The following is a 71507-nucleotide window of genomic DNA, read 5'->3' as shown; positions in this document are numbered from 1 at the left end:
TGCAAAAATAGTACAAAGAGTTCCTCAATACTCTTTATTAAAATTATATGTATAATCATTATATATAATAGATATATATATATAATCATTACATATAATTATAATTAGATTCCCCTGAGGAACTTGATAAACATACCCAGTACCCCCTGAGAATGTGGCTGGGGAAACTGTGTGGTTAACCAGCATTCTAGGCAACCAGTTGTCTACATGCCTATGTTCCTTTCAGCCATAACAATCTAACACATGGCCAGTAGATGGCAGTGCAGTCTACCCTTTGAATGTTGCTTCTGGAAAGATCTAGTGAAGCGTCCTGTGAATTCAAGCTAACGTGCTTAAGCAGCTTGTCTTCTGCTATCCCTTCCTGTCCCTTCACAGTGACTTCCCTTGATGCCCCAGGACCTCAAAGTAGTCAGAACTCACTTGGAGTTTCCTAAGCTCCTCGAGGTAAAACCCCTCTTTCTGAAGAATTAGCCAGAAACTGTAAAATGATACCCCAACAATACTCCAACCAGCATGTACTGAGCATGTACTGGGTGACTAGCAGGACTGTTACTTTCTCTTTTAACCCTCACAACTATCCCCGAGGAGGGGATTGTTAACCTCTTCACAGTCACAGAGTAAGTCTCTGTCACCACCTCCTGCTACCATCTTGACTGGAACTTAAACTTAAGTTAGAGGAGCAGATGGGGGGCAATAATGAATGTATCAAGGCATAGGCTCTGAGAGCTTGGAGAGCCTCCTGAGAAAAGAAGAGATGCTCTTTCCTGCTTTGAGACCAGGGGAACTGAGCAGGGAGCTGCAAGGAACAGACACAGTGTAAGTTCCTGTTAAGGGGGCTTCAAATGTCCAGGAAAGCAGTCCCAACTTGGGCCATAGCACATGGAGGGCCAAGGGGACGGCTGTCTTTTAGACCCCGGGAGGCTGGAAGGACTGGGGAGATTTCAAAGACTGGAGGTGAAACTGTGCAACTTGGATTGGGACTTGAACTCGGCCAAAACCCAGTGGGATTGAACCCACTGTCTTTTAATTAAAATCACACAGCTGGTCTCAAGACCTACTGAAGTTCAGGTTCTTCTTCTTTTTTAAAATTAGAGTTTAGTTGCTTTACAGTGTGTTGTTAGTTTCTGCTGTATAGCAAAGTGAGTCAGCAATATGTGTACATATCCTGCCTCTTTGTCCCCGCAGGCATTGAGTAGAGTTCCCTGTGCTATGCAGTAGGTTCCCATTGGTTATCTAGTTTGTACATAGTAGTGTATAAATGTCAGTCTCAATTTCCCAATTCATCCCACCCTTCCTTTCCCTCCTTGGTGTCCATATGTTTGTTCTCTATTTCTGTGTCTCTATTTCTGCTTTGCAGACAGGTTCATTTGTATCATTTTTCTAGATTCCACATATATGCATTAATGTACAATATTTGTTTTTCCCTTTTTCACTTATGCAGTTCAGACTGTTTATGTCTCAGCACATAATGAATTCAGCAAGGAACAAAGCAATAGGTAAGAAGTGGTTTTATTTGGAGAGATACACATTCCATAGAGTGTGGGCCATCTCAGAAGGTGAGAGGCCCTAAAATATGAGATGGTTAATTTTTATGGGCTGGGTAATTTCATAGGTTAATGAGTGGGAAGATTATTTCAACTATTTTGCAGAAGGGGTGGAGATTTCCAGAAATTAGGCTACCACCCACTTTTTGGTCTTATATGATTATCCTCAGAACTGTATGGGTGACTAACAGTTTTACATTTCACTTTTCTTTTGGAACTGTCAGGGCCCTGGTGTCATTTAGCATATGCTAATATATTACAGTGAGCATAAAATGAAGTTCAAGGTCTACTGGAAGTCGAATCTTCCACCATCTTGGACCTAGATGGTTCTAACCAGTTTATATTGTATCCAAAGACTGTCATTCTTTTAAAGGTTGTGCCCAGCCCCCTTCCCTCTTGTTTCATGGGGATACTGTGGGACATTCAGTCTGTAATGCTCATAATAGAACAAACCATACTTGTTGAATTTGTTTCTGCTTACTTAATCCTTTTCTAAGAGATTGCATCAAGGGGATTTTCAAGGGAAGGGATCCATGGTATTGGGGAAGATGGTGTGAAATGAGCCTAGAGACATGGACAGGTAAGAATTTTCACCTGGAGATGTGGGCAGGTGGGGGTTTTCCCCAATGGGTGTGATCAAGGGAAGTGTCCTAGAAAACAGAGAAGTTTGTCTGGAGATCTGGAAGTCGTCCTTATCAATAAGTACTGCTGTTGAGACAGACACTGCCTGTTGTTTATGAAATATCTCAACTCCCCTTCTTCCTTCTTACTAGATCCCTGGGTTAGTTGATGTGACCACTCACTTAGCTAAGGAGCTACATTTCCTGATACTGGCAGCTGGTTCTGGCCAATGAGATGTGAGCTGGGCCAGGGTATTAGTCTGAATTCAACCAGGGGAGAAAAACCGCATGGTAATTTGAATAGGAAAAGTTTAATATAAAGGATTATTGACTAGTACAGAGGATTGAAGTGATGGAAAAGGGTGGGTGTGGGATGAATTGGGAGACAGAGAGGTTGGCTAGCAAGAAGTAAAGAGAACTCTGAAGAATACAGTGAAATAGCAGATATAAGAAGCAGTTTCCACACTCAGGGCTGAGACAGAGCTTCCCCTCCCCTGCGCCCTTCTCCAGCTTGAGGTCCAGACTGTAGGATTGGTTCACTGGGCTGCAGAGAAATCCCTGAGGTCTGTGCTGGCAGAACTTGCCAGAAAACTGTCCTCTCTCATACCAGGGAGAGCTTTCCTGATACCACTGACATATCTCAATGAAGCCACTTGAATACAAAATTGCCAAAGGTGAGGATGCTGGGGGAAGCTACTAGCATCTTTTGTGCTGCCGGCTGCTGTATACTGCAGGAGCAGGTGCTAGAGCAGCTGCCTGCACTGTCGGAGGCTGATGGGTGACCCACCCAAAACAGGAAAGGGTGGACTCCCTGGAAAAACCCTCTAAAAGGGACTAGATTTGTCTAGTTTGACCCTTTGGCACTTTGATCTTCCCTTTCTTCCTGCAGCCCAGACCCAGAAGGAAGAGGACACGGCAGAGTTGCAACCGACATGTCATGTGAGAGAGAAACAAACCACTGTGGGGCTCAGCTGCTAAGATCTTGGAGCTGTTTGTTCTGCGGCACAACCTGCTGAAAGCTGACCAATACACATGAAGAATGTTTTATATAATAATTGCCGGTTACAGTAAATGAGAATTTCCTCTGTTTTGTAAAATACTATGAGAAGATGAGAATTATGATTAAAGAAAGAGCTAATAGGGGCTTCCTTGATGGCTCAGCAGATAAAGAATCTGCCTGCAATGCAGGAGACACAAGAGACATGGGTTTGATCCCTGGGTCGGGAAATGGCAACCCACTCTAGTATTCTTGCCTGGGAAATCCCATGGATAGAGGAGCCTGGTGGGCTACAGCCCAAAGGGTCACGGTGAGTCGGACACGACTGAGCAAAAACAAGACAAGAAGAAAGAGCTAATAAGATCTTCAGCAAAGAAAAAGAGTCATAAAAATACTTCCTGGATTTTGGAAACACTGGTGCTTCCGAATTTGTTACAGGAACAGGAGAAGAAAGAAAAAAAGAACAAAATGGGAAAGAGAAAGGTAAAACAGTAAAGAATAAGCAAAGGAGATTTGAGAATACTGTGTTTATAGAGAGCTCAACAGACTCCTTGGTATTGCTGGGGAAAATAAGAGGAATATTATTAAACTAGAGCAGCACGGTGGCTGCTTACCTGGAAGCCACACTGAATTGCCTGTGGGGGACACAATAGGGAGCATCTCTTTGTCCCCGAGGTATATGATTGAAGCCACGTATTCTGTCTCAATGGCGTTTTAACATGCCATGTCTCTCCTCATCAGCAGGCGCACGGGCTTCCCGCTGAACTCTAGTTTCAGAATGACCTTTGAGGTGTCCCCAGGGATCCGCGAGTTAATAGCTTTTATTTTGTGTCAGACACTTCAGCACATAGTCTCTCAATTTAGTGAAGATCCAGATAGATATTGGCTTTCACAGAAAGTGGCAAGAGACAGAAGCAATTGGCTTTGATGTGTATGAGGAGGAGAAGGTGGCAGAGTGACAGGCCTGATGACCCCTTCCAACGCCTATCAGGTGAACAATAGCAGCAGTGAGACAAAATGACGGAGCAAGTAACAGAAGAGTGTGTCATCTGTAATGAACATGACAGAGTTGAGCAAATGGTCAAAAGCGCCTTCTAGACACACAGAACTATCTGTAACATGTTTAAGGAAGACATGGGGAGCCCCTGTCTATCTTTCAGATATCATGTAGGTGCAGGTTTCCTAAAAGTAAGTGAGAAGGTTTGGAAGGGTTTGGCCAACATCTTTACTTGGAAAGATGAGAACTCAGAGCAGCGGAGGACTCTAGAGTGTTAGTGAAGGTCATACCTTGTGACTGTCCCCAAGGCCTGGGGTGATGGGAACCTGGGCTGGCAGGAGGACCCCATAACATTAACAGCCTTGTATTCTCTGAGCTGGCTCCAGTATCAAACCAACAAGCCAAGGGCAAGGTGAGAGAGAGGTGAGAAGGACACTCTGCCATTACCCTTATACAATGCCAGCTGAACAGAGATGAATCCTCTGAACCACACTGGCTAAAAGGGCTTTACCAAGAGCCACAGGGGTATACAGAGGATCTGAATCAAACGACGGATCAGGTTGATATGAGTGATAATATGGCATCATGTCAATAAATGAAAACATAAACAGAGAATGTATCTTTCATTGAAACACCCATGAGAATATTCAGAAAAATTGACCATGGCTATAGAGAAAATGTCTTTCCTGGTGGCTCAGACAGTAAAGAATCTGTCTGCAATGTGGGAGACCTGGGTTTGATCCCTGGGTTGGGAAGATCCCCTGGAGGAGGGCATGGCAACCCACTCCAGTATTCTTGCCTGGAGAATCCCCATAGACAGAGAAGCCTGGTGGACTGCAGTCCAGGGGTTGTGAAGAGTTGGACATGACTGAGTGACTAAGCACAGCACAGCATAGAGAAAATATCAACACCTTTCTCCCCAAAAAGATATAGTAGAGACCGCTTTGACTATCAAGTAAAAAAAGCAGGAATTAAAAAGTAGAAATGAGGCAAAAGCCCAAGCACATGGAAAATTAAAACCTCTTCCTTAAAGTTTATTTATTTTAAAATTGAAATATAGCTGATTTACAGTGTTGTGTTAATTATTGCTATACAACGAAGTGATTTTATATATATACATATATGTATACAAGTTTTTTTTAATATTCTTTTCCATTATGCTTTATCATAGGATATTTCATGTAGTTTTCTGTACTATACAGTAAGACTTTGTTGTTTATCCATTCTATATATAAAAGATCACATCTGCTAACCCCAACCTCCCACTCCATCCCTCCCCCAGCCTCCTACCCTTGGCAACCATCAGCCTGTTCTCTATGTCCGTGATTCTATTTCTGTTTCATAGATAGGTTTATTGGTGTCATATTTTAGATTCCACATATTCGTGATATCTTATGCTATCTTTCTCTTTCTGACTTACTTCACTTAATATGATAATCTCTAGTTGCACCTCCCCCCCAAATTAAAAACTCCATTTGAGAACAAAAGAAAGTCAAAATTGTAAGTTGAAACCAGTTTGGAAAGAAAAGATGCAAGCACTCTGTGTCTAAAGCAATAAGATATAGCTAAAACCATCATGAAAGGGAAATTTCATCATAAACACTTATTTTTCTGAAAAAGAAAGACAAATATAAGTGAATAAGCATTCCAATCAGGAATACAAAATGAGCAGCAAAATTCTTCTAAGGAAAGAAGGGCAGAATGAAGACAAGCAGAAAATAATCAGTCGAAATACAAAACAAATGTAGAATTGGTAAATGGAAGAGCTGATTCATTGCAGGAAAAAAGCCCACACAGTAAAACAGAGAAGCCACTAGCTAGCCTAATCAAAGGGAAAAAGACCACATACAGAGAAGACATAATTAGGATGAGAAGTGAAAGATAAGCATGATAAAGGAACTTTTTAATATGTATCTTCTAATTACATAAATAATGCACAGATACACAGGCATTAGAAATAAAAGTCAAAGAAGAAAAAATAGAGTAAAAAATTAAAGTCAGTTCAGGCTGCCAGAAGAAAATACCACAGGCTGGGTGGCTTAAGAAACAGAAATTTACCTTCTTGTGGTTCTGGAGGGTGGAAGTTCAAGTTCAAGGGGCCTGCAGGGCTGGTTTCCTTTGAGGTCTCTCTTCTTGGGGTGCAGACAACTGCCCTCCTGCAGGGAGCCGGCCTGAATGTACAGGCCCCTTACGGCTCTAAGAGAGATGAAAAGGTCTCTCTTTGTCCTGCCACCCCTTCTTGTTAAAGTATAGACTGGCATTTGTCTCCTTCAGGGAAAAAACACACCGGTGACCTTTTTGCCTGTTTTTCTGGTGCTGATAAGCTCATCATGCTAGAAACCTGTTTTCCATCTAATGTTCTATTGATGAAGCCTGTTTTCTATCTAATGTTCTAATGATCTTAATCATGTTGGGCGCTAGGGTAATTAATGCTTTACTGATCTTAAGTGTGGGAATTTAAAACATCTGTAGCTCTGCACGTATGCAAAAACCCTCGATCTATTCTTAGTAACTCCTGTTAGAGTATAGATAGGCGTGGTATTCTTCAATAAATTTGGCGGAGTCAGACGCAAGCGGACTCCGTCCCTCTCAACCCCATCTTTCTCTTTCTGAGTCTTCTTTCTGAGTCTTATTTTTCCTAGGTACTCTGGTAATTGCGTTCTTGACCAGTTCGTTTGCCGGCAGGCTCTGGCACCCTCCTGCTGCCCCTTCACACAGTTGCCCCTCTGTCCATGAGCCTCTGGAGTCCTTTTTGTGTCCAAGTTTCCTCTTCTTATAAGGACACCACTCACTTTGGATTAGGGCCCAGCCAATATTTTAACTTACTCACCCCCATTAAAAGGCCCCATCTCTAAAATACAGTCACATTCTGAGATACGGGGGGTGGGGGTGGGGTTTAGAGTTTTAATGTATGAATTTTGGTGGGGACAGAGTTCAACCCACAACACCCTTTCTCCCCGTTCCTCCTTCAAATTCCACCTCTCTCCCAGGAGTAACATGATTTTTAAAAATTAATTAATTAATTAATCATCGACTGCGCTGGTTCTTTGTTGCTTTACACAGGCTTTCTCTAGTTGCGGCGCACAAGTTTCTTACTGTGGTGGCTTCTCTTGTTGTGGACCATGGGCTCTAGGGCTTGTGGGCTTCAGTAATTGCAGGCTCTAGAGCCCAGGTTCAATAGTTGTGGCACAGGGGCTTAGTGGCCCTGTGGCATGTGGAATCTTCCTGGGCCAGAGAGGGAACCCCTGTGCCCTGCACTGGTAGTGGATTCTTAACCTCTGGACCACCAGGGAAGTCCAGAAGTAGCAAGGATGAACCAGACCCTCCATGACGTTGGTGGTGTCCAGGACAAGAGTCAGACCAAGGCCCACCTGCCATAGATTTATATATTTTTTGTAAATCCAGCCACCAAACAGTTAAATAAAATGTTCTATCCTCCTACCTGGACAAATATACTTTCATTTTGACCTGGGGAACCAGGTTTGGATTTAGAATTTCTGGACTCTCCAGAGTTCCTTCCCAGAACAAGGTGGTAGGGCCTCCCTTCTCTTCCTGTGGCCGGCTCTGTCTACACCACCAGAGATTCTTGCATACAGACATGGAGACTCCAATTTGTACATTCCACGCCCTCAAACAGTGCCCTTTGGTGACTGACCGGGCCTGACAGTGGTCACAACAGTGCTGCACTCCAACCTCAGGAGGATGTACCTAGGGCGAGGCACCCCAAACCCCCAGACTCTGGAAGGAATTTCTGGGCCCCAGGAATATGAAGGCTGGTCTGGAAGGAAGTCTCAGGCCCTAGATGGGTGTGTGGGGTGCACCTGGAGGGAATATGAGCAGCCCGTCTAAAAAGAAGCCCACAGGAGAATTCCCTCTTGCTCACAATTAGATATTAGTGGGTATCTTTTCAGACCATTTTATAGCCATTTTATATATGAAAAGGAGATCTTAATTCCAAAACAAAGGCTTGTTTTTATTTTTAAATTACCTTTTAAAAATATTTATTTATTTGACTGTGCTTTATTTATTTGGGTCTTAATTGCAGTGTGTGGGATCTTCTCACTTCATTGCGACATGCAGTTTCTTTAGTTGTGGCATTCAAACTCTTAGCTGTGGCTTGTGGGATTTAGTTCCCTGGCCAGGGATTGAACCCAGACCCCTGTATTGGAAGTGCTGAGTCTTAGCTACTGGATCACCAAGGAAGTCCCTAAAAGCTTATTTTTAAAAATGAATTCTCTCTTTTTCTGAGATTTGCTTTTTTTCCCTCCCATTCTGTCTTGTAGATCTTTCCATGTCAGCACAGATAGATCTACTTTGTTCTTTTCCATTGTTGCATGATATCATGCATAATAAAGGTAAGGGGGAAAATTACGAAAGCCTATTTAAAATGATGCAATGTTAATCCTCTTGAAAATCAGGATGATTTAAAATCAAAATAAATTTAAAAAATAAAAATTACCAGGATTGGCTTAAGAAGACATTGAAAACCCAGAAGACTAATAACTATAGAAGTAGCTGAACACTTGTGAAGGGATTGTTGTTCACTTGCTAAGTCCGGTCTGACTCTTTGCAACCCCCACGGACTGCGGCACACCAGGCTTGCCTGATCTTTACCATCTCCCAGAGTTTACTCAAACTCATCCATTGAGTCAGTGATGCTGTCTAACCATCTCATCCTCTGTCATCTCCTTCTCCTCCTGCCTTCAGTCTTTCCCAGCATCAGGGTCTTTTCCAAAGGGTGAACACATGTAAATCCATGGCTGATTCATGTCAATGTATGGCAAAACCACTACAATATTGTAAAGTAATTAGCCTCCAACTAATAAAAATAAATGAAAAAAAAATTAGACTTTCTGAATTTGGTTAGTTTAATCCAAAGGGTCAGCTCTTCACATCAGGTGTCCAAAGTATTGGAGCTTCAGCTTCAACATCAGTCCTTCCAATGAATATTCAGGCTTGATTTCCTTTAGAGCCTTTATAAAAAGAGTCATGAGAGACATCTCCCTTTCTTCTTGCTGTGTTAAGACACAGCCAGAAGATGACCATCTGCAAGCCAGGAATTGGACCCTAACCAGGAACCAGATTGGCTGGCACCTTGACCTCAGACTTCTCAGCCTCCAGAACTGTGGGACACAAGTTTCTGTTGTTAAAGCCACACCATGTGTGGTGTTTTGTTATAGCAGCCTGAGCAAAGACAAGTATCAAAACCTGACAATGCAGCAAAAGGAAATTCACGGGCTAATTTAATCTATGAATATTGAAGCAGAACTTCTTCATGAGAGATTAAGAGGTGGAATCCAGTAATGCTGTTATGGAATAAAAAAAACCTATAGTCAAATGATGGGAGGCTGACACGCAGAAATCAGTCACATCAGTCTTATTTCTCTATATCACCAATGAACAATTGGAAACGGAAATTAAAAACACAATACCATCTACGATAGCTCTAAAATGCAATACTTAGATATAAATCTAATAAAATATGTACAGGATCTTTATGATAAAAACAATGAAATGTTATGAAATCAAAGGCTTCAATAGATGGAGAGATAGACTGTGTTCACAGATTGGATGATTGAATATAACAGAGATGACATTTCTCCCCAAATTTACTTATAGGTTTAACATAATTCCTATCAAAGTTCCAGCAGGGATTTTTGTAAATACAGACAAGCCGATTTCAAAATGTATACCTAAAGGCAAAGGAGATAGAATAATTAAAACATTTGAAAATGAAGAATAAATTTTGGTGAATCACGGTACCTGATTTTACTACTTATCTATACAGCTGCAGTAATCAAAACAGTGGCATTGGGATAGACACAAATCAAGGGAACAAAATAGAGTCCAGAAATAGACCCATACAAGATGATCCACAGATTTTTTTTGGCATGTCTTGCGGGGCCAGGGATTGAACCCGGCCCCTTGGCAGTAAGAGCAGGAAGTCCTAAGCATTGGACCACCAGGGAATTCCTGATCAATGGATTCTTTTAAAAATGTTATTTATTCATTTATTATTTTTATTTGTTTGTCTACACTGGGTCTTCACTGCTGCTCGTGGGCTTTCTCTAGTTGTGGCGAGCAGGGGCTACTCTCTAGTTGTGGTGTGCGGGCTTTTCCTTGCGGTGACCTCTTATGGCAGAGCACGGGCTCTAGGTGAGTGGGCTTCGGTAGCACAGTGTGTAGGCTCAGTAGTTGTGGCCCACAGGCTTAGTTGTCCCTCGGCACGTGGGATCTTCCTAGGCCAGGGATCGAACCCGTGGCGCCTGTATTGGCAGTCAGAGTCTTCACCTCTGAGCCACCAGGGAAGCCCAATTTCTGTTTTCATACATTTATAGATTGCTAAGGAGAAGGCAATGGCAACCCACTCCAGTACTCTTGCCTGGAAAATCCCATGGACCGAGGAGCCTGGTAGGCTGCAGTCCATGGGGTCGCTGAGAGTTGGACGTGACTGAGCGACTTCACTTTCAGTTTTCACTTTCATGCATTGGAGAAGGAAATGGCAACCCACTCCAGTGTTCTTGCCTGGAGAATCCCAGGGACGGCGGAGCCTGGTGGGCTGCTGTCTATGGGGTCGCACAGAGTCGGACACGACTGAAGTGACTTAGCAGTAGTAGTAACATAGAAATAAGTACGAATATGTGTATGAATGTTAGCCTACCCATGTGTATTTCCTAGTTCTGTCTTCTCAGAAGGCACTGACAAGCCAGTAGCAATGAGCACATTTAGAGATGCAGTGCCCAGATCATGGTTTCTAAATACCATTTTCACACACACACACATATATATACACACGCACGTGTGTGTGTGCGTTTTTTTGTGTGTTAATCGCTCAGTCATTTCCAACTCTTTGTGACCCCATGGACTGTAGCCCGCCAGGCGCCTCTGTCTATGGAATTCTCCAGGCAAGAATCCTGGAGTGGGTAGCCATTCCCTTCTCCAGGGGATCTTCCCAACCCAGGGATCAAATCTGAGTCTCCTGCATTGCAGGAAGATTGTTTACTGTCTGAGCCACAAGGGAAGCCTGTACACACACACACACACACACACACACACACACACACACACACAGGTTTCTTGGAGAAATATTTAATTCCAGAGCTTGGGCAGGGAAAGTAAACCATGAGCTTGAAATATATTATGATATTAGCAAGTAAGGAAGTGCTCAGAAGATGATAGGGCTGTAGTGAAAGGACCCAGGAACCAACCTGAAGTCATTCCTAATGGTTTAAAGTTGGGACTATTCGAGCAACAAAATGAAGGTTGGATTATAACTTTGTTCAGTTTTCTCCCAAAATCATTATCATGTCTTAACCTACTGTATAATTAACTTATCATGTTTTTTTTTTTTATTATTACCTCGTTCTCCCCACTTGAATATAAACTTTAGAGAGTGATGTTTGGGAAGGGGCTCTGTTTTGTTTATGGATATTGTGGATATTGGCCCATAGACTAGGGAAGCTGAATCTACTAAGAATCAAAAAGAGTTTTTCCAAAGAATCGAACACTAAGCATCAGCAGCTATCACCAGCAGATTGTCTTCCTCAGCACCTCTGAGACTCACAGGGGCCGGCAGGCCTGGTCTTGAGGGACCTGAGTAGTCTAGGGTCTTCTCCTGAGAAAAGAACATGGCAAACTGGGAGGCCATCTCCCAAGGAACACTTTAGATTTTCCTCTCAAAAGCACCCTTGGAACAGCTGTGCTTATTTTGCAAACTCAGTGAGAAGCTGACTTTTGCATGACATTAAAAGCCCATTAATATCTTTATCTCAGTGAAAACCCTCCCACTCCTGTGAGGTTGACGTTGTTGTTTAGCGATAAGTCGTGTCTGATTTTTGTGACCTCGTGGACACATGAGCCCGACAGGCTCCTCTGTCCTTGGGGATTTCCTAGGCAAGAACACTGGAGAGGGTTGCCATTTTCTTCTCCAGGGGATCTTCCTGACCCAGGGATTGAACTTGCATCTCCTGCCTTGGCAGGTGGAATCTTTACTGCTGAGTCACCAGGGAAGTCCGAAGTTGACATCAAATTCCTGTTTTATGGGTAAAGGGGAAGGCAGCCTGGAGAAGGTAAGTGTGTTAGTGTCCTGGGACTGCGGAGACCTAGAAGAGTCAGATTCCTAGAATCAGAAAGTACATTAATAGATGCCAGGGGCTGGGATCGGGATGGGGAACGGGGAGTTAGTGTTTAATGGGGACAGAGTTTCAGTTTAGGAAAGTGAAAAATTCAGGAGATGGATGATGGTGAGAGTTGAATGATGCAAAATACTTAGTGTCACTGAACTGACAGTTAAATATGGTTAAAGTAGTATATTTTATATGACTTTTATCAGAATAGAAAATAAATTTTAAAAAAGTACCACAAACTAGGTGGCTTAAAACTATAGAAATTTATTGTCTCACAGTTCTGGAGGCCAGAAGTCTGAAATTAAGGTATCCACCGGGCTGAGCTTCCTCTGAGACTCTGCGTAGAGCTCTTCTTTGTCTCTTCTTAGCTTCTGGGAGCCCCAAACACTTTTTGGCTTGAAGCTGCATGTCTAATCTCTGCCTTTGTCATCATCTTTTCTCTCTGTGGGTGTCTGTTTCTGTGTCCAAATTTTTAAGAGTCCCAGTCATATTGGGGCTTCCTTTGGGGTTCAGGCAGTAAAGAATCTGCCTGCAATGCAGGAGATCCGGGTTCGATCCCTGGGTCAGGAAGATCCCCTGGAGGAGGAAATGGCTACCCACTCCAGGATTCTTGCCTGGAGAATTCCATGGACAGAGGAGCCTGGAGGGCTACAATCCATGGGGTGGCAAAGAGTCGGACACAACTGAGCAGCTAACACTTTCACGTTTCACTTTCAGTCATATTGGATTAGGGACCACCTTAAATGATCTCATTTTAACTTGATGATCTCCATCAAGACCCTATTTCCAAATAAAATTACATTTTGAGTTGCTGGAGGTTAAGACTTCATCACATCTGTTTTGGAGGATACAATTCAATACATAATGGTAAGTAAGTTTGAATCAAACAATGTTTGAGCTTGTTGTTGTTGTTTAGTTCTTAAGTCATGTCTGACTCTTTGTGACCCTATGGACTGAAGCTCACCAGGTTTCCCTGTCCTTCACTATCTCCCAGAGCTGGCTCAAACTCATGTCTATTGAGTTGATGATGCCATTCAACCATCTCATCCTCTGTTGTCCCCTTCTCCTCCTGCCCTCAATCTTTCCCAGCATCAGGGTATTTTCCAATGAGTCAGCTCTTCACATCAGGTGGCCAAAGTATTGGAGCTTCAGCTTCAGCATCAGTTCTTCCAATGAATATTCAGGGTTGATTTCCTTTAGGATTGACTGGTTTCATCTCCTTGTTAGAGCTAAAAGAGACTTTTTCTGTTGGAGTATCCACTGCATGACTTAACCATGCCTAGACTCTCCTGAAATGGAAAGTCATCAGGAAATTCCCAAAATATTAACTATGCTAATCCCTGCAATCTTGATTACCCTCTAAAGTGTAGACTTTTTAGGTCCTCTCTTTTTTCCTGCTGACTGGGGTTTCCACCCTCCTGAGTTAACATTTCATGGTTCACCTGCCTCCTGAGTACACCCTCTGGAGCATCAACAGAGAGCTTAGAGCCATTGCAAAGAGTGAGAACCAGGTGAGACATCCTTTGGGGAGTTCTATGACCTGAACAGAAGTGATATAAAAGGGAAATACAGGGCCACGGAGCATGTGTGGTATAGGAAAGGCAAAGGTACAGAGACAATTAACAACAGACTAAAATTGGAAAAGCTATGTGAAAAGGGCTTGGGGCAGCCCATAGCTGGGGAAAAGACGGGAAAATTAGGTTAAGTGGCAAGAGACTTCAAATCAAATCACCAGATACATACTAAGTGCCCAACTCAGTATTTCAATGAGCCATGGGTGATACAAAGGCATATAATATCTGTTTCCTGCCCTTAAGGAAAGTATAATCTACTTACAGAGGTTAGACATAAAACTCAGGAGAAATAAGATAACATAATATTTAAATAGAAATTCACAGTGCCTCACAATTGATTACTAAATGAGCTGTAAAGCTGATGACAAGCTTTTAAAACTCTGTACCAGGAGAGATTATTTGGTTGTTTATGGTCTAATTAGGAGCATATTTTCTTGCTGGGGGAAAAAAAGGGTTAACTGAGCAGGGCAAATCAATGAACCTAAGAGATGTCTTTTTACCGAGATCAATGGAATTCATAGGCCTTTCACTAGACTGATAAAAAAAAAAAAAGGGATGTAAATGAAATCAGAAATAAAAGAGGTGACATTACAACTGATGACACAGAAATAAAAAAAGGATGATAAGAGACTACTGTGAACAATTATATTCCAGCAACTTGGGTAAGCTAGAAGGAATGGAAGCATTCCGAGAAACATATACCCAACCAAGACTGAATCATGAAGACATGGAAAATCTGAGCAGACTTGCAACTAGCCAGGAGATTGGATCAACCATCAAAAATGTCCCCCAAAAGAAAAGCCCAGGACCAGATGGATTCACTGAGAATTCTACCAAAATTTAAAGAAGAATTAGTGCTAATACTTCTCAAACTATTCTAAAATATTAAAGAAGAGGGAACACTCCCAAACTCATTTTGTGAGGCCAGTGTTATCAGATATCAAAGCCAAACAAAAACAGTACAAGAAAACTACAGGCCAATATCTTTGATGACTACAGATGCAAAAATCCTCAAAAAAATACTAACAAATCAAATTCAACAGCTCATTAAAATGATCATACAACATGACCAAGTGGGATTTACCTGTGTGGGGCAAGGATGGCTCAACAGATGCCAATGATACACCATATTGACAGAATGAAGGATAAAAATCACATGGTCATCTCAGTAGATGCAGAAAAAGCATGTGACAAAATTCAACTGCCTTTCATGATAAAACACTCAACAAACTAGGAAAACAAGGAAACTACTTCAACCTAATAAAGCCCATATATGAAAAGCTCACCACAGGTATCTTACTCAGGGGTGAAACACTGAAAGTTTTTCTTCTAGGAATAAGGCAAGGATGACCACTTACTGCCACTTCTATTCAACATAGTACTGGAAGTTCATGACACAGCAATCAATCAGGGACCCAGGTTGCTGCCGGCTCTGTCATCTTCAGGACATTTATCTCAAGTTACCCTGGGTGTGAACATTTGGCTGGGGGCAAGGGTGGGGGAGAGAGACAGAGTCAGACTCATATGGGGGTGTTTGTGGGCTGCACCTGGAGTGGCATAGATTACTTCTGCTCACATTCCATCTGCCAGTCCAAAGCTTGGTTACAAGGTCACATCTAACTGCAAGGGAGGCTGGGAAACAGTTATGTGCCCAGGAAGGAGGAGAAATGGATTTATGACTAGCTATCAAGTCAAATTCTTTCCCATCTGCTCTTTTTCAGCTGAGGGAACGTGGGCTCAGAGAGGTCCTAGGTCACCGTGAGTAAAGAGAAATTAAGAGATGCAATCTATATATAGTTGATGAAGCAGGAAACAAAAGTGCAGATGTAGTACCTGAAATTATAAACTGACCAATAGAGAAGCCAAAAATATGAAGCTACTGGGAATTCCCTGGTGGTCCACTGGTTAGGACTTGGTGCTTTTGCTGCTGTGGCCCCATTCAGTCCCTGGTTGGGGAACCAAAATCTTGCAAGCTGTGCGGTGAGACACATCCCCCCCCACCCCCAGAAGATGAAGTCACATCGCTTTCTTGAGAGAGGGACTGTAAATGGGGTGGCTAAATGAGTTGTTGGCATATAAATGTTCAGTTGAAGCTCTTTCGTGTTCATTGCTGCTTAATATTCCATTGTGTGAATATTTATTTCACCATGTGTCCATCCACAGCTGATGGACATTTGGGTTATTTTCAATTGGAGGCTGTGATGATGTGCGTACATGAACACACCAGTAAGTGTCTCTGGTGAACATGTACGGGCATTTCAGTTGGGTGTATGATCGCTGGGGCATAGCCACGTTCAACTGTAGCAGGTCATTCCAATGGTTGTACCAACTTACACTCCTGCCCGCAGCAGACGAGTGTTCCAGTTACTCCACGTTCTTGCCAACACTTGGATTTTGTCAGGGGGAGTTCTTAGAGAGCCACTGTCTATGTATTTGGCTGCCTCGGGTCTTAGTTGTGGCACCCGGAAGCTTCTCTAGCTGTGGTGTGTAGGCTCAGGTGCCCCATGGAATGAGGGATCTAGTCCCCAGAAGAACAAAGCCCAGACCTCTCTCTGAGCCAAGTTGAATTCTTTACTACGCAACCCTCCTCAAGCCAACACTGTGAGTCTGAGGGAGCCCCTTCTTCTGTATACTCAGGAGGAGCGGGGAGGGTGAAAGAGGAGACTGAGAGCAAATACCCAGCTGCTAAATTGATGGAAGAGTCTCTTTAAATGACTGAATTCCATTTCTGGACATTTATTTCATGGATGAGCTGGCTCCTGTACATGTGTGGATGCATGAATAAGAAATGATGTACGGATAAGGTTATTTCCTGAAACATTATTTATTGTCATGAGTTCAGCTGAGTTGGAGAGATATCTGGGCTGCCACCTGGGCTGTCGGAGTGGTTGATTAAAGCAACAACAAGCCCAAATGAAAGTAACAGCGAAGCCTTTAGTCACTCAACCTGAAATACAAGCAAGAGGCTCAAACCAGAGAAAGCACTGATGCCCCTGTTCCATTTCCTCCATTGGACAACGTGCAGGTGGTCAGGGGGATTGCTGTAGACGTTGGGGTCATCTCATTGATGGGGATCCCCAAACAGAAGCCTCTGGCAGGTTCCTGGACCCTGAGCCAGGGGGGTGGGGTTGGGGAGAGTGCTGGGAGTGGACAAGTACTGAGCATGAGTCATTATGGGTTTCCCTGGTGGCTCAGTGGTAAAGAATCCAACTGCCAATGCAGGAGACATGGGTTCAGTCCCTGGGTTGGGAAGATCCCCTGGAGAAAGAAGTGGCAACCCACTCCAGTATTCTTGCCTGGGAAATCCCAAGGACAGGGTAGCCTGTCGGGCTACAGTCCACGGGGCTGCAAAAGAATCAGAGGAGACTTAGCAACTGAACAACAACAACAATGAGTCATTGTAGGGAAAAAGTCTTCAAGGTTCCCCACTTGGCTCTCGGATAGGGTCCTTGGCAGAGGCATCTAAAGACCTTGGCCCAAGGTTTCAGGTAAAGAGACTTAGGAATGAAGGCTTCTGGGTTAGGAATGCACATATGCAAGGAGCATGCCAGCCAGGGTGTCTGAGTCTCTGACTGCAGCTCCCCTCAGGGACCGCAGTGAATTTTCTGGGCACCAAGACTTGTGTGGGGAGGGTAGTTTTCCTCCACGAGGCCCATCAGTTCAAGCCTTTGTCACTGCCTACAGTAAGGCCTCAGAAATCTCACTTAAGTTTTTGGGGAAGTGCTCAGTTCAGTTCAGTTGCTCAGTCGTGTCCGACTCTTTGTGACCCCATGGACTGCAGCACGCCAGGCCTCCCTGTCCATCACCAACTCCTGGAGTTTACTCAAACTCATATCCATTGAGTCAGTGATGCCATCCAACCATCTCATTCTCTGTCGTCTGGACTTCAGTTAAAATGAGGAGTTGGGCTTCTCACTTATAAAAACCAATTATTGGAAACAACCTAAGGTCCAGTTAATAGTGGGTTGGTTAAAAAAATTGTGGTTCATCCTCACCAGTAAATCCAACGCATCTTTAAGAAAGGGGAAGCTGTCTGTGTATGTACACAAATGTGGAACAGTATGAGGCTGTAGGAGGGCTCTTGGGAAGTTAGTGAAGAGGGGGAGAGGCACTTCGCAGCTAGGAAGAGCATCTCCAGGGTGGCATCTTAGTTTGTGTGGGGTGAAGTCTATGGTACAATGGCTATCAGTGGTTCTTCTATAGTCTCTTGATGGTTCTCTGATAGCCCAGAGTTCTAACTGTTACTATTAGAAAATGCTGTCTCAAGGTGTCAGAACCTGCTAGAGGACCCCAGGACTGGCAATGGTGGTCCTGGAGCCACCCCAGCAAGACGCGATGACCGTCTAACTTGAGGCTCTGCTACTGAGTGAACATGTTTATTCTCACTGGGTAGAAATGGCCTCTCCTGCTTTGTGAATGAGAGATATTTTGTACTTTCATAAATAAGTGTTTGTTTCCTCTATCTCATAGCAAACCTGGTTGCTCCATACTCATCAAGTACTGGGCTTCCCCAAGTCCTTTCTTAGAGCCATTCCTTGGAATGCTCTGGAATGACCTAGAATGCTATGAAATGAGGACTTGCTTGCAAAGTAGGCTGAGTTTCTTAAAAATATGCAGAGGAGGGATACCTGGTGGTCCAATGGCTAAGATCCCTCCCTCCAAGTGCAGGGGGCCTAGGTTCGATCCTTGTTGGGAGAACTAGATCCCACCTACTGCAACTAAGAGTTCACATGCCACAGCTAAGACCCGGTGCAGCCAAATAAATAAACATTAAAAAATTAAAATATGCAGAGGAGACCAAACCATGGCTTTTACAAGCAATGTGGAGAACAGTCTCATATCACATCCAGAAGTTTGGGCCCACATGCAGGCCCCACCTATCTTACTAGTCAGTCATGCCAACCTGAGTTCTACTTGCTGGCACTTGCTGGCACTTTGCCTGAGAGGTTTCTATGACTGCCAGAGTCTGCTCTGTCTACACTAGAAGAACTGGAGAACTAGTGTCCTCTAGGAGATCCCCTCAACCAGTGACTGATGGGAGATGATGTACAGCATCCTGGCAATCTTGGCCCTTGGGTGGATCCCTGGGGAGGGTCCAACACTGGCTACCAGGGTCCCCTCAATGGGATTAAGGTGGACACTGGTTTGATCATGAATCTTTTGAACTTTAAAGTTTAAAGGCTGCCTTCCCTTCTCCACTCACTTCCTCTCCTCCACTGGTTACTTCCTGGGATCCTCTTCCCAATAAACTACTTGTCCCCACCTCCTTGTCTCAGAGTCTCCTTCTGGGGGGGCCAGAGAAAAGCAGGTGATAAATGCATCAGCTGTTTACCAGGACCTGGTTATGCCCTGTTCTTCCCCCACCCCTGGAAGCTGGATGTGAACCCATTGTGTCCCTAGTCACCATGCAAGGAGGGGTTACCAGCAAATTTGACACGTGAGGACTTTAGAGAGCCCTTGCCCTGGGGCCCAAAGCAAGTGTGTTGGGATCAAGACTGGCTCTTTCCACCATAAGGCAAAGTTCTGAAAAGCAGGTGCTGGAGCTGGTTTTTACTGCTTCTCCTTCCCCTGTGCTGACCAGCTCAGAGCCTACAAACAGGAGATGCTTAGTAAGGATGTCCAGCCAATAAATGCTGAATCCCCAGTAGGGCTAAATAAATCCTTTTACATGGATCAACTAATATTCTCATTATAATAGTCCTGGGTCATGGATACTATTATTAGCATCCTTATTTTATAGGATAAAGTGGGGGAAAGAGGAAAGGGACCTGCCCAAGGCCACATGGCCAATCCTGGATGAAGCCAAGCCCTTCATAGTCCATCACTGGGGTGGATGATGGTGACCAAGTGCACAAAAAGGATGAGGTGAAGTCATGGCTTACCCCACCGCTGGCTGGGTGACAGGGCATCGTCCCGACTTGGAATTCATCTCTGTCACACACGGGGTAACTCGGTCTATTCCCTGTGAATTATCTGCTAGCTGGCAGCTCCATCCATCTGCTAAATAACACAATTAAAAAAAATTTCCAACGAGCTTTCTGATTCTCAGTCCCTGGGGGCCCAACTACATAACTTGGAAATGACTCTTTGGTAAAGTCTGATCAGAGGTAGGTTGTTCAGTAATCAGAAATCATGGTTTCTTCCTCCAGGCTTGAGACTCATAAACATCAGTAGGATGAGTTTTATATTTGGGTTGGACCCAAAATCTAGACGGATCCATTTCCCCCTAATTTATACCAGTTTCAACGGGGAGAAAGCAGCAGGAGGCTGAATTTTTGCTCTGGGAGATCCCCTGGTTCCTCTGTCTGTAGCAGGCAGAGAGGGAGGGAAGGAGGGGGGACATATTGAAAGGAGCTCATGAACTGTCCATGAACTGAGACAGATAAGTGCCAGAGAGAGCCAGCATCAGCACCAGCTGCAGGGCTGAGCAGGAGCAAAATCCCGTGTTCCCTCCTGGAGGTTTCCACAGCAGCGGTGCTGAGAAATGAGAATGCAGCCAGGGCTCATCCCTGGAGACCACAGAAGGAGCTGACCATCCAAAGACCCCTTAGGTAGCAGAAGGTGGGTGGTACGGCAGTTCAGCTGAAGTACCAGGTGGTTCTTTCATTGAGTCATTCAATAAATATTTTTTGAGGACCTACTATGTGCCAGCACTCTGCTAGGCACAGATTCGGTGGTGAATAAAAAAGACAGTGCCTGCCCTTAAAGACAGGATAGGTCAGTGGGTGGGGATGGTCTACCCTGGTGAGAAAGTAAAGTCTGGAGTCAGAGAAGGTGTGGGTGCACCAGCTGAAAGGGTAGGGTCAGAGGCCAGGTTCCCACAGCTGATAACAGAGACTTCTTCATCTTCCCAGAATCTCCAGGAAAGTACTGCACATCTGGAAATGCAACTTGGCGATCCAGCTGTGGCCTCCAAGCCCTGTCTTTGACGTTGCCCTCAAACTCTTAGGTACCGAACGTTGGTCCCCAAAAACAGGAAGTCCTAGGAGAGACAAGACAGGATGGGATGGTGAAAGCATCCTCTGCTCCAAAAAGACGCATCTCTGATTTAAAGGGAGGCCCACATCTGGGGAAGCACATGTTGTGTCAGAAACCAGGTCAGCACATAAATCGAGCGTGTGTCTCTGTCCCCAAGGTCTCCATAAAGCACAGCTTTTGCCGGCTACCTTCTCTAAGGTGGCAATTTATCTGTCATTTCCCAAGCTGCTGCTTTCTGGCAGACCTCATAAATGTCCTTCGTGTCACCTAAATTCTCTCTCCTTGGCAAATAACACAAAACTGTGAGCTGCTGGGGTTTACTCTCCCACCCCCTCGTAAGTTTCCCTCACCTAAGGCACAGGAATTCTGAACTCAGAGCAAAATCCAATTCTTTCCCTGGTTTTTGGCGTGAAAACACATTGGCAGAGTTGACTTCAAAATTCTAATGCATGTTGATTATATATACAGTTGACCAGTTGTTAAATGAGGGTTAGGGGCGCTGATGCTCCATGGGTGGAAAATCCATGTAGAGCTTACAGTCAGTCAGCTCTCTGTATCCGCGATTCCTCGCATCTGTGATTCAGCATGCCCAGATTCAACCAGCTGTGCAGATGGTGTAATAACTTAGTATTTACTATGGGGAAAAAAGGGCTTCCCTGGTAGCTCAGTTGGTAAAGAATCCACCCGCAATGCAGGAAACCCCAGTTCGATTCCTGGGTTGGGAAGATCCGCTGGAGAAGGGATGGGCTACCCACTCCCATTATTCTTGGGCTTCCGTTGTGGCTCAGCTGGTAAAGAATCTGCCAGCAATGCAGGAAACCTGGGTTTTATCCCTGGGTTGGGAAGATCCCCTGGAGAAGGGAAAGGCTACCCACTCCAATATTCTGGCCTAGAGAATTCCATGGACTGTATAGTCCATGGGGTCTCAAAGAGTTGGATACAACTGAGTGACTTTCACTTTCACTTTTTGTTGAAAAAAAATCTGCATATAAGAGAACCTGGGGACTTTCAAACCCGTGTTGCTTAAGGGTCAGTCTAACGAATCTTCTAGTGACTTCCATTACGCCAAACAGCTAAAAGCGCTAATCTTCACAAGAGCCTAGTGAGGTTTGGGCTACACCTCATTTGACAGAGGAGAAAACTGAGGCCAGCTGAGTGAACTGTCACTCAGTCCTTGCCTTCAACAATGATCTATCTCACTCCTCACATGCTCTCAATAAGAGTTGGATATTGGCTATCTCTGGGTCCAGAAGAGCTCCAGACATTTGTTTTTCAAATGTGCCAGGTGATGTCTGTTTCGATGTTTCTGATCACTCTGCTGCCTGTCACTCTCTTCAGTAGCTGTTATTTGCTGGATGTTGACTATGTATCAGGTACAAAGCAATATGTCCTTAAATGCTCACAAGCCTGCCAACCCAGTCCTCCCACCTCACAGATGCTGTTCTAGAAAGATAACCTGAACCGTGGGGCACAGATGGCGCATAAAATGCTCAGCCAGAATAGTGGAGAGTCTAATGAAGAATAAGACATATTCCTCGGTATTCAAATAGTTATAAATGATGGTTCATGGCATGGTTGGGATGGTATTCAACATAGGTGGAGAGGAGACTCAATTGCAACACAAAGAAAAAAAGAGAAGTAAGAATAACAAGTCTGAGAGCTAACAAGGCAACTATCCAAAACAATTTCAAAAAGTGCTTAGAGAAAACAACAGGCTGGAAGGAAGGACACCATAAGTCAGGCTGTGGGTGTGGTGGGGCAATGGGTTTATGAGGGTCAGCACACCAAACATGAATCCATGACAAACCTCTTCCACTTAAGTAATTAGAAGAAATGCTATTCTATTCCACCTTTTTCTATTCTTTTCCATTCCATTCCATTCTATGTTTTGGCCATGCAGTGAGGCTTGCGGAACCTTAGTTCCCTAACCAGGGATTGAATGTAGGCCCTCAGCAGTGAAAGTGCTGAGTCTTAACCACTGGACCACTAGGGAAATAACAAGAAATGAGAAATTTCAAAAGTGCACAAATGCCTTTCAGAACCTGAACAGTTGGTGTGTTTAAGACTGCTGTATTTTCAAAATGAGCTCATCCTGAGGTTCCCCTTGGTCACCCATGGTGGGGGGTGGAGGTGGAAAAGCTGTGGCACAGATTGTGTCAAATCCTTCCTGCCCTAATAAAGGACAATTTATTAGGTGACACTTATAAAGCACACGTGGATGTCTTCATGGCATCCCAGCTGACCCCAAATTGTTCCACCCCAGTCCAGGCTTTCCCAGCTGCAGGGTTGGGCTGGGTCCCACCCACTGAGTTATAGCCTGCCAAGCAGGAAAGCTCACCAATCCCCTCCGCAAATCCTCAGACCCCCCCCCCCTTGAATCCACTGACCTTGTGGATCTGGAGAATGGGGTCGGAGAGCTGAATTCTCTTTAGCAGAGGGAGAGGGAAGCCTTCTGCCAACTTATCTGGAGGTAGAGGCAGAACGTTGAGAGATTTGTTAGTAAATAATTATGGAGAAAATCTTACCAAAAACAAGTTCCTCTCTGCAAACTCCATACACAGTATATTTCCATTTAATTATAACTGAAGATTGGGATTACTATTCTCAAGTTCAGATAAGGAAACTGAAGCACAGAATGGCCAAGTAACTTGTGCTAGGTCACACAGCTAGAAAGCGGAAGAACTGAGGCTTGATGCCAGGCAGGCTGACACAGGAGCCTGAACTCAGCCATGGTGCTCTGTGGAGGTAGAGGCAAGGATAGGGCAGTGTCCACTCATGATAAGAAGCTAGTGGGTACTTGCTCTCGGCCCCCTGCCTGTATCCTGCTTTCTACTGCAGCCAAATGAAGCAGGGCCTCATGGAAAGAGGGTTTAGGTCTTTAAGCTTTTGTTTTTGACTAAGGAGTTAGCAACTAACTGGGAAATGTAAATTTAGAGGTGGACAGGTAGCTCAAGTGCTAAAGAATCCTGCCAATGCAGGAGCCACAGGAGACATGTGTTTGATCCTTCAGTTGGGAAGATCCCCTGGAGAAGAAAAGGGCAACTCACTCCAGAATTCTTGCCTGGGAATTCCCATGGGCAGAGGAGCCTGGCGGGCTACAACCCATGGGGTCACCAAGAGTTGGACACGACTGAGCATGCACGCACCTTGCCTTGGGCTCTGCATGTTAATTTGGTTCTCAGTGTTTCACCTGTCACTTCAGGGTGTGTGTGGGCACTTCTGTGAGCCCTTCTTTCTTCCTTAGGAGGAGGTTTCCTGTGCTCCCAAAACTGCCCGTGTCCCCAACCCTCGTTAGAACCGTGGAAGAAGATGAGGCGAACTTCAACACCCATCTCACAGACAGGCCACTGAAACTGAGAGGATAAGTGACTCGCTCAGATCACGCAGCCTGCAGGAGAGCCCTGGTTCCAGCTTTCTTTCCCCCAAAGGGCAGTGTCCACTCTTGACTTAGAAAAGTCCATAGTGATTCTTACCATTGATCTTGGGGTAAAAGTTGTTGAGAAGGTAATAATTGAGCAGTGCCTCCAACAGCTCCGCCTAGTGGAGAATAGGAGAGTTACACCATAATCCCATGTACTATCTTGCCCACCAACAAACCCACAAAGAACCACCCTTAGGGGTGGGGTGGTCCTGTAAGTGCTGACATGGCAAAAGCCTTGGGGGAAAAAAAAAAAAGCAAATTTCAGGTAGATACCTACATCATGCTATTGCTTTATAAGATAAAACTATTTTGAGATGCATGTTCATGTGTGTACAAAGTGATAGAAAATTTTGGAAGACTGCACAACCACCACGCCTACACGATCTTTCCTCTAGGAAGAACATCAAGGTTTGGCTTAGCCTTAAATTTAGTATGTAATTTTTCTTTTTGCAGTGAAAATGTTTTCCGAAATCACTTATATAACAAAAAATGATTTTAAAGTTGAAACAAAAATTATGAAACCCAATTTTAACACTCACTGTGTGCCAGGTATTAGGACTCAGAGTATGATACATATATATACTGGATTCGCTGTAAGTCTTCAAAGTTAATATTAATGCCCCCATTTCACAGATAAGAAAACTAAGACCCACAGAATGAAAGTGACTTGCTAGAAATTGAATCCAGATTTATATGAATCTACAGGTCTTGTTTTCTACAGTCGGTGTTGGGAAAACCTGATAGGATGACTTGAAACAAATATTTATTTAGTTTAAAATATCTTTTTTTTGGTTGCGCTAGGTCTTCAGTGCTACCCGCGGGCTTTCTCTAGTTGTGGTGAGTGGGGGCTCCTCTCTAGCTGTGCTGCCCGGGCTTCTCATTGTGGTGGCTTCTTTTGTTGCAGAGCACGGGCTCCAGGCACATGGGCTTCAGTACTTGCTGCGCTCGGTCTTGGTTGCTCCGTGGCATGTGGAATCTTCCTGGATCAGGGACCGAACCCGTGTCTCCTGCATTGGCAGGCGGATTCTCATCCACTGTTCCACCAGGGAAGTCCCAGGATGACTTTTTGTGACTCTTTACATAGGAATAATTTACTTCACAACACATTTTTACATGCCACGCACGGATACAGTATTAGTGTGTTATTATTCGCTTCATCCTTCATTCTCTGAAAGGAGTCATCCTGCGGGGCCCCTGTGACCAGCGTCTCTCCTCACACTTATGTGTTTATGTCCTCTGGCACCTGAGGGAAAGTCTGGTCAGTGGAGGGCAGGTAGAGGGGGGTCCGAGAGGACCAGTGTCCATAGGATGGTGAAAAGGTAGCCAACTACTGTAGGTTAAATCTTTCCATCTCCTCCTTGACCTGTGAGGAGGAACATCACCACACTTTCCCTCTTCAGAAATCTCTCCTTGAGTGTTTCAGCCCACGCAAATCTTCCCATTCTTTTTTCTACTTTCACATGGGGACTTTTCGCCATGGCCACGTTTCCTCTTTGTGGAAATCGTCTCTTGGTTTTGCCTGCCCAGCCATCAATTCCTTTTGTTTAAATAACAGAATTCCTATTTTCTTCAGGGGAATGCTCCTTTCCTTTCTCAGTCCATGTGGTTTGGGACTGCAAATATCGGTTCTGGGAGTGTAGATGAAACTCATGCTGGTTGATTGGCTTTGTCCAATTTCCAGCCAAGATGTTTGGCTGGAAATTGGCACTTGATTAAGAATAATCCAATGAGGACTAGCACATGATCTTGTTTGTTTGTTTTTTTTTTTAAATAAAACTACAGGAAATTTCGTGAATTTTCCACCAATGGGAAGAACCTGCCTAAGGATGAAGCCAACAGATAAAAACAGAATGGAGAGGCAGAGATTCTTCTCTTAGTATATATATATATGTTCTTTTTTCTTTTAAAAAAACTGCATGAAAGATTCTTTAAACTCTATAGTGCGCTACAGTTTTCAGAAGTTTCACACACACGATTTCATACAGTCCTATAATAACTTCCCCTGCCTTTTCAAATTGATGCACTAATCTGAACACCTGGATCCAGCTATGCCTGAAACCTCTAGCCTTAGCTTTTTTATTTTTGTTTTTTAGTTGTATGATTCTATTCATTCCTCCTCTTTGCTTAAGACACTTTTAGTTAGCCTTTTTTTCCTTGCAATTAAAAGAATTCTGTCCACCAAATGATTTAATTGTACACTGCCTAATATTGGGGGTAACTGTTCTTCTGCCCGATGTTTCTTGTCCTCAGGGACTTCTATGATTTCTAGGGCTGAGAGTAACTCTTCTCCTTCTCTATTACAGGTGCCAAAGCACTGCTTAGTAAATACTCTAAATTATTACCCTAATCATTTCTTACATAAAAGCAACAATAACTTACACTGAATCGTCCAACTTTAGATTCTTTCAGTTCCACTTGTATCCTATAACAAATCAGAGAAGATTCAGAGATGTGGGCGTTATGTTCAAGGGAAACCTAAGGTGGGGATTCCCCAGAAGGAAACCCAACTGGAGAAAGCATAGTGCCAAGGGTGTGGTAGAGTGAGAGCGAGAAAGATTATTGAGGAACCAAAAACAATGATACGACCTTACTGGGAAGACTTGCAGAGGGGAAGTGTGTAGTGTAAAAGCACTCAATCTCTATAATTTCAGGAAGTCAGTATTGCTGATGTCTAAAATTCATAGATAAGGGAAAAACAGTAAATTCTTTAGAAGTTTGGAAGTAATGGTGGAAAGGAAGTTTAAGGAGACAGGTCCAGTGGGGGAAAACAATTGGGCCAGTTGGGTTAAAATTTAAGTTTGCTTCCTCACCCAGTGGTGGGCCCTAAGGTTGAAGGAGGATCCAATTACATCCCACCTCCAGCTGCACTGAATCAGCTGCAGTGTCAGATGGAGTGAGCCCAGTTGAGCGCCCCCACGTGGGCAGTAGGCTGACTTACTTTCCTGGCTCCAAGAATCCAGTGATCTTGCTGGTGTTGAAGGTCAACATGGCAGACACATTAGTGGCCTGGAAATTCCAGTAAAAAGAAACAGGTCTAAATGAAGGAGGTTGTCATGTACAGGATGCATAACTATGAGAACTGGCTGTCTCCTCTAAACTAATACCTCACTGAGTTAAAGCAGGACCTTGCCCACTGGACTGTAGGCTACCAGGAAGCTCATTGTAGGTACTCAATAAATGTTTGAACTTGGACTTGAACATTTTTACTTGAAATTGCTCACTATTATGGGCTTCCAAGGTGGCACTAGTGGTAAAGAATCCACCTGTAATGCAGGAAACCCAGGTTCGATCCCTGGGTTGGGAAGATCCCCTGGAGGAGCGTATAGCAACCCATTCCAGTATTCTTGCCTGGAGAATCCCCATGGACAGAGGAGCCTGGAGGGCTAAAGTCCACAGGGTCACAAAGAGTTGGACATGACTGAAATGACTTAGCATGGCATGGCTGACTACGATAGCAATTAAACTTTGAACAGACTACCGAGAGAAGATGTGCGGTGCTTTGTTGCTTCATCGTGTCCAGCGCTTTGTGATCCCATGGACTGCAGCCTACCAGGCTCCTCCGTCCATGGGGATTCTCCAGGCAAGAATACTGGAGTGGGTTGCCATGCCCTCCTCCAGGGGGTCTTCCTGACCCAGGGATCGAACCCAAGTCTCCTGCATTGCAGGCGGATTCCTTACTGTCTGAGCCACCAAGGTACAGAGGCTTATCTCTGGAGATCTCTAAAGGGATCCTTTCTAGCTGTCTCAGGGCCAAGATTCAGCTCTAAGAAATAATAACAGTAATAATAATAAATTATGTTTTAATTTAAAATATGTTGATGACAAGTTCGATAACAATGACAACCATTAAATTGCACATCAACATCTGGGAGCAATTGTTACTGTTTAGCTGCTAAATCTGGACTTCTCCTTATGGACTCACTTAGTGGAACAAGCATACATTAAGTAAATAAACCTGCAAAGAGCTACATAAGTATCTTTACATAAGTCCTATGAAGAAAAATAATAGGATGCCATAAGACAAAAAAGTGACAAGGGTCGTAAGATAGATCAGGGATAAGGGCAATCAAGAAAGGCCAATCTTGGGACTTTCCTGATGGTCCAGTGGTTAAGAATCTGCCTGCCAATGCAGGGGACATGCGTTCGATCCCTGGTCTGGGAACTAAGACCCCACATGCTGTGGGGCAACTAAGCCTGTGCATCACAGTCTGAAGACTGCATGCCCCATAAGCTGCGCTCTATGACAACAGAAGCCAGCACAATGAGAAGCTTGTGCACTGCAACTAGAGAGTAGCCCCCAGTCTCTGCAACTAGAGAAATGAAGACCCATAGCAACCAAAAATAAATAAACTTAGATAAAAAAGAAGAGAAAGGCCTATCTGAGGATCCTTAAGTTGAGATCAATTTTAAGGAATTAACCAGGTGGTCAGTGCAAGGAAGAACCAGCAGGAAAAGGCAACAACATTTGCAAAGGCTTTGAACCTTACCACACCGAGCCGGAAGACAGGCTCCTTGACGGAGTTGGGCAGGAGCACAAAGGCCTCGATCTCCATCTGGGCGGCTGTGGACAGATTCCCAGGGCTGAAGTTCAGGCATGGGGCAGAGATCACTGCTCCCTGGAGCTCCAAGTTTGTGTTGGGGTACAGTCTGGCTATCTGAGGGTGGAATGAAGAGATTATGTCGAGAAGAAAATATGCAGGTTTGCTGGGACAACTTGGAGGGAGCTAGAGCAAGCTGAGACCACCTGTTGGTTTAATTTCCACAAAATGCTCTGTGCCTTGTTCTCTTAAAGGTATCACTGGACATCCTTCCATGTCAGACATATAGAGCCTGCGTCACCTCCTGGCTGAACTGTATTCTATTCCACTGTGTGTGGGTACTACAAATGATCTAATCTTATTGGGCATCAAGTTGTCTCCAAAGTGTTGCCTTTTAATAACTACTCCCCTGTGTACCCTTGGCTATTATTTTGGGGGATACATTCCCTGCGGAGTCCAAGGACAAGAATATTTTTAAAGCTTCTGCCAGGTATTGCCAAACTATCCTCCAGAAAGGTTGGACTGAGTTTTTTCACTCCACACCCCTCCCTGGGCCATCGCTGAGAGCTATTGCTTCTCTAGAGCCCGCACGCCTGGCTCCCTTCCCCCTAGTCTGATAACTGCATACGCCAATGTTTTTGAGATATGACACACCTAGATTCTAGCATTTAAAAAGCTCTGGCAATTTTCTGTTTAATTAAAATTTAATCTGGGGTCAAGACTGTTCCGTGTAGGGGGGAAGTTGGTAGAGGAACAGTCCCAAGAGCCTTTTAACTATGCAAATATAAAATCTACGTTCTATTGTAAAAGGGAGATGTTTAGAAGGTTGAGGAGGTAAATCACTTTCCCTCAAAAGGATAGCTGATCTGCTTATGTGTCAGGTTGATTATGATGTGAGCAGGAAGGAGGAGGGGGAGTTTCCTCCTCTTTCTGGGCAAAAAGGGCTGTTGGAGCCAGGATGTGGCCAAGGTCCCAAAGCTAGTGCCAACAATACAGCGGCAGGTTGGGCTGTTGTGGGGTTCTAGGGAGAGAAGGGGCCTGCTGTGGGGGGTGCCTTATGGAAGGAGATGACCCAGGTACTGCAGCATTTGAAGTTTAACAATTTTCCCATCATTATAATTCCTCTCAGCCATCATCAAGCCTCCTGAAAGGAACTTTAAACACTACTGCCTATCTGAGCGGTGTCTTAAGGGTACCCAGAAATTAGAGGAGAAGACAGGTAGATTTCTATGGGATTAAATGAGACATTGCACATAAAGAGCTTAGTCCAGCAATGACAGAGCTACAGGGTTATTCACCGTGTCACTGATATAGCAAAGAGAAAACGTACATGTCCTTCCATGGGAGACCCAGATACTCAAACTATGCTCAGTCCATAATACAATGGCAGACAGGATTCCCAGGAAAACAAGAGTGAGGAAGCTTTTTATTTACCTATACAGAATCATCTCCTGGTACAGTAGGGGAAAAAGTAAGGTGAAAACTGGTGTGTAAAATATACCTCCATTTGTGTAAAAAAACAAAGGAAAGACAAATAACATTTGTTTGTATATACATACAATCTCCCCAGAAGGATGTGTGCAATCTGATAATATTGGTAGACTTGGGGTGTGAGCTGGATGTTTAGGGGACAGGAGTGGATGGGAATTTTCACTCTATAACTTTTTAGGTCTTTTGAATCTTGAACCATGAGAATTTATTATCCATTCAAAAGATAATTTTTGTAAAGCTGCAAGAACAGGGCCTGACCGCTACTACACCCTCTGTGAATTGGGGTACATTTTGTGGGGCCTGTCAGTATTCCTTGGGATTGTCAGAGATCATCAGTAAGAGACTGGGTGGTCTGTGGTTCCAGGAGACACAGGGCTTGGGCCTCTGTCATTTTGACTTTGAAGGGAAACCTGTAGCACCCCAGCCTTCAGTGGGGACCCTGCTGTGGGCCTTCTGACTCTTGATCAAGCTGAGAGGAGGTTGCAGGTTTTAAAGAATACTCCTGAAGGCTTTCGGGGCTCAACCTGCACCCTGAGGGCTAAGGGAAGCCTTACCCTGGGAACAAAGGCGCGGAAGGACTTGGTGTTCAGTCGAATGGTAGAATCAGGTGGAATCTGCAATGAAGGGACACAAAGAAGTTTTAGGTGCTCCGGCCAGAGCTGAAGGTCTGAAGAGAGATGGGGAAGTGAGAGGGTATTTAATAATGTAGCTTCTTGACTGCTTGCGGTTACCATGGCAATGATGAGATGCTTGTTCTGCATTCACCGTGAGCACATGAATCTCTGGGGTCCTGGATGCTCTCCTTGGGGCATAGGTGACATGCAGGACTCAATCAGAGGATCCACAAGAGTGAGATTTGCAGTCTCACAGACCTAGGTTTGACTCTAGGTTACTATGTAATCCCAGCTGAGTCCCTTTCCCTCTCTGAGCCTCAACTTCCTCACCTATAAAATGGAGATAATTATGTGTGTGCGTGTATGTGTGTGTGTTAAGTTGCTTCATTTATGTCTGACTCTTTGCGACCCCATGAACTGTAGCCCACCAGGCTCCTCTGTCCATGGGATTCTCCAAGCAAGAATATTGGAGTGGGTTACTGGGCCCTCCTCCGGGGGATCTTCCAGACCCAGGGATTGAACCCATGTCTCTTATGTCTCCTGCACTGGCAGGTGGGTTCTTTACCACTAGTGCCAGTCCAAGAGATAATTATAGTCCCCACTTGTTGGGTTATTGTGAGAGCTAAATGAAATGGTGAGTATAAAACATTTAGCCCAAGGCCTACCACATAGTGGGCATTCAATAAAACACAGCTACTATGATCCCTTCCGCTGAAGGAAAGGTCTGTACCACAGGTGGGAAGGGTGACTCAAAAATGACAATAGAAGTAAATGACCCTGGCATGGATGAGAAATCATTCAAAGGACAAATGTCACTCCATCCATCACTGCTGGTCTCCAATTTATTACCAGGATTGGCTGGACCATCCAGTTTGGACTGCATTGTGTTTCCTCCACCATCCTGACATGGAACACGAGGCTTCAGCTTTTACAAAGAGCTACAAGAAACAGCTGCCTAAAACCCCAGAAATTTGAAAGAAACAAAGAAATTTTCATGATGTGACCCACTATAAAATGTAGTAACCTTTATACAAAGCCACATTGGAGACAGTTTTGTTTTAGAGGTAAATGCTAAGGTGACGTCTTCTCTCCTTTTCACTATGAATCCCTAAATCCTGTACTCTTTCCATTTTGACTACAGGAAGCACTCACACAGATCTGTGGTTTTTAAAAAATTCAACTTATGGGTCCCGTGTCTCCATAATTGTGCCTTACTTTTAACTTGGTCTTTATTTTCTATTCTATGAAATCTTATGAATTTATCAGTGTATCTATTATCCTGCCTCCTTCACTAAAATCTTTTTTTAAATCTCCACAAACCATCAGGATGAAAGAAAATATGCATGAGAACAGATCTAGGGACTTCCCTGGTGGTCCAGTGGTTAAAAACCTGCAGGGGACACAGGTTCAATCCCTGGTCAGGGAACTAAGATCCCACATGCCATGGGAAAGCTAAGCCTGAATGCTGCAAATACTGAGCCCATGTAATCTAGAGTCCATGCTCCACAACTAGAGAAGCCCCCGTGCTCCACAGGACCCAGCACGTGCACACACACACACACATACACACACACACACACACACACACACACACACAAAGATAACGGATCTAGACAGGAGGGAAAAGTAAAATATGGACAAGCAAGCCACAAAATCTTCCACAATTGTTATAATGGAGAAAGAACTTTGAGCTTCCTGGCCACCAAAGTGAAAAGGGAAATTGTGCTAACATATTTTTCCTGCTCTTGATCTTTTTTCTTAGTTATAGTTTACTATTTCACTGATGTAAATGGGTGGAAAAGAAAGAGGAAGGAAGACCAAGTGACAAAGTCATCTGTGAGAGCTATTCTGCTACGAGTCTCACCATGTCATCCGTGATGGTAAAGTTCAGGAATCCCGCTTTATGATAAACTAGGCTGGCGGTGTTGAAGGCATAATCAGAGATGGCAAAGTAGACCATTCGGCTGTGTTCCTCAGGAAGGTTCATGACAGGAGCAAGGAAAGCAACTGGGAAGCGGTCCTCTAGGCTAAAAATTTCTCCCTAGAAAGAGAGAGAGAGAGAATCCATTTGAACTTTTCTAAGTCTATCCCAGGGCTAGACACCTGAGCTGGGAGCCTATAGAGTCTGATGAGGGAACACTGGCTAGAAACACTGCCTGAAATTCCACCATTAAAGATGTTTTCCTTGGAATCTTAAAAAAAAAAAAAAAGATCCAAATGAACTTGTTTACAAAATGGAAGTAGAGTCACAGATGTAGGGAGCAAACTTATGGTTCCTAGAGGATGGGGCAGGGGAAGGGATAAGTTGGGATCCTGGGACTGACACATATACACTGCTAAATACAAAATAGATGACTGATGAGAACCTGCCGCATAGCACAGGGAACGCTCCTCAGTAGTCTGTAATGATCTATATGGGAACAGAACCTTAGAAAAAGAGTGGATATATGTCTCTCTATAACTAATTCACCTTGCTGTAGGCCTGAAATTAACACAGCACTGTAAATCATCTACGTGTGTGTGCTCAGTCACTCCGTCGTGTCTGACTCTTTGTGATCCCAGGGGCTGGGGCCTGTCAGGCTCCTCTTGTCCGTGGAATTTTTCAGGCAAGAGTACTGGAGTGCGTTGCCATGTTCCTCCTCCAGGGGCTCTTCCCGACTCAGGGATTGAACCCATGTCTCCTGCACTGGCAAGTAGATTCTTTATCACTAGAGTTACTTGGGTCACTCAAATCAACTATACTCCAATAAAATTGTTTTAAAAAATATGCTTTCCTTTGGGTCAAAGTGTATGTCCAGGATCCCCTAATGAAACGCTCATCAGAAGCTTTGGTGTTTTAACCTATAGGACCTCTTGGCCAGCTCTTCAGTGCCATCGAGGGCCAGCTCTGGTTAATGTCACCTGCAAGGTGGGATAGGTGAAGGAGTGGAGTTGGGGGCAGGGGAGGAAGGAAGTTTCAAGGCCTAAGTGATGTAAGACACCATGGAAGGATCCTGGCTCTGGGAATACTCCCCACCACTCCATATTGCCCTGCCCTTGACACAGTGGGAACCACGGGGACACAGGGACAGATCTGAAGCTGGGGAACAGGAGGCCCCAAGAAAGGGCTGAGCTGAGGGAATGCCACACCAGGGCTGGACCCACTCAAGCCCCTGACCCAGGACCCTTACCTTGAACATCACATCCAGCATTTGGGCTGTTGCTTGAGGGGCCCCCATTAAGCTGTAATCAAGGCCAGCGAGATGGTCAATCTTCGTTGTGACTGTGAACCAGGGGAAGGGACAGAATTAGGAGGCGGGTGATGCAGAAGTGGTGAGGGCTCTGGCTGACCCACACTCCCTCTGGAGAGGTCTCCAGAGCCCCTTGCCCCTCCACCTTAAGACCCTCCACCCAGTCCAGTGCTGGGGCAAAGAGTTCCTTCACCAAGAAAGAGGTGACATGGTTTCTTCTGTTCGGCTGATGATTTAGCCACAAGGGGACAGGTGTGCTTAGCCCAGAGCCTGAGCAGTTTCCAGAGTCTTACACACACCCCCCCCCCGCCCGCCACACACACACACAGCCTGAGCGCAGGAGGAGCTCAGGTGTGGCAGCCCCTCCATACCCAGAACTTCACACCAAAGAAGACATACGATAGGGAAAATTCTCCAACCGAAGATATTGCTCTTCAACTTTATAACCAAGACCTTGATCTTCAAGGAAACCAGCCTCCTACCAATATCAACAAATAACCAGGAAGGCGGGGCCATGTTCAGAGGACCCAGAGACTCCCCTCCAAGACCTTGGGGGCAGGAGCTCTCTCTCCCACATGCTGGGGCCTCTGTGCCCACATGGGTCTCCACTGAAGGGAAGGTTAGCAGTGAGTGTGGAGGCCTGGGGGCCAAGGCATCAGGGAACACCTCCAATTGTCCAGGACCTGTCCCTGACAACTTTACCTGTGTAGCCTAACTCTGGAGCCTCTGCTTGTAGAGAACCGTTCTATAGGTACTCTTAAGTGCAGGCAAAGAGGTAGTATGAGATGCTCTCTGCCCCATTGTTGGTAATAGGAAAGGATGACAACAAACCTACCTGTCCAGCAGCTGGGGGCTCACTAAATAAATGGAGACACATCCATAAGATAGAACACTGTGCAGTTATTAAAATGAAGTCTAGGGACTTCCTTGGAAGTCCAGCGGTTGGTGGTTACTCCACGCTTCCACTGCAGGGGGCACAAGTTCGATCACTGATTGGGGACCTAAGATACTGCAAGCTGAGTGGCATGGCCAAAAAAAAATGACGTCTATATAATTATTTTGGAAAACTGTTTGGCAGGATCTGGTAAGGCTGAACCTAGGCACATCACAGGAACCTGTAATTTCTCTCCTGCATATATATTCCAAGATCCATGTCCATATGACCTAGAATATTCACAGCAGTACTACCCACAATGATTTAGAACTGAAACTACCCAAATGGCCTTCCACAGGTCTATAGATAAACAAATGGAGAGATGTTATGGCTGATCCACATTGTTGTACAGAAGAAGCCAACACAACATTGTAGAGCAATTATCCTCCAAATTTAAAAAAAAAAATGGAAAGACATGGACACAGTGGATGACACAGCAGGAGAGTGAATGAACTCATAATATGGAACAATATGGATTGACTTCATATTTTATTATTTTTTTGAGATTTTCTTTATGTGAACCGTTTTTAAAGTCTTTATTGAATTTGTTACAATATTACTTTGGTTTTATGTTTTGGTTTTTTTAGCTGCAAGTCATGTGGGATCTTAGCTCCCCAACCAGGGATTGAACCCACACCCCCAGCACTGGAAGGCGAAGTCTTAATCTCTGGACCACCAGGGAGGTCCATGGAGTGACCTCATATCTTAAAGTTGGACAGAGAAAGCCTTCTGCTTTTGATAAAAGACTGTGATTACTGTATAGGTCCATTCATGTACCAAGTGCAAAGCTGATCTTTGCTGGAAGAAGTAGAGAGGATGGTCACCCTTGAGGGGTGGGTAGTGCCAGAAGGAGACATGAATGGACTCTGAAAGGCCAGCCATGTTCTGTATATTGATCTGGAAGCAGATAAGTGCGTGTGCTCAGTTTGTGAAAAATTTTTAAAAACTCCACTTACAGTTTGAGCACTTTTCTCTCTGTATTGACTTCCATAAAAACATTTTTAAAAATGAGATCTGTTTATGTGTGCTGATGGAAAAAGATCTCCAAGGTATACAGGCTACAAAAGAACAATGTTTCTACTATTATAGACTAATGTATATGTTCATAATTATGCATATTCACATATATTCATGAACAAAAGTAATACATATGTGAATGTATGGTGGTGGTGGTGATTTCGCTGCTAAGTCGTGTCCGACTCTTTGTGACCCCATGGACTGTAGCCCACCAGACTCCTCTGTCCAGGGGATTTCCCAGGCAAGAATACTGGAGTTGCCGTTTATTTCTCCAGGGGATCCTCCCAGACCAGGGATTGAACTCCTGCATTGCAGGTGGATTCTTTTACTGATAAGCCACCAGGGAAACCCATGTAAATGTATATTCATATGCTTATGTATGTGTATATTTATATTTGTACATGCAAAGGAAACATCTGAGAGTACACACTCAAAACAGAGTTTACCTCTTGGAAGAAAATTTGGGGAGGAAAGGGGACTTTTAATTTTTACTTTCAACACTGCTGCTCCATGTAAGTAAGATATCATAAGGTACATATTAATGTACACACTTATAAAAATTAATGAGAATCAAGGATGGGTGGAGTGTCCTACCTGGCAGGGTTTGGAGATAAGGCTGTAGCTCAGAGGTCACCGAGTCCTGAATAATTTCGCAAATCTGAAAAATATGGGAAAAGAAAGCCCGAGTGAGTTTGCTGGCTTTGGTCTGGCCCTGTGCTAATTGCTTCAGTCCCATTTCACATCTTTGCTAGTTGGTCATTGATTCTACAAAAATTCATAAGTGCTTATGATGTGCCAGGTACCGAGAAAATAGAAATGATCAAAAACATGTCTGCTCCCACATGGACCCCAATAGAGTCCAGTTGGGCCTGTTAAAGTCCATCACAGGACTGGAAATCAGAGCTAGGTAATTGCCTATGCAGCCGGATGAGGCAACATGGCTGGAGGCACTGCCTGAAACTCCGTCATGAAAGACCTATTCCTTTGAGAATCCCTAGTCTCTCAGGGTCTAGAATTGAACAGCAGAATTAGATAGTTAAGTAGCAATAGCCACACAAATAAGTGTATACTTAATGCAGATACTTAACAGATTAGCTGGATGGATCAACAGTCCTTGTGTTACCGAGTCCAAGCTCGCTCTGCTTGCTGAACGCCAAACAACAGGCCAATGGATGGAGACAGGTAGTAAGACAAGGAATCTGTTATTCCAAGAGCCAGCTGACCCAGAAGATGGCAGACTAACGCTTCAAAATAACCATCTTCTCAGGGTCTGGATGTGGGGTTCTTTTATAGATCAGAGATGGGAGAGATGAGGAAACAAAGTAAAAAGGCTATTGATCTTGCAAATATCTCCTAGAATGACAAGCCTTGGGAAGGGGATGTGTTAATTTCTTCCTTCGTGCCATCTACAAGTGGACCAGGGTTCTGAACAAAGGCACTTTAACAGTCAGGAGAGGGGCAGGATTTTCTGAGGCAGGCCATTATGTCTAATAACAAAAGCAAGGAAAAGCAAGTCAAAGCAACAGTTCCAGCGTAGAGTCAGAATTGGCTTTTCCCTGCAACACTTGTTTCCCCAGCTGCTTGTGGAAGACTGAATCCTCCCATCCAACAGGCTACCACACATAGTAAACACTCAGAATTTGCTGCCCCAGTTAAATTGTGTGCTTCTCAAGAAATGGAAATGCATGCTCTCAAACCTGTTTGCTTTCCTTGCTATTGCAATCACTCAATTATTCCTTACGTAGGGACTTCCCTGGTAATCCAGAGATTAAGAGTCCATCTTGCAATGCGGGGGATGTGGGTTCGATCCCTGGTTGGGGAACTGAGATGCTATGGAGCAACTAAGCCTGCACACCACAACTACTGAGTCCATGTGAGACAACTAGACAATCTGTATGCCACAACGAAAGATCCCACCTGCGGAAACCAAGACCCGATGTAGCCAAATAAATAAATAAATATTGAAAATTCTTTTTTATGTAAACCCATGAAATAAAGACTGAGAAAAGAGTTGTTTCTCTGAAAAACCTGTGGTAAGTGCTTTGGAAAGGTGAGTTGCTTAAAGAAAATGCCAGTAAACTGCTGTGGACCGGAAAAGCTTACCAGGAAAACAATTATAAAAATACGGAAGGATTCTGCATTGAGATCGCTTAGCAAACATCTCTAGATTCTCACTGTGGTTAAAGAAATCTAAGCCAGAACCTGTGGCTGATGCATGTTAATTGTTAGGACAGTGCTAGGCCAATTAAGAGACTGTTTACAAAGAATGGTTCTGCGTCTTAGGTCAAAGGAATGTGCATTTACTGTTTCTTAAAATATTTGGATTCATATGTAAATATTTTCTTTGTTCAAGGCTGTGTGAGTGAGCCCTCACTTTATTTTTTTTCCCCATTTATTTATTTATTTTTATTTTTGGCTGTTTTGGGTCTTCATTGCTCCACGCGGGCTTTCTCTAGTTGCAGAGAGCCGGAGTTACTCTTTGTTGCAGTGCACAGACTTCTCATTGCGTTGGCTTCTCCTGTTGTGGAGCACAGACTCTAGGGTATGTGGGCTCAGTAGTCACAGCTCCCAGGCTCTGGAACACAGGCTCAATAGTAGTGGCCTACAGGCTTAGTTGCTCTGCTGCACGTGGAATAGTCCCAGACCGGGGATAGAATCCATGTCTCCTGCATTGGCAGGCCGATTCTTAACCACTGGACTACCAGGGAAGTCTGAGCCCTCACTTTAAACAGCTTTTTTTATTAACCAGCTATCACCTATCCTCCACAGATACAGTGGAGGAGAGGGACTTATGGGGGAGGTGTCCTAGGGCACGTATGTGGCCCTGGCCAAGTGAGAGGGTCACTGATGGCTCCTATGAGGAGGTGACATTTTCAGGGCAAGTTGTGGCTCAGATGGTAAAGAATCTGCCTGCCATGCAGGAGACCCGGATTCACAGCACTATTGTTGTATAATATTATTAGTCTTTATTGTCTCCATCATAAACAGGGGAGCATAAATCCACACCACCATGAAGAAAACTATGTCCCACTAGAAAGGCATGGAAACATGCAACGGGGTGCATGACAAGAGGATTGGCATGTTTCCCAAGCTCGCCTAGACCCTGGGACCCCAGAGCAAGAAAAGGAACAGAACTGCTTGCCACGTCCCATCCTTGGGGTCTGCATGCTATTTTCACTTCAACCACCAGGAGGCACTCAAAGCCAAATCAGACTTGGATCAAGAGAGGTGTGTGCCTGTGTTTCCCCTTTCCACTTCGTTACTGTCTCTCTTCCCAAGCAGTCATCGCTACAAATGCAGCTCCAGGTAGATGATACACCAGGGCCAGGATTTTAGGGTGAAGTAGGTGGATGAGAGAACTGAAAGTTAACATACACCTCTTTATTTTAGCCACAGATTCCAAAATTTGGGGATTTCACAGGATATTTTTAAATGGGGAAAACTGACACTGTTGCTCTTTATACAAAGCAACACAAAGCAGGTGCTCATGTGTTCACCCAGGTAGGAACCAGAGCTCCTACCTGGTCCACACACTCCCAAAGCTTCCTGCTTGGTCTCCACGGGCACCTAAGTGTTGATTTCCTTTTTGGCTTTTGTGGACTGCAGAGCTGGGGTGGGCAGTGAGAAGAACAAGCCAACTCTATTCCCTATTGTTTGACCCTTTGGCCAAGCATCTGACCATTTTCTGTCGAACTGAATAGACTCGGAGTCCAGACACCTACATCTTGCCCTCAGCTTTGCTGCACACCAGCTCCATGACCTTGATTTGTCCTTTCTGGGCCTTGAGCCCAAATATGCCTGGGCCAGCCCCTAGGGCTGTTCAAGTCCAAAGATCACTGAGAATTTGCACCCAACCCATGAGAAGCTCAGCAATGCCAGCTGCTTGGACAAGCTTACCTTGCTCTCCAAGACCCTGCGGAACTTGGACTCGATCTGGCTATGAAAGAGATTCAGCAGCCACCTGGGGAGGAAAGCACAGTGGATGGTCAGCTTGGTGGCCCTGAATGCAGGGAAAGCGGGGCATCAGGGAGAGTCAGACCAGTTCCCAAGAGAGGGCTCCCGTCCCCATCCTGGCCCCTGCAGTGTTCCAGAATCCTGAAGGGGATGAGCATGCAGACTCCCATTTCCCAGCACACCCCCTGATTCAGTGCATCTGACAGCCCAGCCCCAAATTCAATAGATGTGGAGGAGGGGCTGGAGACTCCATGCAACTTCCCGGGTGGCTCATGTCTGCTAATGTGAGAGACAAGGGAGACACAGTTTTGATCCCTGATTGAGGAAGATCCCCTGGAGTAGGTAATGGCAACCCATTCCAGTATTATCACCTGGAAAATTCCATGGACAGAGGGACCTGGCGGGCTACAGTCCATGGGGTTGCAAAGAGCCGGACACGACTGAGCACGCACACTACCATCACCACCACCACCACCTGGAGAATCCATGTTTTTCTTTTTCTTTTTTTGGAATATATCTTTATTTATTCTTATTTTTAAATTTTTGGCTGTGCCTCACAGCAACTGGGATCTCAGTTCCCCGACCAGGATCAAACCGGCCCCTCCTGCAGTGGAAGCGCAGAATCTTAAGCACTGGACCACCAGGGAAGTCACAAATTCATGTTTTTCTAATCAAGGAAACTGAGATTTGAAGAGATTGGCTCAAGGGTTTGTGTGTTTTTCACAAACTCTCATTTGACCAGAAGCCTTTGTGCTCTTTCCATAGCCAAACTGCACTTGTCTGATGGTGGTGAAGCTCTTTATTTTTTGGTGAAAATGGCACACCAGTGCATGCTCAGTCGTGTCCGACTCTTTGCGGTCCCTTTGTCTGTAGCCCGCCATGTCCATGGGATTATCCAGGCAAGAATACTTGAATAGGTGGCCATTTCTTTCTTCCAGGGCTTCTTCTGGACCCAGGGATTAAAACTGTGTCTCTTGCAGCTCCTGCACTGGCAGGCGTATTCTTTACCACTGAGCCACCTGGGAAGCCCGGCACACCCAGCATTACTCTGAGCTTAAATCTGCTTCTGTTCATCTCAGCAGGTCCCCCAAAGAATTACCTCCAAGTGCACATGATGCGCCCATGCAGGACCCTGGACCATCACGCTTATCAGAGGCCTTGGGCCTTGGGTTGGATGGGCCTCTGGCTCCTGCTGGGAGTCAAGCTGGTCAGTGTCCCTGTGGTGACCTACCCCAAATCTCCTGACATGTGCACCTCCACGTCATGGATGTGGCTACTGCAGCTGGAGACAGCGACTTTGGGCCTCCCAGAGGGCTCACTGTCCAAGAGAAGATTCACTGAAATGGTGATGCCTTTGACCTTCACGTCAAAGGAGCCTTTTAGTCTCCTAGAAGAGAAAGGAGAAGTAGTAAGTGATTCATAGACTATAGTCGGCCACCATTTGAGGGGAAATATAAATCTCAGTTCTTACCCCCCAACTAAATGAAACCAGAGTAAGAAGTTAACTACAGAAATTATTACAAATATAGTTATTATGAGATAAAAGATTTGTTATAAACAAGACAATAAAAGAGCAAGAAGAAAGCTTGGGTCCATTTATTTATGGTCGGGGATGGGCAAAAGCCTTTCTAGGTTAAATCCAAGTCTCAGAAGCCATAACAGAAATGGTTATGAGCTTGCCAGCACTGAAAATTAAAACTTTAGAGAACAACAATGGCATATGCAAATTTTAAAAAATTGCATCGTGAGCTAGCCAGAGACCTAATTTGCTTAACACATGAGCTAATATATGAGTTAATTTCCTTAATACACAAAGAACACGCTTATACAGAGTAATAAGGAAAGGACAAAAGAGAAAAGAAAAGAGAGTTTCAAGATATTAACAGAAAGTTCCATTGCAAATAAGCACATGAGACATGATTAAAAAATGAAAATAAACAATGATGCCAGTTTTCATCTATCAGAGAGATAAAAAGTTGAGATTTTCATACCCAGTGCTTGTGAAGATATGGGGAAACCAAACACTAGTTGAAAGAACATATCAGGAACACAGACTGGTGGGACCTATCCTTAGAAGAAATGGAGTAGCCCTCATAGTCAACAAGAGAGTCTGAAATGCAGTACTTGGATGCAATTGCAAAAATGACAGAATGATCTCTGTTCATTTCCAAGGCAAATCATTCAATATCACATTAATCCAAGTCTATGCCCTACCCAGTAATGCTGAAGAAGCTGAAGTTGAATGGTTCTACAATACCTACAAGACCTTCTAGAACTAACACCTAAAAAAGATGTCCTTTTCATTATAGGGGACTGGAATGCAAAAGTAGGAAGTCAAGAGATACCTGAAGTAACAGGCAAACTTGACCCTGGAGTACATACAGAATGAAGCAAGGCAAAGGCTAATAGAGTTTTGCCAAGAGAACACACTGGTCATAGCAAACACCCTCTTCCAACAACACAAGAGAAGACTCTATACATGGACATCACCAGATGGTCAATACCGAAATCAGATTGATTATATTCTTTGCAGCCAAAGATGGAGAAGCTCTATATAGTCAACAAAAACAAGACAGGGAACTGACTGTGGCTCACATCATGAATGCCTTATTGCCAAATTCAGACTTAAATTGAAGAATGTAGGGAAAACCACTAGACCTTTCAGGTATGACCTAAATCAAATCCCTTATGATTACACAGTGGAAGTGAGAAATAGATTCAAGGGATTAGATCTGACAGACAGAGTACCTGAACTATGGACTGAGGTTTGTGACATTGTACAGGAGGCAGTGATCAAGACCATCCCCAAGAAAAGAAATGCAAAAAGGCAAAATGGTTGTCTGAGGAGGCCTTATAAATAGCTGAGAAAAGAAGAGAAGCTAAAGGCAAAGGAAAACAGGAAAGATATTCCCATTCGAATGCAGAGTTCCAAAGAATAGCAAGGAGAGATAACAAAAGACTTCCTCAGTTATCAATGCAAAGAAATAGAGGAAAACAATAGAATGGGAAAGACTAGAGATATCTAAGGGAACGTTTCATGCAAAGTTGGGCACAACAAAGGACAGAAATGCTATGGACCTAACAGAAGCAGAAGATATTAAGAAGAGGTGGCAAGAATACACAGAAGAACTATACAAAAAAGATCTTCAGGACCCAGATAACCATGATGGTGTGACCACTCACCTAGAGCCAGACATCCTGGAATGTGAAGTCAAGTGGGCCTTAGGAAACATCACTATGAATGAAGCTAGTGGAAGTGATGGAATTCCAGTTGAGCTATTTCAAATTCTAAAAGATGATGCTGTGAAAGTGCTGCACTCAATATGCCAACAAATTTGGAAAACTCAGCAGTGGCCACAGGACTGGAAAAGGTCAGTTTTCATTCCAATCCCAAAGAAAGGCAATACCAAAGAATGTTCAGACTATCAAGCAATTGCACTCATATCACACGCTAGCAAAGTAATGCTCAAAATTCTCCAAGCAAATTCATCAATAGTACCGAGAACTTCCAGATATTCAAGCTGGATTTAGAAAAGGCAGAGAAACTAGAGATCAAATTGCCAACATCCACTGGATCATCAAAAAAGCAAGAGTTCCAGGAAAATATCTATTTCTGCTTTATTGACTATGCCAAAGCCTTTGACTGTGTGGATCACAACAAACTGTGGAAAATTCTTCAAGAGATGGGAATACCAGACCACCTGACCTGCCTCCTGAGAAAACTGTATGCTGGTCGAGAAGCATCAGTTAGAACTGGACATGAAACAACAGACTGGTTCCAAACTGGGAAAGGAGTACACCAAGGTTGTATATTGTCACCCTGCTTATTTAACTTATATGCAGAGTACATCATGAGAAACACTGGGCTGGAAGAAGCACAAGCTGGAATCAAGATTGCCGGGAGAAATATCAATAACCTCAGATATGCAGATGACACCACCCTTATGGCAGAAAGTGAAGAGGAACTAAAGAGCCTCTTGATGAAAGTGAAAGAGGAGAATGAAAAAGTTGGCTTAAAACTCAACATTCAGAAAGCTAAGATCATGGCAGACAGTCCCATCACTTCATGGCAGATAGATGGGGAAACAGTGGAAACAGTGACAGATTTTATTTTGGGGGCCTCCAAAATCACTGCAGATGGTGACTACAGCCATGAAATTAAAAGACGCTTGCTCCTTGGAAGAAAAGTTATGACCAACCTAGACAGCATATTAAAAAGTAGAGACATTACTTTGCCAACAAAGGTCCATCTAGTCAAAGCTATGGTTTTTCCAGTAGTCAGGTGTGGATGTGATATAAAGAAAGCTGAGTGCCGAAGAATTGATGCTTTTGAACTGTGGTTTTGGAGAAGACTCTCGAGAGTCCCTTGGACAGCAAGGAAATCCAACCAGTCCATCCTAAAGGAAATCAGTCCTGAATATTCACTGGAAGGACTGATGCTGAAGCTGAAACTCCAATACTTTGGCCACCTGATGTGAAGAACCGACTCTTTGGAAAAGACCCTGATGCTGGGAAAGATTGAAGGCAGGAGGAGAAGGGGAAGACAGAGGATGAGATGGCTGGATGGCATCACCGACTTGATGAACATGAGTTTGAGCACTCTCTTGAAGTTGGTGATGGACAGGGAAGCCTGGCGTGCTGCAGTCCATGAGGTCGCAAAGAGTCAGACACGACCGAGCGACTGAACTGAACTGAACTGATCCTGATTGTAACTACATAGCTTTGGTTCAGTAATTTTACTTCCAAGTCTTTAGTCTGTGGCTTATCCTGTCAAGATATTTGTGTGGGGAAGTTCACTGAAGCATCATGGGGAATAGCAAGAAATGAGGAATTAAGCTTAAATGTCAACTAGCCAGGACAGGTTCAATAAGTCGTGGGCATCTGTGTGATGAAGCCTTTACAAAGAATGAGGTCAAATGTGGTCTTGTTATACAATGAAATATTAGTCATTCATACAAAGGAATAAAGCACCGATATGTGCTGTAGTGTGGATGAACCTCAACAATATTATGCTCCATAAGGGACTTCCCTGGTGGTTCAGTGGCTCAGACTCTGCACTCCTAATGTAGGGGGTCTGGGCTCGATCCTTGGTCAGGGAGTAAAGTTTCCTACACGATGTGGCTGAGGATACTGTGTACCCTGACTAAGACCCAGTGCAGCCAAATTAATTAACTAATATTTTTTTAAAATATTATGCTGCATGACAAAAGCCAGAAAAATATGTGTGCTGTATGATGTCATTTATATGAAAGGTCCCAGATAGGCAAATCTATAGAGACAGAGGCGGACTGGTGGTGGTCCAGGGTTGGGGGAGGGGCAACTGGGGAGCAAGTGCTTAATGGGTGTGGAGCATCTTTCGGGGTGATGGAAACATTGTGGGACTAGGTAGAGGTGGCGGTTGCACAACGCTGTGAATGTACTAGATGCCACTGAATTGGGTACTTTCAAATGGTTAATTTCATGTTATGTGAATTTCACCTCAGTAAAAATATTACATTAAAAGAAATTTAAAAAAAGAATGAGCTAGATATTCATATGGTCATATGAAGAGATCTTGAAGAGTATGGTCTGATTCCTGTCATGGAAATTGAATTAATATGCAAACATTAATGACTGCTGACAAAGGTCCATATAGCCAAAGCTATGGCTTTTCCAGTAGTCAGGTATGGATGTGAGTTGGATCATGAAGAAGGCTGAGCACCAAAGAATTGATGCTTTTGAACTATGGTGCTGGAGAAGACTATTGAGAGCTCCTTGGACTGCAAGGAGATCCAACCGGTCCATCCTAAAGGAGATCAACCCTGAATTGTAAGGACTGCTGCTGAAGCTGAAGCTCCAATACTTTGGCCACCTGATGTGAAGAGCCAGCTCACTGGAAAAGACCCTGACACTGGCAAAAATTTAAGGCAAAAGGAGAAAGGGTTGATAGAGAAAAAAGTGGTTAGATAGTATCACTGACTCAATGGGCACGAATCTGAGCAAACTCCAGGAGATAGTGGAGGACAGAGGAGCCTGGCATGCTGCAGTTCGTGGGGTCACAAAAGAGCTGGACAGGACTTAGCTACTGAACAACAACTTTTGATGACCTATGGTGGCTTAGACGGTAAAGTGTCTGCCTACAATGCGGGAGACCCGGGTTCAATCCCTGGGTCGGGAAGTTCTCCTGGAGAAGGAAATGGCAACCCACTCCAGTAGTCTTGCCTGGAGACCCCATTGGCAGAGGAGCCTGTTAGGCTACAGTCCATGGGGTTGCAGAGTTGGACATGAGTTGTGTCCGACTCTTTGTGACCCCATGGACTGTAGCCTAACAGGCTCCTCTGCCAATGGGGTTCTCCAGGCAAGACTACTGGAGTGGGTTGCCATTTCCTTCTCCAGGGGATCTTCCCGACTGAGGGATCGAACCCAGATCTCCCACATTGCAGGCAGATTCATCACCATTTGAGCAACCTGGGAAGCCCAATATACTGATCTACATACTGAGCATCTTTCTAAAGCACTGTTGTCCAACAGAAATATAATGTGAACGACACGGGTAAATTTAAAATTTTCTGGTAGCTACATTTAAAAAAAGCAAAATTAAAGGAGTGAGAATAGTTTGAATAGTATATGATTATCATTTCTACGTGTGATCAACATAACATTATTAATGTGATTTCTTATGTTCTTTTTTGTACTAAGTCTTCAAATCTAGTGTTTTAAACTTATAACAGATCTCCATCTGTTCTGGCCACTTTTCATGTACTCAGTAAGAACATGGGGACAAAGGCTACTATATTGGACAGGGCAGGTCTACAGTGTCAGTACGGCCAGGTCACCCATATTTGCCCTCCTGTTATGGGTTGAATTGTGTCCCCTGAATTTGTACGTTAAAGGCCACTTAGTACCCGGAATTTGACTGTATTTGAGATAGAGCCTTTAAAGAAGTGATCCAGTTAAAATGAGACCATTAGGATGGCCTAGAGTCCAGTCTGTCCTCCTAAGAAGAGGAGATCTGGACACAGAGAACCACCAGGGGTGCAGGCTCACGGAGGGATGGCCATGTGAGGATGTGGCAACAGGGCAGCCATCTGCAAGCACAGGAGAGAAGCCTCAGAGCAAACTAAATCTGCCCACATCTTGATCTTGAACTTCCAGCCTCCAGAAGTGTGAGATCTGTGACATTCCATTATGGCAGCCTGAGGAGACTAACCTACCTTCCATCTAAGAACCTCAGAGGTCAGAGAACAGTTCAAAATGCTGGAGAGGTCAGCCCAACCTTGACCAATGGCAGACAGGAGACCGGGATAACTCAGAGGCATGCTCTGCCTACAATGTCCCCAAGAGGGTTGACCCCGGGAGGGTTGAGCTCCAGTAGCTGCCAAGCTGACTTCTTTCTTCCCCGCCTCACTTCTGCACAACCCTTGGATGTTTCCCTAAGTCACTCACCAGATAAAGTACTTGGACTTGAATTCTTGCCTTGGGGGTCTGCTGTGGGGAAAGCTAGAACACCCTGGACCCAAGAAGGATGGAATGAAAGCCAAGGTCAAGGTTCCAAGGGCCTGGGAGCACAGCCAACTTACAGTATCCTCTTGCGCACCTTCCAGTCTCCTGTGACCTGGATGAAGGAGTCAGAGATAGAGAAATGCAGGCCCTGGTTGGGGAGGAGCTTCAGGGCAGAGCCGAGCAGCTTACAGCTCTGAATGTTCAGGCTGCGGAGAGAGACCCACAGAAGAGGCATCAGTGCGGAGGCAGAGGCAGGTCTAGTCTCTGCAGGGGTCTTGCTCTCACCCTGGGACCTGGTACCCAACTCCTACTTACCTGCTGTGTGCCCTGAGCTAACCACGCAGCCTTGCCAAGTACTTTGCATGCATTGTGTCAGTTGGCCTCACAGACGGGGTTGGCACTGTTCAGGTTCCCTTTTCACACAGGGGGAAAGAGAACTTCTTGGAAGGGATGCATTTGCCCAGAGTCACACAGGCAGGATCAGAGTCCACAGATCTCACGACCCTGGCTGGGACCCCAAGTAAAGTGCAGAGATGCACCCCATCATCACCTTCCTCCCCACAGCCCAGGTGGGGAATTCATTCAGAGAAGGCTGAGGGCAGCCTCAAGAAGAGACACGAAAGGCCTGGGAGAAGCAAACCCAGACCACACATATCCTGGGGCTGTCAGTGGGAAAGGAATGGTCAAGTTCCCTTTTCTTTGCGCGGTGCACAGTAGGTGCTTGATAGATGTTTACTGATGGACTGAATAAAAGAAGGACCGAAAGAAGCCGTCAGTGGTGAGCAGAGAGGAGTGTGATGAGTCACGGGCTCAATTGTCCCTGCTTCATTGTCAATCCTTCAGAAAGTGATTGATGTCTTTCTTTTAAAGAAATATTTATTTATTTATTTTTGGTTGGGTTGGGTCTTCATTGCTGCATACAATTTTCCTCTGGTTGCGCTGAGGGTGGGTTACTCTCTAGTTGTGGTGCGAGGGCTTCTCCTTGCAGTAGCTTCTCTTGTTGCAGAGCTCTAGCACTCTTGGACTTCAGTAGTTGCAGCACACGAGCTCAATAGTTGCGGCTCCCAGGCTCTAGAGCACAGGCTCAACAGTGATGGCACACAGGCTTTGTTGCTCCGAGGCATGTGAGATCTTCCAGGATCAGAGATTGAACCCATGTCTCCTGCATTACAGGCGAATTCTTTACCACTGAGCCACCTGGGAAGTCTGATGCATTTCTTTTTAAAGCATCAGCTGCTCTGGTCTAAATATCCTTTGAAGACTCAGGTGAAATGCCACCACCTTCAGGAAGCCTTCCTTGACGCCTCCAGATGTGCCAACCTCAGCTCCAAGAGTTGGGTTACTATATCTAAAGTTAAAGGTTTATTTAAAAAAAAAAAAAATTTAAGGTCTATCTTCCCTTCCAGACTGCATCCAGTGTCAGGCCAGAGCCTGGATTATCACTCCAAAGAGACAGAAAGTTATCCCCATTTTACAGATAAGGAAACAAAGGCTCAGGTCACATAGCTAGTGGTTCTTCATCAATATATGTTGTATTAATGAGTGAAGGGCCCAAGTTCCTTCCAGAACTTCCCTCTGAACTCTCAGAGGAACCATCCCACCACTGCCTGCCCCAAAGAGGTCTTAAGCCATCCTGGGGCTCTCTCGCCCTTCCTCTCTGGACACCCAGCCACCGTGGAGCCCCACCTGTGGAATTCATAGTCCACTCTGCCGAAATGTTTGATCCTGACGTCCCCGTCAAAGTTGGGCAGCGTGACTTCGTGCAGCTTACTCTGCAGAGCCAACAGCTCCTCTTGGGCCACTGAGGACACAAAAAAGCTGAGAGTCAGCCTGGTCAGCCTGCTTCCCTCCCTCTAAACCCTTCAGTGGCTCCTACCTGCCCTGGGGAAAGAGGCCAACTTCTTGATTAGCATTTTTATGGTTGCAGGTTATTGAGCCCCTTTGGAGCACCAGGGGCTTTCCAGGGAACTCTGTGGGTAAAGAATCTGCCTGCAATGCAGGAGTGTCAGGAGCCACAGGTTTGATCCATGGGTCGGGAAGATCCCCTGGAGGAGGGAATGGCAACCCACTCCAGTATTCTTGCTTGGAGAATCCCCATGGATGGGGGAGCCTGGCGGGCTATAGTCCATGGGGTTGCAAAGAGTTGGACACAACTGAAATGACTAAGCACATATGCATGCCCAAGAGCACGAAGTGGCAGGAGAGATATTCAGGAGCATCAGGGCATGCCAGGTGGGCTGGTTATGTTCATGCCCATTTTATGGGTGAGGGGACAGGGTGTCTGTCTTCGTCAGCAGCTCCACGAGGAAGGAGTGCTGTGTGCTTCGTAGCGGGGCCTCTTTCCTGTCCTTCGCAGTGTCTAGCCTGTGTAGAAGAGACTGCAAGGATTTTAGGGCTAGGATCCTGGCATTGGCATCTTTCTTGCTGGGTGACCTTGAGCAAGTCCTCAACCTTGGCATTCTCTGTCTGTCCAAAAGCAATGACAGCAATACTTTCCTCACTGGGGTGGCATGAGGATTAAAAGAGATCCCTGTAGGGCTTCCGTGGTGGTCCAGTGGTTAAGAGTCCTCCTGCCAGTGCAGGGGACACGGGTTCAATCCCTAGTCTGGGAAGATTCCACCTGCCGAGGGTCCCATGTGAGACAACTACTGAGCCCCTGCACTTTAGACCCTGTGGTCCACAACGAGAGGAGCCACCACAATGAGGAGCCCATGTGCTACAACTAGAGAATAGTCCTCGTTCGCCAGAACTAGAGAAAGCCCGTACAACCGTGAAGACTCAGCAAAGCCTAAATAAATAAATAAATAAAATTATTAAACAAACAAACAAAAAAATCTAAGAAAAGAAAAATGTTTAAAAGAGAGAGAGAGATATCTTTGCAAAGCCAAAAGGAGTCTGGCAGGATAAAAAGCACTCTTGCATGGTGCCTGGCACACACGAAGCACTCGGTAAACACCCAGGAGGTCAAAGCAGGGTGGATCTTGTTTAAAAATATGGAAAGGAACCAACATGTCCAGCTCTAGAGGACTGGTTACATTTACGCAGCGGAAAGGAACAAGAGGCAAATTTTGCCTGATCTAGAGTTTCAATATAAATAGTATTTACACTAGGACTTTCTGTTTATTTGGAGGTATGAGAGACCCAGGATTCTGCCCTTGGAGTGGGTGTGTGCACACAGATGACCACTGAGCTCCCCGAAAGAGCACTCTGCCTCTCACCACTTTGCAGCCCTCCCTCCCGCACACGCAGGAGCTGGTTCTCTGCCAAAACGCTATCCCTTGTCTCTGGCTAACTTTCATATATCATTTCTACCTTACCTCCTCCAAGAAGGCCTCCTTGATTGTCTTCTCTCTGTCTCCAGCCAATCGGGCTCCCAACAACTCTTCCTGAGGGAATGTTATTATCCCATTTGAACAGATAAGGCAATTGAGGCTCCATATATGTGAGGAGCAGCTCTCCATCAAGTACTGTGGGGAGTGGTATATAAATACCCCCAATCCCTTGCCCCTTGGACAGATAATTTCTGAGGCTTTGTTTTAACTTCTTAAAACAAAAAATTACAAATGAATTGTTATACAAAACAGAAAGAAGCTCACAGACATTGAAAACAGACATGATTATGGAATGTGGATGGCAGGACAAATTAGGAGTATGTGATTAATAGATATGAACGACTATATATATAATAAGCAACAGGGATTTACTGTATAGCACAGGGAATTATATTTAATATCTTGTAATAACCTATAATGGAATATAATCTGCAAAGAACTGAATCATTTTGCTATATACCTGAAACTAACACATTACTGTAAATCAACTATACATCAATAAAAAAATAAAATACAGTTCTACTTTTGCCCATTCTTTAAAATTGAAGTATAACATCTGTAGAAGCACAACCTAAAGGACACTTGTCTTATTAAAGGTGTGTGTTAGTTGCTCAGTCCTGTCTGACTGTGACCCCACAAACTGTAGCCCACCAGGCTCCTCTGTCCATTGAATTCTCCAGGCAAGAATACTGGAGTGGGTTGTCATGCCCTTCTCTAGGGGATCTTCCCAACCCAGGGATCAAACCTGGGTCTCCTGCATTGCAGGCAGATTGTTTACCATCAGAACCACCAGGGAACCTACTGCGAGGTAATTTTCACATGTTTATGCACCCATGTAGCCAACACCCCGACCAAGACACCGGGCCTTCTCAGCACCCCTGCAGGCTCTCTGTGCCCTTCTGAGTGACCACCATTCTAACCTCTGGTTCTAAGGCATGTGTTTTCAAACTCGAGCAAGAATTTTCCAGCAAAACTGTTCCCAGCATAGGGGCGGTAGCTGGCTCACTGACATGCCTCTCCTGGCTGTCTTCTGTCCCCATCTCATGTGACAATCCTGCTACAGTGTTTCCTGGAATCAGCTCCCAAACCAAACATTCACCCCCAAATCTTTATCTCTGTTGGCTAGTGGGAACCTGGCTAAGACAAGCAACGTGCCCAACGCGGCCCAACAGTTGGGTGACAAGGCCAGACCCCGAGCCAGGGCTGCCTGACCGGGAAGCCTGCAACCACCCTGAGGGAGAGAGTCCCCTCTGTGTCTCCAGCTGTCCCCAGAGCAGCCTGGGGCCAAGCAGGTCAGCCAATCCAGCCGACAGCCACGGCTCCCTACCGTACTCCAAGCCCCGGTCGGTGATCCTGACGACCAGGCCGGGATTGGCCCCCAGCGCCCCGGAGGTGAATGTGAGCAGCGTTCCCAGCAGGAGGGAGGGCAGGGTGCCCGCTGAGGTCACCATCCTGGATTCCCAGGGGGCTGGGCTGGATCTGTCGCAGCCTCTGGCTGGGCCCAGCTCCCTTAAATAGCCGAGGCCTGAGGACTGGGGCGGCTCCTGAGTGGGGTGTGTTCCGGGCATCAGGAGGGGAGGCTGAGTGACTGGAACCTGCTTGCAACACTGTTGGGATCACGGGTCATTTAAAAGCCCCATTGGCACCGCCTGGGAGAGAGGGTGGGTTGGCCTGGGTCCAGGTGACACTCCGTCCACCCTTCTCACAAAAAGGCCCCACGTTCATTTCCAGGAAGGCCTGGGTTTTATAGACAAGGAAGCTGAGGCTCCGAGAGGCCATGTCACCGGCTCAAGCTCACACACCCTGGCAGGTGGCAGAACCGGGAATCAAAGCCAGTTGAGTTATACTCAACTCTGTTTCTGTAAAAAAAATTTCCCCACCCCATCCCATCCTTCCTATCTCCTATTGGGAAACAGGTTTTCTCAAACCCTGCTGGTGGTAAAAGCTGTTGGAAGGCAACTTGGCCAGTCCTTGAACTCTGCCTGCCCTCCTCCAAGGGATCTTCCCAACCAGGGATCGAATGAGAATCTCCTGTCTCCTGGATTGGCAGGTGGGTTCTTTACCATGAGCTCCATCAGGGAAGCACTAGCCACTTTCTGCTTTTCTGTAATTGTGATCCTTTAAAAATATGTCCTGCTGGAGGAAGAAATGGCAACCCACTCCAGTGTTCTTGCCTGGGAAATCCTGTGGACAGAGGAGCTTGGCGGGTTGCAGTCCATTGGGGTCACAAACAGTTGAACACTACCAAAGCAACTTAGCACAAAAATACGTCCACAAATTCTTTGATACTCTTTCCATCGAAAGCTGAGGTCTCTGTGCCCTCTCCTTGAAATTGAATGTGTCTTTGGAATGCTTCAACACCCTGACTGTGGCAGAGCCATAAAAGACACTGGAATTGGGCCTGGGGTCTGAACCCCACACCAAGCGCAGGGAAGCACATACTGGGCTTCTCTGTGCCCTGTTGTTTGTATCCATCGGGCTGAACATTTCGGACTCTGTCCCCACCCCAACCCCTGAGAGCAACCTAGGTGCTCCTGAGGGCAGTGCTGAACCTTTTGAGTCCTATGTTCCTTCCAGTATCAGGTGGGAACTGGCAGGAAGCCAGCATTTATTGAGCACCTACTATGTGGGGGGCACCATGCTGCTTATGCTACATTGCCACCTCTCAGCCTACGGCAGCCCTTTTTAATCTCCTTTTGAGCTGAAGAAACAGGCTCAGAGGGGCGAAGTGATTAAACCATTGTCACCCATCAGGGATTTGAACCCAGCTTTGTGGGGAGCCATTCCAAAACCATGGTCAGAGAAGCCTTCTCTGAGGTGACATGCTGAGCAGCGACCCTAAGGATGAGGAGGAGCGGCCTTTGGAAAAAGCTCTAACAGGCCAACAAAGAGCAAGGACAAAGGCCTGGCGGCAGTGTGCCTGGGGGCCTCTGCTCCCTGCGCTCAGCCTGCCAGGGCAAAGTGGGGGGCTCTAGGCTGGGAACCCGTAAACCAGGGTTCCCACCTGGCCCCTGCCTGGCCGCGGACCCCTCAGCAAGCCCTGTTTCCTCGAGTGCCTCTGTTTCCCTTGTAAAATGAAGGGAATAGAGCAGGTGACTCCCAGGGGCTCTTTCAGCTTGGAGATGGGGGGGAGAGGAGACAGTCTGGAGAGTGAGGACCTCGTGAGGACACAGAAGTCACCCTCCCTTTGGCAGCAGTCTGAGAATATCCAGACTGGGGGCTGTTTGCAGGGGCGGGACTTCCCGTAGTAGTAAGCTTTGGACCTTAGACCTTCCCCCAACCCGACAGCCTGCCCCAGGGCCCCAGGCCTGGCGTCCACCCCCACAGGTGCTGTAGACTCAAAAAATATTCACCACCTGAAAGCTGAGAGTTATATTTTATTTAGTGCGAATTTTTAGGACTTCAAGCCTGGGAGACAGCATCTCAAGTAACCCTGAGAGAACTGCTCCAAGCAGGTGAGGTGGGGAGCCAGGTTATTCAGAAATTGTGCAATAAACGGCAGGTAGTCTGAACATCAGAGGATTATTGTTAAAGAAAACCAGATACCCCAAGTTAAGCAATTCAGCTCTTTTCTATGTATGGGAAGATACAAGAGTCTGGACTCACTGAAATCATTTATTTGACATGCACCTCAGCTCTCTGGGGCCAGTAACCTGTGTTTTCACATCCTGAGTTTCCTCAGGGCTCACCTTCGGGAGTGACTGCAGTCTGACGGCTGCTAGAGGACAGGTATTCTTTGTTTATTCATATTGTTGCGGGGAGGAAGTCAATTCTGACTCCATGTTGGATGCTGTTTCCTTGACTTGCTTTTCATTGCTCTTTTTATTATAATCATCCTTACCAGCTTGCCTGGAGGACCCTACCCCTCTGCTTGAATGTAAATTAAGGTGCCTTTGTTAGAACTACATAAAAAAGATCTTCATGACCCAGATAACCACGATGGTGTGACCACTCATCTAGAGCGAGATATCCTGGAGTCCAAAGTCAAGTGGGCCTTAGGAAGCATCACTACGAACAAAGCTAGTGGAGGTGACGGAATTCCAGCAGAGCTGTTTCAACTCCTAAACAATGATGCTGTTACAGTGCTGCACTCAATATGCCAGCAAATTTGGAAAACTCAGCAGTGGCCACAGGACTGGAAAAGGTTAGTTTTCATTCTAATCCCAAAGAAGGGCAATGCCAAAGAATGTTCAAACTACTGCACAACTGCACTCATCTCACACACTGGCAAAGTAATGCTTAAAATTCTCCAAGCCAGGCTTCAACAGTCCATGAACTGTGAACTTGCAGATATTCAAGCTGGATTTAGAAAAGGCAGAGGAACCAGAGATCAAATTGCCAACATATGTTGGATCATAGAAAAAGCAAGAGAGTTCCAGAAAAACATCTACTTCTGCTTTATTGACTACACCAAAACCTTTGACTGTGTGGATCACAACAAACTGTGGAAAATTCTTCAAGAGATGGGAATATCAGACCACCTGACCTGCCTCCTGAGAAATCTGTAGGCAGATCAGGAAGCAACAGTTAGAACTGGACATGGAACAACAGACTGGTTCCAAATCAGAAAAGGAGTATGTCAAGGCTGTATATTGTCACCTTGCTTATTTAACTTATATGCAGAGTACATCATGTGAAATACTGGGCTGGATGAAGCACAAGCTGGAATCAATATTGCCGGGAGAAACATCAATAACCTCAGATTGCAGATGACACCACCCTTTTGGCAGAAAGTAAAGAGGAACTGAGAAGCCTCTTGATGAAAGTGAAAGAGGAGAGTGGAAAAGCTGGCTTAAGACTCAACATTCAGAAAACTAAGATCATGGCATCCGTTCCCATCACTTCATGGCAAATAGATGGGGAAACAATGGAAACAGTGACCGACTTTATTTTCTTGGGCTCCAAAATCATTGCAGATGGTGACTGCAGCCATGAAATTAAAATATGCTTGTTCCTTGGAAGAAAAGCTATGACCAACCTAGATAGCATATTAAAAAGCAGAGACAATGAGACAAGTGCTCCGGCCTGGTGCACTGGGAAGACCCAGAGGAATCGGGTGGAGAGGGAGGTGGAAGGGGGGGATCGGGATTGGGAATACATGTAAATCCATGGCTGATTCATATCAATGTATGACAAAACCCACTGGAAAAAAAAAAAAAAAGCAGAGACATTACTCTGCCACCAAAGTCCATCTAGTCAAAGCTATGGTTTTTCCAGTAGTCATGTATGGATGTGAGAGTTGAATTATAAAGAAAGCTGAGCACCGAAGAATTGATACTTTTGAACTGTGGTGTTGGAGAAGACTCTTGAGAGTCCCTTGGACTGCAAGGAGAGTCAACCAGTCCATCCTAAAGGAAATCAGCCTTGAATATTCATTGTGAGGACTGATGCTGAAGCTGAAGCTCCAATACTTTGGCCACCTGATGCGAAGAACTGACTCATTGGAAAAGACCCTGATGCTGGGAAAGATTGAAAGCAAGAGGAGAAGGAGATGACAGAGGATGAGATGGTTGGATGGCATCACGACTCGATGGATGGGGGTTTGAGCAAGCTCCGGGAGTTGGTGATGGACAGGGAAGCCTGGTGTGCTGCAGTCCATGAGGTCGCAAAGAGTTGGAAATGACTGAGCAACTGAACTGAACTGAACTTGTCCCTGCCCACCTGTGAATAGAAGAGATTAACACATCCCTTCCAAAGGCTGACCATTCCCTTGGAGATGTTTTACAAGACTGAAGACCCTTTCATTTTGCTTCCCCACTGTCTCTCTCTCTCTATTCTGCCTTTTGACTTTAGTTCCTCATTGCTTCTTTCTCTCTGATCTATAAAATAACCCAGCATTCAGACCCCAGTAAGTTGGTTATTTTAAGGTGCTAGCCTGCCATCTTCTGGGTCAGTTGCTTCCCGAATAAAGTCTCTTCCTTGCCTCAACACCTCGTCTCTCGGATTCATTGGCCTGTCGTGTGGCGAGCAGACTGAGCTTGGACTAGGTAACAACATGGCAGGAAATATCCCATTTCTCAGTGCCAATTCCCAGCTCAGGGTCTCTGCTGGTGACCCAGGACCAGCAGAGGCCCCTCGGAGCAGCATGAGCCCCACACTGGTCAGAACCCTTGGATTTTTCCTCTGCTGGGCTGACCTCCTCCTCCACAAAAGCCAAAGCCACTTGTCACTCCCCCTACCATCGAGTCCTACAGCGGAGAAAACCCTCTCCCTTTTAACACAGTGGTGTTTCCTATGTTCTGATGACCAAAGTCTCAAAAGGAAATCAGGAAACCCAGAGTTTGGAAACCACAGTGCCTGGAATACTGAGCTGCACATAGTAGATAATTGAGTGAATTAACATAAAGTGGAAAAGTGAAGGGTTAAGGGCATGAACTCTGGGACCAGGTGGCCTGGGTTTGAACTGTGGCTCGGCCGCTAAATGACCTTGGGTGTGATGACTCAGTTTCCTTATCTCTTGTAGGGCTTAGCCATGGGGCAGCAGGGCAAGAGGTCAGAGGTCAGGAAGAGAGCGGGTTAGGGCACTTCTTCCTGCTCCTTCTTTGCTCTGGATCTCAGTCTGGCTGTGGCTGCATCCTTTCTGACATCCCCTGCCCCTCGACCCCAGCATCCCCCCAACGCTGGGACACCTCAACTCCTTTCTTTGCTGCTTCAAGCCTAGGGAGGCTAGTTCCTGGGGGCTTCCCATCCTTCACAGGTTTCCTTCAGCCTGACCCCCAGCTCTGTAAATAGCCCCTTCATTCGCATCCTAAGAACCATCTGAGCTGGATTCTGTTTCTTGCCTGGACCCTGATCGACACAGTTGCATACTGAGTATTTCTTCTGTGTTATTGACCTTTTGTAGCAAATGCCTTCCTCTCCTGGAGAGCTGGGGATTCTTCCCCAAGGTCAGCACAGGTCTGGTGTGGGGACAGAGGCCTGCAAAAGACAGAAGAGGACACAGTAACCTTGCTCTGCCACCAAGGATGTCTCTGGGGGCACCTTCTGCAGAGAGGTGACATCCTCTTGGGTCTTGAAGGTCACATGAAGTTTTGCAGAGGAGAGAGCCAAGAGCTGTCCAGGAGAAGGAAGCTGCAGAAACACAGAGCCGAAACATGTGATGGGCTGGCAGCCAGGAAGCCTGGATCCCTGTCTACTCCTGATGGTCTGTGTGACATGGGGGAAAACCACGGCCTTCTCTGATCCTCACTTTGCCTCTGAAGGCAGAGGAAGGTGGTAGACTAGGACAGCATTTCTCAGATTCTGGGGATCTTGTTTATTGGTCCATCTTATTTTAAAATTTATTTTCATTGAGATGTAATTGACAAATTTAAGGTGTACAGTGTGTTGACGTGACATATTTATATACCGTAATAGGATCACCACTGTAACATCAGCTGACACTTCTACCCAAGCATACAATTATCACTTCTTTTTTGTAATGGGAACAATTAAGATCTAGTCTCTTAGCAACTTTGAAGTTTATGATAGAGCATTGTTGTCTGTAATTCTATGCTGTGCATTAGACCTTAAGTAATAATAATAAGTTAGGACTTATTTTCTTATGAGTTCCAAGTTTGGAGCCTCAAACACTGTCTCCCTAATTCCCCTACCCCTACCCCGACCCAACTCCTGGCTCCTCGTAATCACCATTCAACTCTGCTTTTACAAGCTTAACCTTTTTAGATTGCACATATAAATGGCATCATATAGTTTTTATTTACTTATATTTTGCTTAGCATGTTGTCCTCAAGGTCCATGTTGTTGCACATGGCAGGATCGCCTCCTTTCTTATAGCTGAATAATATATCATTGTGTATATATGTAAACTTCTGCATGTAGAGATAAGGGGATGCTTATAGACTGTGGGTGGGAATGTAAATTGGTATAGCCACTAGGGAAAGAATATGGATATCTCTCAAAAAAATTAAAAAGAGACCTACTGAAAAAAAAAAAAAGTAGACCTACCGTATGATCCAGCAATTCCACTTCTGGATATACACGCAAAGGAAACGAAAACAGAATGTGTTAGAGATGTCTGCACCTCATGTTTATTACCCCATTATTCACAGTACCCAGGACATGGAAACGACCCAAGAGCCTGTCAATGGTTGAACAGATAAGGAAGCTGTGGAATGTGTATACGCCAGGGATCTTGTTAAATGCAAATTCTGATTCATTAGTTTCCTTTGGGAGCTGAGACTCTGTATTTCTAACAAGCTCCCAGGTGGCACCGATCTTGAATCGTACGTTGCAAACAAGAGACTAACTGGGATCCGAGTTCCCTCCAAGCTCAGGGATTCTACATCCCTGTTCGTTCTTCATTTTCCGAGCAGTTTTCTGTGATGGTGCCTGCACTCCTGAGCACATCGGCTCTAGCTGAAGAGAAGGATGTTGTGAAGACCTGACATTCTGGATCTCTGCAGCGCACTGAAGAGTTTGATGTTAATATTTATGGCAGCCTCCCCCGCCAACCTGGTTACTTGCAGATCTGTGTGTGTGCATGGAAACACACACAGTTACACACATACACATGAGCCCCGAGGCATGTGGATTTACCGAAAAGAAAAAGAAAAAAAATAAAAATAAAAATAGTAGTCAGTGACGTCCAGTTTGGTTCAAGACTGTGTCCCCTACTTAGGATGTCAGGACACCTCTGGAGCAGGACCAGCCCTGAGGACATGCAACTCCTCCCCTCAGGAAATGATAAGGAACTCGAAGACCCTCCTATGTCTCCCTCCACCCCTTCTCTGCCTCTGCAATTGGCAGCATCTAAAATCTAATCTAGCCTCATTTTACCAGGTCTTAATAGCTTTGGGGACCCTAAGGAGCTTCTGTTAAAATGAAAATGTCTCAGCAAGAAAAAATTCTGTAATATTTGCCGGAGCTCACTTTATTGGATTCTTCTCCTGGAAGTCCAGAGGGCCCCTGCTTTTACAGATGGGGAGGCTGAGACCAAGAGAGGGAAGACCAGCCACACAGTGAATCCATCACTGAACCCAGATTTCCAGCTAGGCCGTGGTTCTGATTCTCGGGGTCAGGCAGCCAGCCTTGGCTCATACTTTGAAAATCATCACAAAGTGGCTCTGAGCCGTGCAAAGGTGGATTCAAATCTGGACATTTTAAAAAGAAATGCTTATTGAGAGTCAACCGTATGGCAGGCATTGAGAATATAACTGGCAAGTCAGATACAGTCCTTACAGTATAGTGAGAATTAGTGGTTTGTTAATGATTAGTGTCGACTTTGATTACTGTTTGTCAGACCCCATAATACAGATTTCACATAGATGTGATTCTCATAACAACTCTATGAGGTAGTTACTATTATTTGTTGTTGTTCAGTTGCTCAGTTGTGTCTGACTCTTTGTGACCCTGTAGACTGCAGCGCGCCAGGTTTCCCTGTCCATCACCATCTCCCATTATTACTATGATCCTCATTTTACAGATGAGAAGATTGAAGGACAGGATTTAATTGCTCAAAGTCACACATCTGATTAATAGCGGAGCAGGGACTTGAACCCATGGTGTCTGGGACCACGGCCCCTGCTCTTAATCACCACGTCACGAACTTATCACCGGTACCACTCACTCTTCCCAACAACCTCATGCCAAAGAGGAGGGCAAGGTTTTATCTCTACTTTTCAGAGAAGGAAATAGAGGATCAGAGAGATTAAGTACCATTTGGAAAGCTGTGCAGCTCAGGACGGCTCAGGTTGACACCTCCTCTTCTCTTGGGTACCCCTCCTTCACATTTAAGTCAGAATTGCCAGAAGGAACCCCAAGAGGGCAATGATTAACCAGAAGTGAAGCTGCTCTGATGATGAGGTTTCAGGCAGTCCAGAGCGAGCAATTCTTTTTTTTTTCCCTTCCAACACCTTTGTTGACATGCATCTCACACACCGTAACATTCGCCCATTTCAAGGGTAGGTTGAGTGGTTTTTAGCATATTCACAGGGTTGTGCAAACATCACCACAATCTAATTTTAGAAGATTTTCAGCATCCCCAAAGAAACCCTGTACCCATTAGCCACCAGTTGGAGCGAGCAGTGCTCAGCCCGAAGGGAGAAGCCGCTCCAGGAGTGGTTTTGCTGGCAGCGTGGCAGATAATTGGGAGTGTCCTGGGGGATGCTCTTCACACCAGACCTCCAAACAACTGCCTATTTCTCAGCCATTAGCGAGAGCTCCCCAGGGCGCACGGGGTTCCACTCACCAGTCTTTAGATACAAGAGATAATTGCACTTATTTCTACAGATAGTGGGGACAGGGGCTGCCTGAATGCCTTGGAAAGCAGAGGGTAGGAATGGGAGTGGGCTGACCATCTCCAAAGAGAGTAATAGGAGAGGAAGTGGTGGTTTTGGGGAGGGAAAGGGGAGGCTGGGTTATGTCCCCTACTTAGCAGCTGTGCTCCCACCCCAGGCAGAGGGGTTTCTAAAAAAATGTGATTTGGAGTGTGTCCTCCTCTTGCTCGAAACTCTCCAATGGCTTCCCTTACTTTTTGGAACAAAATTCAGAGCCCTTATCAGTCTTAAAAGCCTCCCGGCCTCATCCCATGCTGTGCTCCCATTCATCCTCTCCTTCCAACCTAACACGCTGCTTTTTTTCTGTTCTTATTCAGTGCTTCCATTAAGTGTAAATAGAAAAAGGTACACCTTCTTGGGAGATGAATTAGAGAAAGGATTTTGTTCTTTCAGCCTGGTGTCTTTTTACAGTGCACGACCCAGGCCACCGAGCCTGGCAGTCCTGCCTTTAATACGCCATGCCCAAAACAGACAAGATTTGGACATCTGGGAGGAGTGGAAAGAACCTGGGCTCTGATGGCAGAAAGGGCAGGAATCCCAGCTCTGCCACTTGCCAGATGTGTAATCCGGGGAGTGACTCAATCGAAAAGGATTGAACAGGTCCCACTCTGGGGGATGGAAAGTGCTGTGAGGATTAAATGAAACCATTAGTGTGCTGTGCTTGATCAATATCCCTCCCTTCCGCTGTGTGGCCCCAGAGTGTCTACCTCTATTAACGGAGAATCAATGCTGTTAGCCGAAGCATGTACATTTTTCTTTTTAAATTAAAAAAAAAAAAATTTTTATCTGCTTTTTTTCCCCACTACCAATGCTTCTCTCTACTTTTACTATAATCAGCCTGGAAGAAGTCTGCATGACAACAGTCTACTGATTTGTTCCCGCCCCCTGCCATCTTGCCTCTCCAACGCTTTCAGAAGTCACAACGTTATAACTAAATCTGGTCATGTCACGCTAAACCCCACTGCCTGTTTCAAACTCTTCCTCATCCTTCTGGTCTCAGACGGAAAGTCAGCAGCTAAGGAGGACCGCTCTATCACTTTCAAGTACAGTGCTGTTAGAATCCATCTAATGGCCTGAGACAGCCACGCCTGGTGTCCCATGGCAGAAAATGGCCCATGGGCCCCAAGAAATTCACCAAGAATCCAAGGACAGTCTGGGCTGGTGGTCTTGCTTTCACACCAGCCTGGAAAGTCATACATGCTTGCTAAGTCGCTTCAGTCGTGTCTGACTCTCTGCGACCCCATGGACTGTAGTCCGCCAGGCTCTTCTGTCCATGGGATTTTCCAGGCGATAATACTGAAGTGGGTCGCCATGCCCTCCTCCCGGGGATCTCCCCCACCCAGGATGTCTCCCGCATTGGCAGGCGGGTTCTCTACCATTAGCACCACCTAGGAATCCCCATCTGGAGAGTCATGGGGAAATGTTAATTGCAGCTGAGGATGTGACTGACTAAAAAATCCAACGGCTTCTGTCTCCTAGCCTAGTGTTCTGCTTTAGGCGCAATGGCTGGGCAGAAAGCATGGACTAAGGGAGTCATCAAGGCTGCCCAAGAATGGGGCCGAGAGAACAGGCTGTGTGGGCTAGCTGCTCAACAGCGTCACCATGTGGTGGTGAGAAGAGCAGCGGTCGCAGTAAATACACAGGAAGACGATGGGCTGTGGGGAACTCACTGCTCAACAGCGACACTATCTGGCAGTGGTAGGAACAACATCCCAATGAACAGATCTACTCTATGGACCGCCGCCTGACATTAGGAACCAAGACGCAGTCCCTTTGGACTAAGTAAACCCCAATTATTCTTGGGCAGTGTGGAATGAGGGGTGTCCTCAAAAAGGGACAGTGGGACTTTCTGCTCAGGAAAGCATGTAGGAACTGAAGAGGTTAATTAGAGAACTAAAAAGAGGTGATTTTATCTTGGCCACACTGGGTACAGGCAATAAACGAATGAATGGACATAAAACAAGAAGAAACAACATGATCACCAGAATTCTAAAGAAAAAAAAGATTTTTTTTGTTTGTTTTTTAATGTTGTGTGAAGCACAAAGAAAAATATTGTGATTACCATTGAAATGCAATTCCTGGGGGAAATGTCCCTGCAGCCTTAGCCCTTGAAAGAAACAATTCCTAAAATACACACCACTCAGTTTTCCAAAGAACCAGGTTTCCATGTTTAGATCATTTCTGAATCTGAATTCAGAGAAGTTTGCAAGAGTCTCTGAGTCCCGAGCTAGAGAGGGAAGCCTGGAGAGGAGGCAGCCTGTGCCCCAGGGGCGTGTCAGGATCGGGTGCTGACAACCTTGCACCCCCTGATTGACAGCCCCCCGGCACCCATGGGGTCTTCAGCTGTAGTGGACATCTGCACCAAACAGCAGGAAATCCTGGGGGAGAGATGAGAACGCCGTCATCCGCCGGAAGAGTACCCCTCGTTTGTGAGGGTGGGAATGCAGGGGTTTTTAGAAGAAAACTTTGGGAGCTTGCCTGCTGGGAAAGAGCCTTTCTGCTGACAGAAAGGCAGGAGTGAGTGGGGGGCGGGGGGCTGGCATCCTGCCCCTACGGTCTGCACATCAGCGGCTGCCCATGCCGGGGAATCTGTCAGCAGTTTTCCTGGCAGCTGTTTTCCGCTCAGACATGGAGACCCCTGGGCTGCCGTGAAGGCCTTCATTTGTCATCCCTGCCTGTTGGCAGCTCCAGGGAGCCCTCTTTGCCATCAAGGCTGCAAAACCACTTCTCTCTTGCTCCTTCCTGCCCTTCACTCAAGAATGTTCAGAAAGGAAGGAATTCAATTGTGCCCAGGGGGTCATTTTTTATTTTAAGGATGAACTGGGTTAGATGTGGGGGATGTGTTTCCTCTGCTCACTCAATTAACTTCTCTATTGTCTCTTAGTCCTGGGAGTTCTCCATGGACTGGATGTTGGGGGTGAGGGAGAGCGAGGAATCTGGGTGGGTGTTTCCCATGAGGGTCATCAGAAAGCCCTGGACCGAGGTAAGAAATGCAAGAGTGGGTGATGGCTTCCTTGTAGAGTTATCAGCTCTTTGGGACATAGTGGGTGTAAGGAGCTTTCAAGTGGAGACACTGAGGAAGCCAGCATGTATCCTTTGGGCACATGGAAGAGACTGGAACCTCGGCCGGGTCACACCGAGGTGACTATTGTGCTATGCTGATGAAAGTGACCAGGGAGGAACTTCTTTGGTGGCCCAGTGGCTGAGACTCCATGCTGGTCAGGGAAATAGATCCCACATGTCATAACTAAAGAGTTCATATGCAGCAACTAAAGATCCTGCATACCGCAACTAAGACCGGGTGCAGCCAAATAAATCAATATTAAGAAAAAGAAGAAGAAGAAGACGACAATGACCAGGGAAAGCAATTGTGGGGGAATGGCAGAGGCCGGGGCAGGAATCCTGGAGAACTCTCTCTGGGAGGGTAAGAAGGAACCAGTAAAGGAGACCAAATAACACAGTGAGAGGTGGCTGGAAAACCTGGAGAGGGAATCTTCAAAGCTTAGAGAAGAAAGTGTTCCAAGGATGGGGAAAATAGTGTCAGATGCTGTTGGGGTCAGACCGGGGAAAAGGGAAGAGGAGGCTGTCCATTCCGGTGTCTTAATCTGCCAGACACTGACCACGGGCTTGGAAGGACGCTGGATGCAAAGGAAGGCTATGCGTCACATATCTGTCAAATATTTAAATGCATCAACCTTATAAAAGAGGCTTGGGGCCACCAAGTGAGTTCCACTTTTACCGAGTGTTGTGTGGGAGAGGTGCAAGACAGGGGTTAAAAACCGGGACCTGGCCTTGACTTTGGACTTCAGTTAATGGCGGTGTGGCCTCTCTGAGTCTTATCCTCTCTTTTCTGTTTAGCAACACAGCCCACCCTGCGGGAGTGTTGTTAAGGGTCGACAGCGCTTGATCCAGAGCTGGAGGAAGGTGGCTATTGAAGTAGGAGATTTGGCGGAGGAGACCCTGGGGACTCACCTGGTAAGGCTGAAGGACCAGGTTGAAGAGCTCGATGTAGGCGGGCAGCGGGAGAGGGAATCCTTTCTGTAGCTTCCCTGCATTGGAGGTTAAGGCAGAGGTTAAGGTGAAGGTACCACCTCTGATGGGAGGGGCCCGGGGAGAGAGAGGGCTGGGCCGGGACTCGGGCAGCCAGCCCGCAGCCTCCCTGGACCAGCGCTCCGGGCTCTGGGAAGAAACCTAGGCAGGAAGAGTCTGCCCAGAGTCTCCTCTTCTCTCTCCTCCACTGACCTCCGGACACTGCAGACACAGGAATTCCCGCCCCCTCGCCCCAAGACCACCCGCCCGAGGGTGCCAGCACTGCCGGTGCACCCCTGGCCCGAGTGACAGCCGGGGCAGCTGCTTGCTGGGGTGTGGAGGCTTGGAGACACGTGACGGATATGCACGTGAAGGCCCTCAATGTTTCGGATGAAACCAGAAATGCGTGGTAGCCAGGAGCTAGCTCCCCCATCCCACCACACTCTGGCATGGAACTCTGGAGAATTCTAAGCTCCAGCCTAGTCCCCCAGCTCATTATGAAGCTGCACTTGTGAAGGCAGGAAGAGAAGCCAGAGTCTATATGTAACAATTCATTGTCTTCATTTATAATTTCTAAGTGGCCTAAATCAGGGGTCCCCAACCTCCGGTGATCTGAGGTGGAGCTGATGTAATAATAATAGAAGTAAAGTGCATAATAAAGGTAATGCGCTTGAATCATCCTGAAACCATCCCCTCCCACCCTGTCCATGGAAAAATTGTCTTCCATGAAACCAGTCTCTGGTGCCAAAAAGGGTGTGTGGGGACTGCCGGCCTGAATGTTCTCATCACAGGGGGGGTGGGCCTCTGTTTGCACCCTTGCACCCGGCTCTGCAAAGGTCAGGGGTTTCACCAGTGAGTGAGCTGAGTGGAAGAGTTGTTAGCCCAGGTTAGCCCCTCTTCCTTAGCCCTTCTCTCTTGGAAAAAGACAAGGTTCTGGCTTCAGAGCTGGGATAGAATTCCAGCTTCATCTCTTACCTTCTCTGTGACCTGAGACCCACTCATTTCTCTGATCTCCCATTTCCTCCCATGAAAACTGGAGGTATTATTCTCCGTCTCAAGGGACTGTCTCATAGTTCATGAAGGAGGAACTCAACCCTTTTCCCCTCCCTTTTCTGGGCCAGGTATCACTTGAGGTTCATTTGAGGGGACCACCTCCAGCCTCCACAGTGGGGGCCAGATAACCCATGGCTCTAAGATCCACCCGCCTCACCAGGACTGGAAATCAATCCTTTCTCCAAAACTCCTTACTGTTAATCGCCGGAAGCACGATGGTGGGCATGACGTAGTTCATGACAGACTGCAGCAACTCAACCTGGGGATCAGGAGGACAGGACCACGTCAGGGCACTGGGGCATCAGCTGTCCTCTGTCACCGCCCTCCCACCCAGAACAATCTCAGGGAGAACCGCCGAGAGACGGAGACAGGGGTGACCTGGAAACACTGCAGCTCAAGGTCACCAAAGTCATCTCTTCCGCTTTAAAGGTTCCAGATGCAAATTGCATTCTAGACTTGTAGGGGGCAAGGAAGGTCATCACAGAGCACTGAAATGTGAGAACCTTTGTGTAAGAAAATGCATTCTCTCAGATACCACAGGCTAGGGGCAAATTAATTCAACCTTTCGCAGGGCTATTCGGCAATGTTCATCAGAAACCTCAACAATGTGTGTGCCAAGGGGGTCACAAACATGCCTTCGAGGCATTTATCCTAAAGAAATGAGGTAGTGCAATAAATACAACCAAAACAATAAAAGCAATCTACAGGTCCAACAATTGGGGAATCATCTGCCAGGGGCGGGGGTGGGGGGGTGTGGAGTGGGGAGGGGGGGCCCCAACCTGGTTGCATTTGGATAATAAGAGATACTGTGTAACTATTTAGGGCTTCCCTGGTGGCTTAGATGGTGAAGAATCTGCCTGCCATGCAGAAGGCCCAGGTTCGATCCCTGCGTCAGGAAGATCCCTTGGAAAAGGGAATGGCTATCCACTCTAGTACTCTTGCCTAGAGAACTCCATGGACAGAGGAGCCTGGTCCATGGGGTTGTAAAGAGTCAGATACGACTGAGCAGCTAAAACTTTCACTTTTCTTGTGTAATTATTAAAGATGATATGGCAGAAATATAGCATCACTGACTCAATGGACATGAATTTGGGCAAACTGACAGACAGTGGAGGACAAGAGGAGCCCACAGCCCACGGGGTAGAAAAGCATTGGACACGACTTAGTGACTGAACCCACAACAGCAACAGAAATATATTGGATTGGCCAAAAAATTCATTTGGGTTTTTCCATAACATCTTACAGAAAAGCCTGAACAAACTTTTTGGCCCACCTGAGAATTATCAACATAGATTTTTTTGTGATCTATTTTTGAGTTAAAAAAAAGCAGGCTAATGTATAACTAATTCACTTTGCTCTACACAACACTGTAAATCAACTGCACTCCAGTAAAAATTTTAAACAAAGAAAAATCGGGCTACAGAAACCACGTAATTCCATCCGGTTATTAAATATGCATCGAAAAAAGTCAGAAAGGATATACACCAAATTATAAAGTAAGTGGTGAAAACAGGAATGATTTTTATGTTTTGTTTTGCAAATCTGTAGGTTCTGACTGTTCTACAATGTACATGTTTTGCTTTTGCAATAATAAAAAAAAAATTCAAAAATAACATAACACCCTCAAGATGATGGCCTGTAGTGGTGACATTTACAACCTGTCAATATGTACATTTTTTGTTTCTGGAACAATTAATTCAGTTTCCTTCCCCCAGCTGTAACTCCTGGGGCTCATCAAATGTGGTGCCCTTATTCCCATGAATCTGGGAACTTTAAATTTTTATTTTCTGCAGAAGCAGAAGTTAGTTATTGACTGAGTCCAGCTGCTGCCAGGAGAGCCCTGGCATCAGTAAATCCATGAAAATACAATGAGGTTGCTTTGGGTCTTTCTGTTTGTTGTAATCTTATCAGATGGGAACGGCTGGCTGGATTTCCATCGGATTTGGAGGGGATATTGGGACTGACTTCAGGGCTGGGTGATGGGGGTGCATTTCAGAGATCTAAGGAAATGTTCTCCAGAGGTTTGGCAAGAAGCTCTCTGGCAGATTCCGGCCATGAGCAGTAAGACATTGTGGGTAGAATTAGCATCTTTTAATGGAGAAGCAAACAACCCACTCCAGTATATTGTTGACTGGAAAATCCCATAGACAGAGCAGCCTGGGGGGTCGCTTAGAGTCGGACATGACTTAGTGGGCAGGACTTAGCAACTAAGTAACAACAACAATGGAAGTCACAAGGGCAAGGCTCATTCAGGTCGACTGTTGAAGAGTATCTGACCCGCTGTTTACAGGGGCAGCTCTGCACCGGGGCCAGAGGGTATGGTAGGAGGAGACAGAGCAGTGAACCTCCTATTTTTAAAAATAGATTTTTTGCGGTTGTGGACCATTTTTAAAGCCTTTATTGGATTCATTACAATAGTGCTTCTGCTTTATGTTTTGTTTTGTTTTGTTTTTTTTGGCCATGAGGCACATGAGATCTTTGCTCCCCGACCATGAACTGAACCCGCATCCCCTGTATTGGAAGATGAAGTCGTAACCCCTGGACCACCAGGGAAAGTCCCAGTGGTGAGTCTATTTGATGACAGGGATTCCAGGCAGTGGAATCATCTCTGTGGGCTGGCGAGATACCAGTCATCTCCCTCCCATCTGCCCTACTCTGTAAGTAACTCTACCATTCATTCACTCAGCTGCTCAAGTCAAAAATCTGGGAGTCATTCTTCATTGCCTTTCCTCCCACCACGCACAGAAAATCTCTCCCCAAGTTCTAATTCTGCTTCCAAAGTATGTCTCCCATCCGCCATCTTTCTCTTCCTTCCTGGCCTCATCCCAGCCTCCATCATCTCTCATGTGGACAAATGCACCGGCCTCCCCAAGGCAAGGATTCATATGCTCTGACTCATTCCCCCATAGTCCATTCCCATCATCTCTGCAGGGGCATCTTTTATAAAGTGGAAATGGGATCATGTCCCTCCCTGCATGAAACAGTTCGCTGGCTTCTCACTGCCCTCTGAACACAAGCTACTCTAGCCTAGAAGGCTCAGGGTGGGCCCACCCCTGCCTCCCTGCCTGCCTGCCTCTCTCTCTCTGCCCCCTACTTCTCATCTTGTTTTGCCAGCCACACTGCTTGCCCCCATTGCCGGAACAAGCCAAGCTGTTTCACCACAGGGCCTTTGCTCCTAATGTTCCCTCTGCCTGCAACATCTCCACCTGTGGACTCCTTCAGCCCAACTATCACCTCCCCAGAGAGGCTTTTCCTGATCATAGGATCTAACCCTTAGCCTCCCCCGTCACTTTCTACCCCGCCTCCACTTAATTTTTCAAAGCATTGATCTTGACTGAAATGATCTTCCTCATTTCTCATTGTCTGTTTCTCCCCTACAATGGAAGCTCTAGAAGAAGTTGTTTTCTTGTCTAATTCATCAGCACATCCCCATCCGTGGAACAGGGCCTGCCACATAGTAGGTACTCAGGAAGGTAATTCAGTTGTTCATTCAACGCACATCTGTTGAGCAGATTCTCTATACCTGATTGTGTACAGTTAACCCCATTTAAAACTCACTGCACTAACTCAGGCAGAAATTATTATCCTTGATTTGTAGGGAAAGTATTTGTAGGAAGTTCAGTGAGTGGAAGTGGCTTGCTCAGGGCCCATAGTTAGTAGGTTTGGAGCTAAAATTCCAGCTCAGGTCTCTGTGCCCACAATTGTGTGTGTGTGTGTGTGTGTGTGCGTGCGTGTCCTCAGTCATGTCCAATTCTTTGTGACCCTGTGGACTGTAACCCACTGGCTCCTCTGTCCATGGAATTTCCCAGGCAAGAATACTCGAGTGGGTTGCCATTTCCTCCTCCAGGGGATTTTCCCAACCCAGAGGTCAGCACCCTATCTCCTGTGTCTCCTTAGTATAGGAAAAAGCATAGTATATGTAGAGTTCCCTTCTATCTGTGGTTTTAAGCAACCCCAAGGTCTTGGAATATATCTGCTGTGAATAAGGGGGACTACTATATTCATTTAAGCTGTTCAAGAGGAAATGAAGATTTCATCACACAATTCATTGTGACAAAAACCTAGAATATCCCACTTTGCTCAAAGGTAGTATGACAGTATATATCTTTTATGATGCTACGTCTCCAAATTTACTTGTCTCTACTTGGTTGTAGAGACATGGAAGTCAGTTGTACACAAAACCCACAGTGCTCCTCCCCTCACTATTTCACATGTAAATTATGTGCAAACTAATCAGTGGTCTGTTGAAATGATGCTGTGAGCCCAGGTGGCCCTCAGGACAGTTATCTCAAGATCAGAGGAAGGAAGGAGCCCCCAAGGGCCTCAGACTCACCGAGAAGGGGCCGATGTCTGAGTGCTTCAGTTCCAGGAGCAGCCTGTGAGAAGGGGAGGGGAAAGCTGAGACCACCATTTGCCTGACCCATATTAGAATTCAGTTACTGGGGAGAAGGGCTTCCCAGGTGGCGCTAGTGGTAAAGAACCCTCCTGCCAGTGCAGGAGACATAAGAGATGGGTGTGATCCCTGGGTTGGGACGGTGCCCTAGAGGAGGGCATAGCACCCACTCCAGTATTCTTGCCTGGAGACTCTCCTTACAGAGGACCCTGGGTTGCACAGAGTCAGACACAACTGAAGCAACTTAGCACATTATTGAGGAGAAGGGACACTCTCTGGTGGATGTCGTCTGCTTTTCCCATCCTGTATCCATTCCTCCTTCCTCTGGTGACAGCTCCCCGATTTTTTCTTTGGGACAGTCATCTGTTCCCTACATTGTTAATGCGGGGTTCTGGGGTGGGCTGGCCAAAGGGCGGAGTCTACCTCCGCTGCCACAGTGATTGCTTCGAGAATTGACCACTAACCCATGCTGGTCCAAGGACTTCTGCTGGAAATATTGGGAGTGAGGTATTCTCTTTTCTCCAGCAAAATTAGCTGGTGACCATTTTTGCCACCACTCGGTGACAGCCTGCTGGGAAACGAAGCCAGTATGGGGGAGAACAGAGCCAAGAAGAGAGTCAGAGACCTAAGGATATCATTTGAGCACCTGGATCTACCTGTGTCTGAAACCCTCAGACTTTTGAATAATTTGAGCCCATAAACAATCCCCCTATTTATGGACTTTATGACATCTTAACAATGATCCAGGAGAAAGGTAAATAAATGGCTATTTAATGAATCCCTTTTTTTCACTATGTTGGATGCTATATCCCACTGAATTCCTGTAACATCCAAGAGGCAAGGGCCCATCACACTCCCATTTTACAGATGATGTCCTTGACAATCAGAGAAGACAAGCAATCTGCC

The 71507-nt window shown here is 45.7% G+C and overlaps 2 protein-coding genes across 3 annotated transcripts in view; both read right to left on the bottom strand.

Annotated features, from left to right (window-relative positions):
• Positions 1-20464: 20464 nt before the first annotated feature.
• Positions 20465-52378, bottom strand: LOC122448230 (lipopolysaccharide binding protein). The gene is made up of 15 exons (XM_043479401.1): positions 52177-52378; positions 49204-49318; positions 47595-47723; positions 41267-41422; positions 39979-40042; positions 36676-36739; positions 34071-34162; positions 32765-32941; positions 30841-30900; positions 28745-28912; positions 27196-27263; positions 26637-26679; positions 24310-24373; positions 23224-23300; positions 20465-20840 (listed from the first exon to the last, which is right to left on the bottom strand). The coding sequence occupies exons 1-15, from the start codon at positions 52298-52300 to the stop codon at positions 20796-20798; spliced, it is 1446 nt and encodes a 481-aa protein (XP_043335336.1). The 5' UTR covers positions 52301-52378; the 3' UTR covers positions 20465-20795.
• A 10774-nt stretch (positions 52379-63152) lies between these two features.
• BPI (bactericidal permeability increasing protein) overlaps positions 63153-71507 on the bottom strand; it is a 46944-nt gene continuing 38589 nt past the window's right edge. For both annotated transcript variants that reach the window (XM_043479389.1, XM_043479388.1), the window contains exons 13-16: positions 70542-70584; positions 66404-66467; positions 65099-65175; positions 63153-63504 (exon numbers count right to left, since the gene is read on the bottom strand). In XM_043479389.1, coding sequence (XP_043335324.1) covers positions 63466-63504; positions 65099-65175; positions 66404-66467; positions 70542-70584 — 223 coding nt within the window. In that variant the 3' untranslated portion in view covers positions 63153-63465. The remainder of the gene's footprint in view (positions 63505-65098; positions 65176-66403; positions 66468-70541; positions 70585-71507) is intronic.

This window comes from Cervus canadensis, chromosome 10 (genome assembly GCF_019320065.1).
Source record: "Cervus canadensis isolate Bull #8, Minnesota chromosome 10, ASM1932006v1, whole genome shotgun sequence".
In the NCBI taxonomy this organism is placed as follows: Eukaryota; Metazoa; Chordata; class Mammalia; order Artiodactyla; family Cervidae; genus Cervus; species Cervus canadensis.
The sequence above is the reverse complement of the archived record's forward strand: the minus strand, read 5'-3'. Positions and strand labels throughout refer to the sequence as shown.

Coding starts and splice junctions, on each gene's coding strand:
- LOC122448230 (XM_043479401.1), bottom strand. CDS start 52,300: ATGGTGACCTCAGCGGGCACCCTGCCCTCCCTCCTGCTGGGAACGCTG. Junction 36,740..39,978: donor GCAGGGTCTTGGAGAGCAAG/GTAAGCTTGTCC, acceptor CATATTTTTCAG/ATTTGCGAAATTATTCAGGA. Junction 23,301..24,309: donor CTTTTACCCCAAGATCAATG/GTAAGAATCACT, acceptor CTCTACCTCCAG/ATAAGTTGGCAGAAGGCTTC.